Here is a 72,089-nt window from a genome sequence, read left to right as displayed (position 1 = left end):
GAAGCTGCTGGCGACCGAGATGTTGTTGCAGAGGAGCTCTCTGGGGGCGTAGCTGCACAGCCAAGTGAGCGCAGCTGATAGAGGGCTGGCGAAGGCGTGGTGAGCTTGGTGAATGAGAGGCGACAAAGACAAGGGGTTCCCAGGCGCAGCCGCAGGCACACGAAGAGAGGTGGTTGGCCTGGCTGGTGACACCAAGGAGCAGTCGTAGGTGGCTGCTTGTGGACACGGGGAGCCTCCCTGGTGAAGAACCGCCGCGGAGAGAGAACAAGACGAGTACTGAGCAGGCTAAGGACTGGTTTTTGTGCAGGCAAGTGCAGAGGCAAGAGGGTGTGAGCATCCGCCTGGTGCAAAGGGTTGGTGGTTAAGAAAGGAAGGCCGTCTATAAGGTTTTGTTACAGTTGCAGCCCAGATGTGAGGGGAGCGCGATACAGAAGGCTAGCGCATATGTGGCCGGAGTGCAGCATGCAGGTGATGAGGAGCTGTCTCGTATGTGGAGAGGCAGGCCTCTAGGTGATTGTGTAGAGCTCACGACTGAAGCTACCTATATGAGTGAAGGGAACATTGAACAGAGAAAGCTAGCTAGAGAGGGTGCGCAGGGCGCAGTTGCTGAGTCGAGGGCAATAAATAGAGGACTGCTGTCAGCAAGGATAAGAGGCGACAGGCTGGTGTAGAGTGAGAGAGTGATTTTCTTTCCAGCTAGAGAAGCTCGTGGTGCCCCTTATGCTTGTGAGTGTTCTGAAGTTGGTGAGTCGGCGAGCTATAGTGGCCTTCTTGTGTTCTTGAGCTGCCTCACAGATGACATGCCAACGTGTAGTGTGGAGGTACTTCAGCACTTGGATAGAGATGAGGGGAGGTATGGGTAGGGGCATACGCCGTCTAGTAAAGAGAGGTCAAGCAGATCGACGGGGTGGGTAGGGTTAGAAGGGAAGCCATTAGGGGAGGAGGAGGCTCCTAGGTATTAGAGATTGTTTGTAGTGCATAATTAGGGGGGTTGGAAAGCTAAGGTCTGAGGAAGGTAGACATGAAAGAAAGAGATAGAGTGATCTTTTGGAATCTCTTCAAAAGAAGAGGTAGGTGGGGAAACTAACTACTGAAGAGACAAATTGGTATTTTAAGTGCCACGTCGGGCTCAAAAGTGAAGATGAGAAATGTTCCAAGAAGAAGGAGGCTAGGTACAAATGGAAAATCTTTACCAACAAAAGGAGACCTGATGGGTATCTGTTTAAGCTAACAAAAAAAATAAGAGATTGTAGGTGAAAAGGATGAGACTGATAGAGCCAGGAAATGGGTGGAGCACTTAGGTGAAACTCTCAGCCTCAAGGAAGATCTGTGAGATAGAAGGGTCCCAGCGGAATCCAAGATTTTGGAATAGGTTAATAGGAGTCTAGACTCTGATAGAGCTAAATGGCTTGAAAGGGATATTGAAATAGAGGAATGTTGGGAGACCCTCCTAAAATGGTGTTATAGGAATATATTTTTCCATATTTTTGATGAATTAATAATTGTACAAAAATATGTTTAATTCAATTTGTGCAGGATTTAGCTTAATAGAATGTGCAAGTGAGCACAAGGTTAATATGTGTGTAAATGTATACAAAGTTATTTTATGTAACAAGGCCCAATAGCAATTATATTTGACCAAATATTTTTATATGTACAAACCAAAGAGATTTTGATATGATTAAAAATATGTAAAGCTATACCCCAAAAGTGGAAAAAGTAAGCCTAGTTTGTATGCTCATCTATTCTTAGCTCCTTGGGCTATTTTTATGAATAAAAATTCTCTAAATACTCATGTTGTGGAAGGGGAGCTACACGACATGGGGGGGAGAGATTGCACCCAATCTTGTCTTGATGGTGATGTTATTCTATCTCTCTTACCTTATGTTATGCTATGCTATGTGATTTAATTTCAATTTAATTCAAGTATTTGTTTTAACTTTTGATGTATTTTATGAGTTTTTAATTATTTCTTCAAGAAGTACAAAAACGTCCCGTGACGGTGGTATCAGAGCTTTGGGTTAATTTAATCTTCTTGAAAGCAATCAAATACTTGTAGATAAGGAGGTGAAAGAGACAAAAACAGAGGTGATTTTGGTAATTTTTTTGAATTTAAATTGAAGAAGAACATGTTTATGGATTTATGTTTATGTATGGTTGAAAGAATGCTTTTTTTATAGTGAAAATAGTGAGTAGCTTTAATATTATTAAAAGTAATAAAAGAGTAAGAGATAGAAGGGGGGGGATAATCAACTTCAAGATCATGATATATACAATGTTACTGTGTAGAAGCTGAGGATAGGCATGGAGTGGAACCCCTAAAGCAAACCAATTGTAGATACGCATACACCATGACAATACCCTAATAATACCGGAGAAGTAGGAGATAATATAATGTAGTATTTTTACATTGACCACATGGAAAGGCAACAGAGTAAGCTCCTGCACATGTAAAAAAAAAAATGAAACAGCCACCACCGTGGCTGAGTGAATATAACCTGACCTACAAAACGTGCCAATTAGAGGATAAGGAAGACTGAGAGTGTAAATAATCCAAAATGAAAACAATAGATTGCCGATGTACATCCTTCACTATCAATGATTGAGATTGACCACCGACATACAACAAAGAGTTCCTGGAACACCAAATCTCCCATAAACATATATATCTACAGGCTATGAAAGCAACTAGCTATTTTGGAGTTGAAACTAGCTATTTTGGAGTTACACTAAGAAAGAAGGCTTGTTTTTAACCATTGGATAACCAATTTCCATCAATGGGTTTGCAAAACCACCTTTAATTTTACTAATCTGCTTCATAATCCATCCATATAGATAGAATCAGCAAGTTGAGGAGCCTAGAACCTTGATTTCAGGATTGCTGAGCTGTCTCTCTGTTCAATTCCTATAATGGAGGGATGAGAATTGTTCAGAGAGTTGTTTTTCAAATTACTTTTGGGTTTTTATTTTCTCTTCCTCATGGATGCTAAATTCTTTTACCCAAGCTTGTGGGCAAGCTTGAAATATATATATATATATATATATATATATATCTATTTTCTCCCTCCAATTCATTAGCGCCTCATTCATTTCCCCTTTCTCCCTTGCGTTGGCCATCGACGAAGGCACAGCAACTGCCGGCAGTTTCAGTTGAAGGGCAGCAACGATTCTCTTTTTTTTTCTCTTTGTTTTCTATTGCGTGCTGCGCGGATCACTCCAGGGAGGAGGTTGATATTAACCACCAAAGCTTTGTAAAGCTTTGTTAATTAAGCTTTATGAGCTTATAAAAAAAAACCACGCGTTGGATAATTCTGTTGATTTTTTTTAAATCTTTTCCCATGGTTGCTGCGTGCTGTTTCAATGGTAAAGGCCTGCAGATAAGCTTTAATTAAACCTTAATGTTTATTTATAAATATGAGGGCTCCATGTCTAGTTACTTGTAGCTATTAATAGCTTTGCCTCAAAGTTGAAATTAAACCTTTTAATAGCTTTAATAGTCCTTCTAAAACCTAGGAAAAGCGTATTATTATAAGATTCAAAAAAGCTTAAACCCAATATATATATACCTTATACATTACTGTAGAGGATGATGATGTCATCTTCAATGATCCGCAGAACACTTACTCACTGAGGAAAAAGAAACTAAGCCTGTGATGATGAATGCATTTGAATTGATCTCCATGTTTCTTATGTGCTAGCAGATTACAGTCTTAATTAGCTTTATCTCAAAGCTAAAATAAAGCCTTAAGAGCTTTAATTATATAAATAAAAAAAACCTTCTTTAGCTAAGTTATAAAGCTTTCAAAATCTTTTAATCTTGTTCAAATTTAAAGCTTATGCAGTAAAACTTTATAATGGCCTAAAACATTGAGCATAAATTGTATGCAAGGGTTTTGAGAGCTTATGTATAGGTATACCCTTATTCCTTCGAAAGCATGAATCAAATCCTTCTATAAACGAAGAGATCGGAGAAACGATTAGCAAAAACTTCTATCATGTGACCTTAAGTTTTTTTTTAAAGAAAACCTTAAAAAGCTTTAACTTTTAGGAGTAAGACCTTCTTTCAAGGCTTAGAAGAGACCCTAAATTCTTTATTCCAGTCTAATTATTTTTCTGATGTAGAGATTATACAATATTTTCAAGATATCTACAACAATGTGAAAAATTTCAAGAGTTTACATAGTTTTATTGTTGTGATATTCAAACACCACTTTTATTGTTTTATTGTCAACGCATCATACCTTGAGGTAAATTTTCTTATCCGTAAATATTAATTCCATCAATCATATCTACATTTCTTTATCTAACACTTTACCATGTAGGTGTGCTTCCCCAACGTCATATGAGTACGTATTCAACCCATCAGTCAATTGCATTGTGTGTTTAAAATTGACACTAATATATTCAAGATATATAACTCCTAGAACTACTTTTAAATTGCTTCCAGTACCATATAATATTTCTTTTTTAAAATGATTTCAGCACTTCCAATAAAGTTGTACAACACTTGCACAAGTAAGTTGTTATATTCTCTATAACTTATTAAATATTTTTTTAAGAATGTTTTTATGAAATTTTTATGTTCAAAAACACTGATTCGAACACCTTCCAAGAAAGTTTCTCATTTCTATCCTTGAAATAATCATGCTTAAATAATTATGCATAGACTTTCAATTCATAAGTTCTATTTCTTATAAAGCCGTAATTTAATATAACCCTAATTATGAATCATTGTAATCGAATATATAAAAGGTACGACTCTCTTACACTATAGATTCATGTTTATTATTTAAGTCTATTTCAACTACAAATGTAAATTTATCTTTCATCATCTAGACTTGTTCACTTAATTAAGATGGTTAGAATCATTACTAGTTATTAACATTTTATCAAATTTATCTATTTTTCATTTATAATCTGACATCCCTCAAACAACCTTTCTAACTCAAGGATAGCATTTTCCTATCCTTATATCTATAACCAATTTAACTTTTATTTTTATGATGATAAGTTTCTCATAAGATTCTGATTAATAACTTTATATATACCCTATCCATAGAAGTAATAACGATAATTCATATCTCTTTGGAGTGTTAATATTTTTTTCGGTAGATTACTTCAATCACACCACAATGATGGAGTGTTACTTCAATCACACCACAATGATGGAGGTATGTAACTCACTTTTATTTACAAGACTTTTTCATATGAGTTTTTATAACATTTTTACAACCTAAGAACCTAATTAATAAACCTTAGATTCAAAATTAAGATTAGTTCAAGTCCAGTAACTTAAATAAAATTTCTAGATAGAGAAAATGTGTCGAAATTTAAATTTCAAATGGAACTGGCCACTCCACACCTCAAACTTCTATTCTGAAGGAAGTGATATATGGAATTTATCTAGTGGTATGGGACATCAAATTGGTTTCATATACTTACTCTAGACATATTTATGTCTTCTATCTTTCTACCATCCTATGTGTGTATGTACAATGCGCAATGCGCCTATGTGGTATGGGACACTTAGACTCATCTTACATACATTCATTTGATTCGTTCATTGCATATGCATTATGCATATGCATTATGTGTAGATCTCCATTGTCTGTTTTATATGGAGGGTTGATTCACTATTTGTTTCAATTGGTTCATATGGAGGGTTGATTCTCGGGGTACTTACACCTGGCAAACATGTGTGTGGATGCCTCCATTGTTTGTTTCAGTTGGTTTGTGTATATAGAGGGGTGATTCCTGGGGTACTTACGCCTGGCAAACATGTGTGTGGCTGTTATTTGATTATTTATGGGTTGTCTATATCTCAAGACGACGTTGAGATTAATTGATGTGTTCAATTAATTGTTTAACTAATGTGGATTCTGTAACCATTAAACTAGGACCAATCCCTGATCTAACGAGTTTCATCCACTACAATGGATGTCCATCCTTTATACACCCCGTCCAACACATACCTGACCAGTTGTGCTTCTCTGTTAGATAAAGCAAAATCCATCTCCAATCGCTCAGGCTCTTTCTATCCCACTAATGCTTCATCCTAGCAATCCTCAAGTCTATTCAAATCCTTATTGTTCAGTCTTTTGGCTATTCTAGGGTCTTGTAAGGCTAAATGAGGGTTGAACTTATGAGTCCACCATATCCCTAAACATTTTTAAGCATTCCTAGAAGCTCTTCCACATCCATCATAGACCATGAGTTCTAACACCTCTTTCCATTTAGTACATAGCTATATGCTTGGTTAATAGTTGGATTTTGACAATTTGACATGTTCATTGTTGATGTGCAATGGTTTAAAGAGGTCACTCATGATCCAATTGCAACATTAATGCAAAAAGATAATAGTAGATTCGTTGCAAGTGACTCGACTAACTTGTGGATAAATCTTTGGGATACATTTATACTACCACAACAATGTGAGTAGGTATTATTTTCTCTAAAGCTTACCTCTTATTAGTCTATCTTTTGTAGCATGCACTTAGTGAGAGAAGAGCACTTCCTTTATCTTTTGTAGCATGCACAGCTAGTGAGAGAATAACACTTATTAAAAGAATAACATGTAATTTTTTATCCAGACTCCTCAAATTGGAAATGGTGGTATGTAATTCAAATTGCTCCTCGTACAGCAAACAATTTTTGAAAGGTAGAGACTTGGAGGAGAAAATTATTACTACAGAATCTCCAAGGGAAGAAGTAGATCATATCCATGATAATAATGAAGAATTTCACAATGATGTTGAACACTATGATGATGATGATGCATCATCAACTTCCATCAAATCAACTAATAGTATCTCCTTAGATCCCTCTATGGATGCTAATGAATTACCTTTTAATCATATGTTGGCCCCCCCGATCGAAGATGTAGGGAATACAGAGACAACATTAGAAATTAATCTCTTCGGAGCAATGGATATTGTGGAAGATAAACGATCATTAAGTTTATGTAAATCAATCATCGTTAATGATTTTTTCTCAAAAAATAGATGTCAAAATAGTTTTTATTTTTTCAGTTACCGATGCAAATATCATCGGTTTTACTAAGGTACATACTAACACAAATATTGACACTATGACCAATGTATATATCGATGCAGACACCGATGAGGACGGGGACCACTGGGAGTTTTTTTTTTTAAATATTTCTTGAAAAAAAAAACATCGATAAAGGACCAAGCGCTTGTATAGCGATTTATAAATCAGTAAAGAGAGAGGGATTAGAGAGGAGGAATGGAGAAGAGCATAGAAAGTATAAACATTTTGCCCTTCAAGAGAGAGCCAACATAAAGGTTATCTTTCAAGTTCCTCCATAAAACATATACAAATGAAATGAAATTGTTAAGTCATTGACCTATTATACTCTAATTTTTTTGTTGAGAATTAGAATTCCTTCTCCAAGAGTTTTAAAGATCCTAACAGAATCAAACAAAAAACCACAACATCCTACATCAATAATGTAACCACCGTTCTTTTGGGTGAACTAGTACTTATGGGAACTATTCTCATACCACCTATGGACACCTCCTCTGGAGCATACTCTAGATAATACACCTTGTGATACACTAAAGAAAGTACTCCATCCTCCAAATGGTAACAATATATCCATTGATCCACTATAAGATTAGCTTATTACAATCCCTTTGCTTACAAAGTTTGTTTTTCTTGATCTACCATGGTTCTGCTCTATAAAGCTTCATCAGCTTTCTCAATAAACTACTATCAACAAATGTCTATCCATGTGAAGGACAGTGACGTCGAGAAGGTGCCAAGTTGGTTTCTTTTTTTCACCGGCATCTGCAGCCTTACTATTTTTGACGGCAAGCACAACATCAGTACTTCGAGATTCCTGCTTATTATTAACTAAAGCTCACGCGATCGGTGCAACCCGGTACAGAGCTCGTGGGATTGTTACGACATAAATGTCTCTCCATTATAATTGGGCAATGTAGCTTTCCCTGCTTGTCGCTCTCCCTCCATCCACCCACAATGGCTCCCGCTGCCGTCGCTCCAGCTGCTCACGCGAGTGGCGTGAAAGCAATGTTAGACGCCGGCTTGACGGAGGTACCCGAATCCTACGTGAGGCCTGCGGACGAGCGCCCTGTCTTCGACAAAGTCCGTGGCTGTACTGACAATAACGATCTGGAGATCCCGGTTATAGACGTATCCGAGGCAGAGAAGCCCGAGAGGTGGGCGGACGTCGTCGACCAGATTGGTCGTGCGTCCGAGGAGTGGGGTTTCTTTCAGGTAATGAGACGATCAATTAACTGGTAGCTGTTGAATCTCTTTCCCTAGTACAACGTCGACTGCCGATCGTTTTTCTTCTTGTCAGGTGGTGAATCATGGGATCGATGCAGACAAGATTCTGCAGGCTGTCCGGCGCTTTTACGAACTCCCCATGGAGGCGAAAAGCCAGTTGCCCTTCAGCGACGCCCACTGCGGTGTCACCTTTGCAACTGGCACGGGCGTCACGCGCGATTGGAAGGACGCGCTCGTCATTAGGCGGCGGCCAGGAGTCTGCGACGGTTTCCCCATCGCCCCGGAGGTCATGAGGTACGAGTTTCTGCGCTGTATATTCTAGCTATGCTGGCGAGGCCCTAATCGTATCACACGCATGACCTGCACCTGCAGAGAGGAGCTTCTCGAGTATCAAGTCGGACTCGACAAGCTCGCCGCACTTCTCTACCAGGCAATCTTCGAAAGCCTCGGACTGAGCAAGGAGCACGTGCGAAGCGGAGCGCTGCCGGGGCTGGAGCGCCTGGTTCTGGTGTGCAACTTCTACCCTCCGTGTCCCGATCCTAGCGTTGTGTTCGGACAGAGCGCCCACTCCGACCTCAACAGCCTCACCCTCCTCCTCCCTGACGCCGTCCCCGGACTCCAAGTCCGCAAGGGCGACTTCTGGGTGGCCGTCAAACCCATCCCGAACGCATTCGTCATCAATATAGGAGACCAGATCGAGGTACCCCCCTCCTCTCTTGTACCAGCTCTAGCTCGTAAATAGAAGCGCTAATCCTCTGTGCGTGCAGATCATGACCAACGCTAAGTACAAAAGCGTAGAACACAGAGTCGTCGTTAACAAAGACAAGCCCAGAATCTCCCTCGCCGGTCTATTCGGTCCTTGCGAGGACGTGAAAGTGAGCCCTCTCCCCGCTCTCTGCAGTGAAGGTAATCCACCCTTCTTCAGAGAAGTTGAGTTCAGCGAGTATCTGCTGAACTACTATGTCAAAGGACTCCCGCTCTACAAGACCACCTTGAACTACGCGGGCGGCAAGTACCCCGAGAAACCGTCGGTCTCCTAGTCTGCTGCCCATTATATTAGGTGCATGGTGTGACAATTAGAAAAGTTGTGTTGAAAGTTTTTTTTCCTTCTCTATGTAATAATCTCACATCCCCTCTATGTTGAAAAGTTTTTTACCGGTTTGTAATACTCTTTCAATAAGTTTCACAATATATTGCACGGCTAACTGCTTTCAGGGACAATTTGATTTCATACCCTCAATGTAAACCTTGTTTTTTCAAGGCCAATTGCGATGGTTATTGCAGTAGAGCTCTCAAATAACCAGAAATGGAGTGTCCCTTACTGAGTCTATAACAAGGTCCCAACTAGGCCCTTACGTTAATAACACAATCCTGAATCCCTGCTGTAATTGCTTCAATGGCACTCTGTTCATCCTAATTAGTATTGCGTTGGGTGCCTTCATCCAACCACCCCACATCTACCGTTTTTGCATGTCCTAGAAGAAACTCTAGCATAGTGATCATTTCCTGCTCATGCAAGAAATAACATTTAGCCATGTGACCAATTCTAATTGAAAACTAACAATTTCCATGTGATTTTCATTAACACATTTTGACCAAAGCATTAGAGTAGGTGAATTCAGGTTTATGATGAACTCCCAATGTTATAAGAAAACATGATATGGTTGGCTCTAGTACCAATTAAAGCACACGGAAAGTGCTTAAGACCATTATGTTGAAGTGCACAAGGTCATTATAAGTAGACCAGTGCCACCCAAAATGTAGATGGTTTTATAGCTTATGTCCCATCTTTAGTTTACATCATAGTAGGGCTGCAAGAAGAAGCATGCTTTCAAGCCTTTTCTTCACACTCTAACCTATTGATGCTCTTGTTGTTCAACCATTTTTTGTGATGAGAGCAACTTTCAAAGCTGGTTCTAAGTTAGCTCCTCGTTTTTATGGTCCTTTTAAAATGACTCATAAGATTAATAACTATAGGCTTTCACTTCCTTCTCACTGGAGAATTCATAATTCTTTTCATATCCAATTCTAGGATTAACAAAAGCTACCGCCATTATCTTATATTAAGGAGTGACGGTAGATATACCAAAGGGTCATACATTCAAGATATCAAGGAATAGTGTTCAAAGCTACAACTTGGACGAGCGCTCGTAATGGTGTGATGGAGTATTTATGATGATTCCCGCTTCAAGAGCGTGTGGTAGCAAGTTAGGATGAAGTTCTAAGTGATGTACTTCATGGATATATTATGAGAGTAGTCATTATAATATCATTAGGTCTCTTATGAGCCTAAAGTGTCCGGTCGGCCACAGTTTAAGTGAGTGTAAACACTTATGGCCATGGTCGAGATTTGTGCGTACAATCTTCAATGCATAGTGACAATGGTTTTCACCTGACAAGGATTCTACTAACCACCAACATTTGTAAATAAGCACCCACTCTACTACTTTTGGAGTAGGCATTACTACAAGTTATTTGCTCAAACCTCTACATCACACTCTCCTCTTATCTTCAATAATTCTCTCACCTTGAGCCCACATCCATGTGACTCAAGGGAGAAGAAGAGGTCCATTCTCATTTCAAAATAAAAAATTCATAATCTATAATTTTTCATAATAAAATTAATTAGGCTTAATCCTAATTGGGACTTCTTAAACCTATAAATAGAGCCCTCTCCATTCCTTGTAAAGAGAGATTACACACATTGTACACCACTCCTAACTCTAGTGTGTAAGGAGATAGTGAACTTGTGAGCTCTCTCTATACATCAATACCTTTGATTGTATAGAGAAGCTTGAAGCTTGAAGCTAGATATGTCATTGTGAGGGCTTGAGTGATGCCATCCTCCCTATCATAATTGTATCTTGCCTTTGTGCATAAATAAGATTAGTAGTTTGGGTGCAATTGTATACAAAATCTTGGACTCCTACATCTCCAAAGTTGATTTAGCAAAGCGGTCCGATGTTTGATTTAAGATAAATTCGATTCTTGTATTTTGTGGTGTGATTTTATGCTTGGCGACTTGAGAGCCTATTTTTGATTTGTTGCCTTTCATTCCATGGTAAGAGGGTTGTATGGTGAGAGGGCTCCCGTAACCTTAAGACCATGTGTATACCGGCAACAAAATCAAGCTTATATTGACTCTCTAAGTTCTTCTCCAAGTTTGGTGTGCATCTATGTGTGTTATGCTAGTCTCCTCCACACACAATATCATATGTTATGAGTGTTTGTTGAGTGTGTGTCTGCCTTTTGATTGATATATATGGTTAGCTTGTATTGATTTGCTACAAGGAAAGATTTTTGGTGTCCTAGTTCACACACATAACTAGGTGGTGTCCCTTTTCTTGTTGGGTGTGTGAATTTGGAGCAACACGAGAGCCTTGAGGAGTGCTTAGAGGCCGCTCTTCTTGTTTTTCGCCCCGGACTGCCTTAACACGAAATGCCGAAATGCAGACTGATGAGACACCTCGACCTAGGGATGCAAAGGCAAATCTAGTGGACAAGACCCTACATTACAATAGAAAAAGGACCACTAGGAGGAAAAAGAACTACAACAAGTAAACTAAGAGTGCATCCACTAGCTCTCAAGAAGTCTCTAAGGTGAACAAGACTCTAGATGCCATCATTGATGCTCATAAAAGTCGCATTGCAGCTTTATCTGAGCTACCCAAGAAGCTTCAAGAATACCCAAACCCTCGTGAGGAGAAGATCAATCTAGTTGTACATCAGCAACTCATTAAGAAAGCTCAATCAATACTTGAGGGTCCACCTCCACCTATCCCTCGGGGCCCCACCTCTCTTAAGCCAACATTAGAAACCATACCAGAAGTGTCATCAAGTTGGGAAATGAAAAGTGAGCTGATCTCACAAGCTCATAGCAAGAAGTCTGCACTAATTGACACCCCATTGAAAGAAGGCATTCTGCCACCGAGTCTTGCCTTCCCATGCAATGATGAAGTTATTAATGCTAAAGAGGACATAGCAAATGAGATGTGGGCAGCAATTCATGAGAAAGTTAATGAGAATATGTCCTCCTGGATGCTTGGGCATCTAAAGTTGTTTTCTGTACCCTTGGTAAAATCCACTTCAGAGAAAGTTGTTCTCTGTGCCCCTGGTAAAATCCACATGTTTGTCAGAGCAGGTATTGCTACAAAAGGGTCACCATCAATGTACAATTGTTTCTCCTAGAAGTAAGCATACAATGAAAACCTTACCATCTTATTTGGGAGAATATGAGAACTGTTTTGTCTATTAGTATTTTCTATGCTTGGCTACTATGTGGCTATGTTGCGATGATAAATTTATCATAGAATTTGTGGTTATGGTGTGATGTGGATATGATACTTTGAGTATGCACTAGTGATGTAATGTGGCTATTTAAGAGACCTTGTTGTGTTTAGTGATGTTTGGTGTTTGTAAGTTAGCAAATTTATAATGCTATGTATGTTAGTCTTTTTTTAAAAGTATGAATTGAGTTTCTTTTGCAGATGGTTGGTCTTCACCTCCACCATGGAAGGGGAATCCGTTATTGACATATTTGCTAACATGTTTTAGGTTGATGATGTCATTTTGTAGATATTTCATGATAATATATGTGATAAGATTTTGCAAAACAACATTTTCTATGCATTCCTTTCATTGATAGAAAATTTGTCAAAGTGCATGCCTAGGCTACGATGTGACTTTGTTGTGATGACCTATTTATCATAGAATTTGTGCCTATGGTGTGGTGTGGCAATGAAGTGAACTGAAATATGATTGCTCCAATAACAACGATCAGTGCTATTTCATATGGATATTTATAGCTATATTAATACTATTGTTAAACAAATGATAATCTAAAATATGTACAGATATTAAGATATATTAAAAAAATGCACTATAATCACAAGAATAGAAAATATTGTAATTGTGGTTTGTGAGGACAAATAAGCGCACCAAAATAGCAAACAATCTCACCATAGAAAGCTAGACAAAAATTTGAACCCATTCAGAAATTAACCTGTGCACTTGGAAGATCTATCCCATAAGTGGCTAACACTTCGCATAGGATTTGCTAACAACAACCCGGTCCATTGTTGTTCGCATAGGATTTGCTAACAACAACCCGGTCCATTGTTGTCCACTTATGCTACTAAACATGTGACAACAATTGATGAGAAAAGGGATAGCATGGAGTTTGCATCCCTTCTAGTGATGGAAGATTTTGAAAATTGGATACATATCCTTGCTACCTTGGACATCTTTCAAAGACGCATAGGATCTTGGTTTGCGAGATGCTAGTTGATAGGTAAGAAAACATGTCTGTCTACGCACTCTATATTTTCATAAAGTTACTAATCATGAAACTAGAAATTATGATAAGGAAGAATCATTATGAGAAAACCATCCACGTAGAATTTGTGAACCCGATGGGTTTCCCGAGGAAGAGGCATATGTCTTCCCTATTGACTTAGAAGCGCATGGGTTGAAATATGTAGTGTGCACGTGCATACTTCATCCAATGCCTCCTTGGTCCATTCAATCCCCACCAAACCAAAGGAACTTGCTAATCCCCGTAACCAAAAATTTTAGCGGCTCTATTATGCACAAGGCACATAACAAAAAGTTAGTGCTTGTAGAAAAGGAAGCTAAAAATTTGGTAGACGAAGAAAGTGCGAAAGCCAAGGAGACTAAATAAGTCCCTACGCACTTCGGAACCTTTAAGATGGCTGATCGATTTATATAATATGACTTAGTCCAAAGAACTCATGATGGAGAGTTAGGAATTGCTTATGATGGTCCAAGAGAAAATTGATCCTTATTGATATCAAGTTCACCTAAGAAATAGAGCACATAGAATAGGTCTCACCCATGGTGATAGTGCCAAAGAAGAATGGATAAGTGTGGGTGTGCGTAGACCTTAACAACATGAGATTACTATCTCATTCCCTTCACGAAGCATGTGCTCAAGAGAGTTATGGAAGGAAGCCTAAAGCTTCCTTGATGGATTCTCTGAATATAACCAAGTGTTAATTGATCCAAAGGATTAACATAAGACAATCTTTGCGACCAAATGGGGCATGTATGCATACCATGTCATGCTCTTTGGGCTACTCAATGCCCAGGCACCTTCTCGCGCCTAATGTGCATAGCCTCTAAGCAATATCTATCAAAATTCTATGAAATCTTCATGTATGACTTCTGTGTCAATTCTACTTGGAAAGCACACTTAGAGTGTTTACGAAAAGTGCTAGACTCAGACATGTCGACTCTACAAAATCTCGCTTACCCTTTTGAAATGCCAATTTTGGGTTTGACACAGAGGCATCTTGGGACACATTGTCTCAAAATATGGAATCTCCATTGACAGTAAAGTGCGACTCTCCTTGCGATGCTACCACTAACTAATTGCAAAGGAGTCTTGCGCTTCATGGGACATGTTCTTGTATCGACATTTCATTTTTATGTACACCAACATTGCTCGCCTCCTTTATAGGCTTCTAATCATACTTGAATGGACAAAGGATTACCAATAGGCTTATAACACCTTGAAGAAATCCTTTGCAAGTGTGCCCATCTTGAGGTCCCTCAATTGGAACATTACATTTCTCGTCCAGATCGATGCTTATGCCTTTGCAATTGGGTGTGCACTGGCTCAACTCGGGGAACACAATAGGGATTTCCCAATTATTTTTGCTAGTCCCCAACTCAATGAGGCAGAACGCAACTATACCACCACACTGAAACAGAAGGAATAGCAATGGTATACATGGTTAAAACATTGTGCCACTATCTTCTAGTGATAAAGTTCATCTTCTTTTATAGACCATTAAAATCTCCTTTATCTTGTAAACAAGCCATGTACCACTAGTAGGATCACTAGATGGTTGCTAATCTTGCTTGAATTTTACTTCAATATCACGGTGTGGAAGGGCTCATAGCATGTCTTGGTTGACCACATGTGAGGAGATGACGAATTGCTAAATGCCGCCTTGTTTAACTATGCGTAATTCTTGAATGGGCAGAGGAGGTTTCACACTTCCTTGCCAGCAGCCTAACTATTGACCTCAACAAAGATCGTGCAAGGCGCCGCATTAAAAAAGATGCCCCGTACCAATTGATTGTGGGATAACTCTATAAGCAAGGAAAGGACAAAATCATAAAATGTTATCATGTCTGCAAAAACAAATATGTCTTCCTTTTAGAGCAGGCCCACTCCACTAGTGCTGGAGAACACTTCGTAGTAGATATCACTGCTTGCAAAGTCCTCACAACAAGGCTATGGTGGCTTCTCCTCTCCGACGGCCTTCCGGGCAAGCATCAACATCTAGGGCCATCGTGTCTGTTCCAGCAATGGCGTGGTGGGGAGTAGGCTCCTGTTGTCTGGATGTTAGGGTGATGACGTTTGGATTGGAGAAGGGTGAGGTGGAGGTAGAGGGGTGGGAATAGTGTTGGCACCCTCAAAATAGATGGGGCGGGGGAGGGCGATCGAGTCTATAGCATGATATAAAACCTTGGTGAGGAGTGAAACTGTCGTGAGCTTGCCTTGTGGGTTTGTGCAAACCACGTGGAGATCCTTGTGTAAATACTCAACCCAGTTCACTAGCACTCCTTGTTGCTGGAAATGGTCACTGGCACTCCTTGTTGCTGGAAATGGTCGAGGGTAGAGAGATAGCATCGATTGAAATGATTGGGTGATGAGGAGGAAAGATAGGGTGCAAGCGGCCATGACAAGCACCTGTTGGGAGATATTCTGCCACTCAACCTCGTGTGTGGTGGTGGATTCCTGGAAATTGCTGCAGACATGGCTCATGACGTTGTTGAGGCAGATGTACGGTTATTCCATGCACGAGAGATGGAGCGTCTCCCAAATGAGGTCTAGACTCAGGTGGATTGTCTGGGGGTGGCCCTTGTTGTCCAGCACTTTCCCTGTAGCCTCATTGGAATCATAAGTCTCTTTGAAGAACAAGAAATTGAGGAGGTCCAGACCCCACGGTTCCAAGGTGGGCAAGCCGTCAAGCTTGATTGTCCTAAGACCCCACTGGTTAGCATGGTGGAAGTAGTGGTGCCATCTCCCAAGGCTGACACTCCAATACTGGTAGTCGTTACCCAATCCCAAGGATCCCCAAAGACACCAACTCCTCCCCCTGTTGATGGTGCAGTCCACCCACTGATTGTGGAACAAGCTTATAAGGAGGCCGTGGAGGAATTCATTCAAACACCACCCATGGATAAGGAAGTGGCCCCTACCTTGGTCATTCCCCCAACCACCATACCTTCAATGATCTGTGAGGAGTCTACCCAACCCAAGGTTAGTAATTTACGTTGGGAGGTAGTGTTGGCAAGGGTAAAGGCGGAAATCACCCTTCCTCAATTATGCGGTTTGATCCAAGAATAGGAGAGTAGCAGCTAAGCTTGGTCCAGCATTGGGTAGATTTGAAGGCAACTGGGGGTGAAGCCATAGCTAGTAGATCTGAAGGAAACTGGGGGTGAGGGAAAAGATAGGTTCAGCTTAACCTAGAAATTATTCGATTTCTATAAAATCCTTCTCAAATTGGGAAGAAGGAAAAACACCTCCTCAAAAATTTCAAGCTTTAGTTATATTTAGATTTAAGTATAAAGAAAAAGATTGTTCAAAATTATAATTTCCTCTTCAATTTCTCAAACCGTGAGGTCCTGACACATGCACACACACATGACGACCCTCACTCTATCTTTGGCGATGATCAGAAAAGCGACTCACATCATGAAATTCTTCACATATGCTATTGTTGCATTTTGATCTTGCCAAAACAGTGTAGTCTGGACTGTGCTTTTTTCCCACACATGTGGCATCCTCTACCCTACGTGCCCAACATCCTCTTCCCAACAACATTCTGTAGGCCTTTACCACTTGCTAGGCTATCCTTGTACCTCCTACTCTCCCATAGGTTGGTTCAGTGTTCACCAAAAACTTGCAAATAGTGACGATGAAACTACAAATATTTGGAGTTCACTTGTAAAAATTAAATTTACATTTTTATTAAAAACAACATAATTTGAGGCCTAAAGTGAATCTCTTACAAGAATAGGTAAGTTTAAGGTTTTTTATAGCACTAGATTAAACTGCAAAGGTTTTACATGGTATGATATTTTTAAAAGAGGGGTTTCTAAGGTTTGATAATATCTTTAAGGGTTTAAACTTTGGGCCCTGAAAAGATGCAGGGGAGAAGAGAGCTTGAGCTCTTGCAAGCACACACATACTCACAAAACCCTAAAAGAGAACACACAAGGTGAGAGGCTGAAAATCTTCTTCTTCTTCTTCACACAACACTCAACACACCATATACAAAGATACGAGTACACGCAATATGAAAAGGTACTCAACCAAATACATACTAGGGTTCTCTATAGTGTGAACCCAACTAAATGAGCTGGCGCTATAACTATGCCAATCTCTAGAATGGCTATCACACAGCCACGTGTCATCCCACTGGCCGCATATCACCCATGATCTCACCAACCATGCTAGTGGTGTAAGTGTGGGGACTATCCCCCAGGCGGGACATCAGTGTCCACCGCATATCACCCATGATCTCACCAACCATACTAGTGTAAGTGTGGGGCCTAACCCCCAGGCGGGTCATCAGTGTCCACCGCCTCAATAGATGAGCTCGATATCTCAACACTTCCCCTCGAGCTCAACTCCATCTCATGTACATGAAGCGAAGCCCTGAATCTGCAGAGCTTCTTTGTACTACCCAATGCTTTGGTGAAGATGTCAGCGACCTAATCCTGTGTGCTGACATAAACATGGTCAACATTTCCTGCCAAAACCTTCTCTCTGACAAAATGGTAGTGGACCTCTATATGCTTCGTGCGAGCATGAAAAATTGGGTTCCTGGCCAATTGTATATTGCTAATATTCAAGAAATAAGGAAGTATTAGAAAAGTACAAACTTAATCATACCGAGGGTGCCATTTGCAAGACTGGTGAGAGAGAGATATTGCAAGATCTCCAGTGAATGTCTCATAATAGGTTTTGTGTAAGACTTGGTTCTACAGTCAACAATGTGCAATGATGGTCAACCCAAGCATTGCTAGCTCTTCAAGAAGTAGGTGAGGCATATTAGGTGGACCTCATGCATGATGGTCAGTTGGCAGCTATTCATGCGAAGCGCATCACTCTTATGGACAAGGATTTGAGACTTGTACAAAGGACTCATAAAATAACAGCGATGCCTTCAGTTTGAACATGGATAATATGATTTGAGTAAATCATATGATGTATTGTAAACATGTGTTTCAATGTACTTGTAATCTATGAGAAGTGTTTTTAATACAGGTACAATTTGATGTTTCTTTCTCAATATCTTGGGTGTTATTATCCTTTTCTCTTGTATAGTTTTTCAAGTTTATCGAAGGCATTATTTTCTTATTCACAGTCCTCATATGGATTTAGGATTTTTCACAGATGTATGCATGATTTTTCACAGATGTATGCATGAAAGACTATAAGTGTATAAAATTTCAATGAATTTAGAAATTTTAAAAGTTTTATCTTTACTAAAAAAATATAAGAAAAAATTACTCTAAAAATTAGACTACTTTAAACCTACAATGAAGTTTTAGAAACCCTAGGGAATTAGTGAGATGTTGCATCAGAGGGGCTCTTACAAATAAGGAAATTACTAAATATAATAAGGATTATTAAAAAAATTAAGAGTTATTTATTTTCATTCTATAAAAATATAAATATAAGTTATGTTTTCAGTTTTTGAAGTTATAAATATAAGTTTAGAGTCTTTCATTTTCATTATATTCTTGTTTTATCTTCTTCCAGAACATGGCTCGCACTAAGCAAACTGCCAAGAGGGTTGATGCCGTGAAGGTCAGGCCTCCACCACCACCCACACATCGCAAATGTCGGTGGAGACCTGGCACCTCGCTCTTAAGAAAGTATTAGAAGATGACAGACCTTCTGATCCCGAGGAAACCTTTTCATCGCCTCGTTAGGGAGATCATGGATGAATTGAACGAGAGCCAGTTATCTCGATGGTATTGTCGGGTCGGGCAATAGTGAGGCTCCCACACGATGGACATCAGTAGCTTTGGAAGCTCTTCAAGAGGTTACTGAAGCTTTTTTGGTGGACATGTATAGTGACATAGTGTACGTAGCAGTCCATGCTAAGAGAGTCACCATCTGAAAAAGATATGCGACTAGTTCTTTGCATGTGGAAGTGGAGTTGCAAAATAGCAAATCGTTGACATTCCTTGCATCTTTTCACAAATTCTATGGTGGCGTTCCCAAATATGGTGATAAGCCACAGTTCTAGGGAGATCTTGTAATCTCATGTATATGCCACAATTTAACCTCATGTGATCATGATGTAAATGCTTTACTTAATGAAATTTATTTTTTTTAAATCCTTGCCAAGTGTCTACTTGATTATAAAACTGGCAATCATAATTGTACTGTGATTTCAATTTCAAATTAATGATTAAATGTATTGTTGATCGCACGAATATAACAAGACTTCAAAAATAATTTTTTACTAATATAGAAACTGTTACATCATGACATAGAAGCAAGTACAAAAACCCTAAACTCTACGCCTCTTAGTACTAGGCTCAACAGAGTCAATAGGAGCTTTAAGCGAAGGAATTACGATAAAATTTCTATCGAGCTCGAGTTGGATAGCATGAAGATCAATCTTCCCAGTAGCAAGGCCTAGGCCAACAAGTGAATGAATCTTCCCTCCATGTTGAGCTTTGAAAAAATATAGGAGCTTGTAGTGCTTCACAAGAACTACCTTCTCTAAGCTTGATTTCATAGGCATGGACTTGAATGCATCACTCTTTGTTAAAGCCTTGATCTTCATGAGAGAGACTTGTCCATCAAGGGAGCATACTTTGTGAAAGACAATGATGTCTTGGAAGATCTTGCCAATGTACTCCTTCAAATCTACATCTTGGACTCTTCCTCTGCCACCCCTTGTTCCACCAACTCTTGATGCAAATTCATCAACATAGACAGCTTCTGCAGCACTTCTTTGGATGTGGATGATTGCAGAGACATCATCCATGCTCGTGCCATCATATTGGCCAATCTCAGTTACTTGTCGAGGGACATCCAAAGTGTCAAAGTCAATGAGGTCTTCATCAACATCTCGGACAAGGTGGCAGTACAGCTCTTCCTCCCTCACATTCCAAAACCTCAAGGAAATCTTGCATGAGCAAGTACTCAACACCATCTATAGTGATGGCACTCAATGATGTAAGTTTTGCATTCTCAATAGGATGGGCTACCTCCTAGTGGATAGTCGACAAGTCCAAAGATGAGCTACATGCTTGCTCCTCTTACTTGTCCAGGATTGTCTCCTCTGGCTCCTTCTCTTCATGGGTGAGAAGATGCACCACTAGCTCCGCATCATTCTCTTAAAAATCAAAGCATAATATACAAATAGCAAAGGCAATATCCCGCTCGATGAGATCGATCAGGTCTGCCTCCTCAAAAGTGAGGGGCACAGAGGTAGATTGGAAGGGGGGGAACATGTGCAAGTTCTCTTTGCACAACCTTTCTATGGTTGTCACCACTCTTCATGGTGGAGAAGAGGAACTCTAGGGGTATCCACACGAAGCAATGGAGTCAGGGATAAAAAATGTGATATCATCACATCCCGTGCAAAAATATGCAAACACTGAGCTATTAGGCTCTAGAGTCCTAAATATATTCTCTAGCTCAACACTATAACAAAACCTAGGGTAAATTCGGTCCCCCATCTGACCGTTAATGGGTATCACTCTTCCACTGTGCAAACCCATCATGAAGAGAAGCCATGGTGAAGGCGTAAAGGGAGCAACCAAGCAAGGTGGATAGAAAGTGAGAGATAGAGAATGCAATAGAAGTGAATGAAAATAACCCCTACTTATACTTATAAATATAAATTTATGTATTATTTCATTAAAAATTTAATAAAGTAATATATATTTTATTCAAGTTTTAATGGAGTAATATTTATTTCATTAAAACTCCAAGAGCTCCAACACATCCTGCATGAGGAGGTACAACACCCCTTCGATGGTGATGACACTCAATGAAGCTAGTGGTGGGTCATTACTTTGGGTTTCGTGAGGCTGAATGGATGCAGTTTATACTTATGTTTATTATTGTAATTAAAATATCTATAAACTTATATTACTTTGGGTCATTACTTTGGATTTCGTGAGGCTAAATGGATGTAGTTTATACTTATGTTTATTATTGTAATTAAAATATCTATAAACTTATATTTATTTTAATACCTTATGTTTATACTTTAGGACACTTCAATAAAATATAATAAATAATAAATCATACTTATATTTCTTGTTACATATTATTATTATTATTATTATATTTACAAAGTTACTTATATTATTATTTGCACTTAAATATATACTTAAAGTTATATTTATTTTTATACTTATATCCATAGACTTAAAATTAATGACACTTCATTAAAATATAAGGAATCATAAATCATATTTATATTTCTAAGATAATTAATTATATTATTGTTTACACTTAAATATATATTTATACTTATATTTACAATTGTACTTACTTATACTTATCTTTATTTTCTTGCATATTAATGGATTCAAAACACAATAGACTGAAAAAATAATTACAATTTATGAAAATGAAATAAAATTAAATTTACAACACTTTTAGAGAAACAGTTTTTAATATTCACTTGGAAGAATAAGAATTACATGGACTCTACAATTTCAAGGATGCGTGGAGCAACACACTACTTGCATGTTTTGCAATGTTCACTTCAACTCCCAACCTTCCTACCATCCAACTTGAAATAAAAATAACAAGCGGGATCATTGGACTTGAGTTGGATTTCCTGCCTCAGTAAACTAAGGGGCCAATGACTTTCTACATTAACGCTAAAAGGGTCATGACCCTCCCAAAGAATATTCACATCAATGAGTGCTAAATGCGTGCCATCTCGCATGTCTTGGTCCAAGAAGCTGAGCCATTCCTCTCGTAGAAGTCACCACCTCCTATACTTGAAGCGAATGCACAAAATTTGTCTTGCAACAATGACTTGCAACAATGAAGTACCTATCATAAAAAACAAACATAAAAACACAAAAACATAAAAGCAACAATCAACAATCAACAACAAACATAAAAACATAAAAACGACAACAACAATCAACGATTGGTGTCTTGCAATGAAGTACTTATGAATAAAAACTATAAACAATCAATAGCAGTGTAATCTTACCTAAAGGCGACATCTAACACAATGATTGTGCACTCAATAATATCATCAATGGTGATTTCTCTTGAGATGCCATGACTCACCTAGTAATTGAGTCATCCAATCCTTAGATGGGCACTTGCATTGATACATAATCTTACTTTTCTTTACTACTTCACAGGATCCAAACAAATGTGCAAACAAACTAAGTGGAACAATCCAACTTAGATGCACATCCCTAGAGTCTATGGAGGGTTTCATGGTAGCATGAACATCAGTTTTTATCTTTATCCTACATGCTTCTGACATGTCTAAGCTAGGTTTATACCATTCCTGGTGGCTAGACAATGGTGGTAGTGGAATGTACTCCAAACTATGTCTCTCCATAACATATGTGGAATCATAGAAGTAAACATTATGAGATGCCAACTTTCTTGCACTCTTGTTGTCATAGATCATGGCTTGTGAAATAAAAGTAAAAAATTGGTCAGGGCTCATGACACGTGGAGTAGGTCAGACAATTGGTTGGGGGGTAATGCCGGGACTGATTTCCATACTATATGTATAGTCCTTCATATGCATATGTGCATGGATATGTTTATGCAGGTGGATATGCAAGTTATGAGTAGGAACATATTAACATGTGACATGTAAACAAATATATATATATATTTTTTAGAATAAGACTAGAGGGCTTACCTCTGAGATTAGTCAGAGTTCCTGCATCACAAAAACATAAAACCCACATTAATCAGTACACTATAATAAGCTACATTTTGAAAGCACAAAATCAAAATAATATAGAGAGAATAGGGAGAGAAAAAAGAGCCTTACCTCTGAAAGATTAGGGATAGATAGTAGATATATACAACCTGCAAAAAAAACCAAAAAATAAAAATTAGAATACTATGTAGGTGTAAGAAAACATGAAAGCAAGAAAGATGGAAACATAGAAGAGTGCAGAGATGCAGCAGAGAGAGAGAGGGGACAACCAAAAGGTCATCAGGGGGAGATATGCAACCTGTAAAAAAAAAAGATTAGAATATTGAATCTGTAAAAAATTATGAAGGAAGCAAGATGCTAGTGTAAGAGAAAGGAGGGATGTAGGAGAGAGAGAGAGAGAGAGAGAGAGAGAGAGAGAGAGAGAGAGAGAGAGAGAGAGAGAGAAAGAGAGAGAGAGAGGACATGCAAATAGGGGGGATGGGAGATTAACTTACCGTCTATAAATGAAGAGAACCCAAAAATAAGAAAAATAGAGTCCACGTTTCAGCTCTATAATTTTTTCCAGTGTCGTAATATGAGTTGGTAAAAGTGTCAGTAAAAACATTTTTTAAAATGTTGGTATATTGGTAGGAATACGTGTGTAGACTGTTATCGGCATTCTTACCAACGTTATTTCCGATGAGTATTATGATGTATTTTTTGACGACGAAAGATATTATAGTGTGAAAATGTATACAAGCTTTGAAATTTCCCACCCCGACACCTTTCCCATTAGAATTTAAACTTTGGCTGACTAGACTATGGCCTAATATATAAAGGGCAATTCCTCCCCTCCCAAAAAACACAAATTTACAGTCATGGATGGTGTGAACACTATAAACACGGGGGACACCCGAACGTAGAGGAGAAATGCTTGTGTCTTTGCAATCGGTGCAAGTACCAAATCTCTCGATGAGGAATAATTTTCAACGACCACGTAAAGAAAAATGGTATATTTCTAGTTGAGCATCTAAATGCATTACTTGGTGTTGCGAGTGTGTCCTCAAAATGAGCAACAAATTGATTACTTAGACCTTCAACTCGAGCAGAGTACTAGACGGATAAGGACACAAGCAAGTACTAATAATGAGCCTCATGTTGAAGAAGAAATTGTGACGTATTTGAAGCAAGACATGGATGACGTGATAGATGCCCTACATCATGACACTGGGGATATCGTGCAAGGAATAACAAAGGAGATGGGCGGTCTCCCATCATCGACATATGGAGCAGGCCTCAAGAGAAGAGAAAGAATTGCATAGGCTAGCTTAAATGCCTCTGTATCATGGTGCACGTATATCTATTTTGCGTACATGCCTCACAATGCTAAACTTGTATCAATATTTGGATGGTCCAATACTAGCGTATCAAAACTTTTTGCGTAAGTACTTGTCACTCTTTCCATTTTTAATCGCTTTCTTTTACCTTTTTTAAATCATCATTGCTAATATGACAGGTCATTTTGAGAGATCAAATATTGCTAGAAGGCAACGAGATTCCCGTGGACCGTACGTGTGTAAAATCCATATTACAATCCATTGGTATGGACTAAAATTCCTACCACGCTTGTCCAAATGATTGTGTTCTTTATTGGCACGAGCATGCAGGCATTGCACAATGTCCACAGTGTGGAGAAAGGGTTCCTGAAAAAGTACTCAGGCATTTCCCTATCATTCCACAAATTTGTCATCTGAATTACAATCTTCCACTGAGAAGCCAAAAATGGATCAACTAAGAAGCCAAAAATGTCAAAAATTTATGAAGTAACAATAAAAGGTTGGAATTGTGTGATGAAATTCATACAAATTGATATTCAGACTGAAATTCATAAATTGGTAATTGGGTCTTCAGATGGAAAAACCGCAATCGTATGGAATCCCTGACTTGCTTGCAACCTAGACATGATGGTATTTACCTTATAATTCCAAGGACCGTGATGACTACCCGTATATACTGAGGGTATAAGTGTAGCTCTTTACTGGCAGTATATATGAGTAAATCTAAGACCTTGAAATTATAAGTAAAAACGCTATCCAAATGATGAATTCGAATGTGGTTGATATGATTTAAAAATTTTGGTTGAGAACTGATGAGTTGATTTGGATTCTGATTGAAAAATGATGATTCCTAAATTTTGGTTGAGAAGCGATAAGCTGAGCAGCAAAACCACAATGAGGGTGAATGGGACGAATCCTAGTAATGATCTTAATAATTGGAATAGCGATAATGACTTCGGCAAATCACTACAAGATTAGTGGATTGTGCTGACAGATTTCTGCTGTTTGACCTTTGACCCAATGGCTCAAATTAAGGGATGACAAATTGAGAACCTATATAATTGAAATTCCCGTGGAGGAATGTTGAGATGGAATTTTTGGTCTAATGGACCATTGTTGTGTTAAGGATATGAATGATATGTTCTAAATGGATTGTTATCTGATAATGAGTTCTATATGAAGTGATCTTTATCCCAAGATTCTATTGGGTTGACAGACTATAAGGCACCTCCAAATCAGTTGGATCTTAAGAGAAAGAGTTGTCCTCCAGCTGCGAAATGAGGACATCTCGCGTTTTTTAAGTGGGGTAGGATGAAAGATTCATCCCTCTAGCTTTTGAGGTGTACAGGTGTAAGAACCTCCCCTTCTGATCTTATAATTATTCGCCTCTCTGAAATATAAGAAAGATCGTGTTTTACCCTGTTTTGGCCTGGAGATGTGGATGTGTATGTGATGAAAATGGAAGTGAATGTGTATGTGAAGAATGGATGTGGATGTGTATGTGAAAGAATGCGATGTAAATGGATGTGGATGTGTATGTGAAAGAATGGATGTGGATGAGATGTGATGTAATGTAAAGAGATGTGAATGTGAATTCTATGTAGATGTGGATGAGATGTGATGTAATGTAAAGAGATCTGGATGTGAATGTGATGTGGATGTGAAGGGATGTGGATGAGATGTGATGTAATGTAAAGAGATGTGGATGTGAATTCTATGTACATGTGGATGAGATGTGATGTAATGTAAAGAGATCTGGATGTGAATGTGATGTGGATGTAAAGGGATGTGGATGAGATGTGATGTAATGTAAAGAGATGTGGATGTGAATGTGATGATGTGGATGTGGATGTGGAGGATATGTGATGTGATGTAAAGAGATATGGATGAAATGTGATGTGATGCAAATGGATGTGGATGTGGATGTGAATAGACATGCATGTGAATGTCTGGATGTATGTGGATGAATGAGATGGAATGTGTATGGATGTGATGAGATAAGGATGGATGTGGATGGAATGAATGAGATATGATGTGGATGTGATGTGAATCGGGATAGATGTGAATGGATGAGATGTGATGTGAGTGGATGTGATGTGATGTGAATCGGGATAGATGTCAAAGGATGAGATGTGATGTGAGTGGATGAGATGTGATGTGAATCAGGATACATGTGAATGGATGAGATGTGATGTGATGTGAATCGAGATAAATGTGAATGGATGAGACGTGAAGTGAATAGATGTGATGTGAATGGATGTGATGTGATGTGATGTGAATCGGGATAGATGTGAATGGATGTGATGTGATGTGAATGGATGGGATGTGATGTGATGTGGATCTGGGTAGATGTAAATGGATGAGATGAGATGTGAATGGATGTAACTGGATTAGAATAAATGAAGGACGATGACAATACATATGATTGGATGTGGAAGCCTAGCTCTTTCATCAAGGTAGACACAATCCCTTTCCAACTAAAACCATAAGCTTGGGCTGTAGCAAGAATCCACAAGTGTCTTTGTCCCAATCATCTATGAGAGGACGTTGATTCAACATTTGCAAGCCTAGCTCTTTCATCGAGGCAGTACTTGTGCAGTCCTAGCTTGTGACTCATTTGGGCATACTGAGCTATTTGGGATACTAATCGTTGTTGTTTTACACTTTCAAAATATCTTCTTCCTTTGCTCTAGTAGCCTAGATTAGTGCCTCTACTACCTACACTTCTTCTAATGTTCTACCATCAGGCATAAGCACTTGTGCAACGAGGGGTTCAATAGTCATAGTTGCTACAGGTGTAACAAGAGCTGTATGGATAGCGATATAAGAGTAAATAATATTAGTGCATACTTTCATACATCAACAAGATGCATGAATTTTCTTAAGGTCCGCATTTACTTGAAATAATAAGTGGCCTAAAGTCTCATGAGACTGGCATAAGTTTTTAGGTATATACAACTCGTTTTCTCTCTCCTTTATCATATATATATTAATTACATACATACACGTGTCACATTGAAAATTGTGCTTCTTATTGCAATTAAAGATTGCATAAGTGAAGACATTAGGAGTGTTATTTACAAGATCAATGCCTTAGTTCAATGGATATCCTTGAAGGAGATAAACTCGCAAACAATTGAAGATGCAAGAATGAACTCCTTAGAAGTGATGTGTTTGATTGAGAAGCACTTTTCAATGAGTATTCTCACCATTCAAATGTACTTGCTCCTACATGTAATTGAGGAGGTTGCAATTGCTAACATTTCTCATAGTAGCTCATGATGTTTTTCTTAAAGAGATTCATGAAACCTTGAAGGGTTTTTTTTGACAAATGGTAAGGCCAAAAGGGAGCATTGTAGAAGGTTTTTTACTACAAGAATCATTGGTGTACATCTCTGAGTTCCTCAGACAAATTGATCCTAACATACCTAGACTTTGGCACAATAAAGAGGATGAATGAATAGTTTGAGAGGTACCACAAGGCAAATGGATAACTTGTAAGATGGATGAGACAAGATCAACATATTTTGAATATTGAATTCTCTAGAAATGTAAAAATGGCTTGACAGATATAAATAAACATAAGTGGAGACATCAACCACATAGAAAAAATTTAGAAGAAGTCACATACAACTTCAATACTATCTTGAGCTTGCACAACTCCCTAACAATATACCGCTTGGATGGCTAAAATAAACTCTAAGGAAAGCAAGAGAGGATTGTGGAAGCATTAGTTTGCAAGAGATAGAATTTACAAGAGGATATGACTAGCATGTACATAAAGGAAACTAACACATCCATATTTAATAATTAATTTTCTCGATGTATAATTGAAATAACACTCTCTTTAAAAGCTATTTTTTAAATATGTAATGTAGTATTGAAAATATGGAGCACTATGATTCCATGGATGTCATTTTCATGTGAAGTAAATAGATAAGAAAAGAACAGTGGATGTTCCACTATAATCTTCCCCTAATGGGTTAAAAGGGTTAGAGTACATCATTGGGCTTTAATTGACAGGTTGAGGAAGCTTTGAAGGGATTCAAAAAGAAGGGGATCAAGGGAGTAGTGGAGAAGAGGTGGAGATGGTTCCTGAGACTGCTCTCTTCTATTGAAATTAGTGGGTGTTCGTGGAATATTAAGGGAATTAAAGATAAAAAGAAGAGTGCTATTTTTTGGAGTCTGATTAAGGATTGGGATGTGTATTTTAGCCATTCAGGAACATAACCTTTTTGGGTCTAAAGTTTTGAGAAAAGACAAGCTGAAGGATTGGACTGTTTTGTATGGGGGGGAATGGTGGGTTTAGTGGTGTCATGAGACTATTGTTAAAAATAGCTTATGCCCTAGTAGCATAGCCAATCATCCTAATGGGAGGATTTTGGTAGTAGAGATTGTGTTGGAAGGAGAGAAGATTTTGATCATTAACTTATATGGATCTCACAAGTACAAGGTAAGGAGTGGGATGTGGGAATGGATAGCTAACTTAAACTACCAAGGGCATTGCATTCTCATGGGGGACTTCAATATGGTAGAGAAAAAAAGAGATAAGTGTGGGGAGAGCATTGTGCTGATGGGCCATGAAAAGATGAAATGGGAAGGGTTGAGAGGTAATATAGGTCTAAGGGATGGTTGGGAGATGGGAGATTGGAACTTACACCTAGGACATACTTATTTTATCCTACAATACTTTGGGTCCTCTTCTAGGATTGATAGGGTTTTCTTCAACCAACAAGCCACTTGGGTGCCTCATACCTTTAAAATGTCCATTGACTAGCACTACTCTATCTTATCATATGCCCCTTATCAATCAAACTGAGGAAGCCATAGAGAAACTCAAAGGAAGAGGCTATGTGCATGGGTATGAGAGATTGTTTACTAATATGAAATGCAGTGCATAATTAGGGGAGTTGGAAATCTAAGGGCTGAGGAAGGTAGACATGAAAAGAAAGAGATAGAGTGATCTTTTGGAATCTCTTCAAAAGAAGAGGTAGGTGGGGAAACTAACTTACTGAAGAGACAAATTGGTATTTTAAGTGCCAAGCTGGGCTCAAAAGTGAAGATGAGAAATGTTCCAAGAAGAAGGAGGCTAGTTACAAATGGAAAACCTTTACCAACAAAAGGAGACCTGATGGGTATCTGTTTAAGCTAACAAAAAAATAAGAGATTGTAGGTGAAAAGGATGAGATTGATAGAGCCAGGAAATGGGTGGAGAACTTAGGTGAAACTCTCAACCTCAAGGAAGATCTGTCAGATAGAAGGGTCCAAGTTGAATCCAAGATTTCGGAATAGGTTAATAGGAGTCTAGACTCTAATAGAGCTAAATGGCTTGAAAGGGATATTGAAATGGAGGAATGTTGGGAGGCCCTCCAAAAATGGTGTTATAGGTATATATTTTTTCATATTTTTTATGAATTAATAATCATACAAAAATATATTTAATTTAATTTGTGCAGGATTCAGCTTAATGGAATGTGCAAGTGAGCACAAGGTTAATATGTGTGCAAATGTGTACAAAGTTATTTTATGTAACAAGGCCCAATAGCAATCGTATTTGGGCAAATATTTTTATATGTACAAACCATAGAGATTTTGATATGATTAAAAATATGTAAAGCTATACCCCAAAAGTGGGAAAAGTAAGCCTAGTTTGTATGCTCATCTATTCTTAGCTCCTTGGGCTATTTTTATGAATGAAAATTCTCTAAATACTCATGTTGTGGAAGGGGAGCTACACGACATAGGGGGGGAGGGGGGAGATTGCACCCAATCTTGTCTTGATGGTGTATGTGATTTAATTTCAATTTAATTCAAGTCTTTGTTTTAACTTTTGATGTATTTTATGAGTTTTTAATTATTTCTTCAAGAAGTACAAAAGGGTCCCATGACAGTGGTATCAGAGCTTTGGGTTAATTTAATCTTCTTGAAGGCAATCAAATACTTGTAGATAAAGAGGTGAAAGAGACAAAAATAGAGGTGATTTTGGTAAATTTTTTGAATTTAAATTGAAGAAGAAGATGTTTATGGATTTATGTTTATGTATGGTTGAAAGAAGGCTTATTTTTTTTAGTGGAAATAGTGAGTAGTTTTAATATTGACTTAGTCACGATGCTACAGAGCATCTCCACATGGTTAGACGCACTCACAGCTACCTCGGCTAGTACTCCGACTCCTCATGATATACGAGCTCCTGCAGCACGGGTGAGCATAGCCTCGCCAGTGGTTGCAGGAGTACAGGCCGATGCGCCCATCCGTAGAAAGCTTTGTCGTTAATTGAAAGACTTGAAGCTGCCTAGTTTTGGTGGTGAGAAAAAGGAGAGAAACAAGGACTCGATCAACATGTTTCTTGCGAAGTGGTCAGACTTGCATGCACTGCGACAACAGCCTAGCTGGGTGCAGCCCGTAGAGGCTAGCCTCTCATGAACCGGCAAAGCGTACAAGTGGTGGATGAGTTTGACAACTCGTCCTACCACTTGGATGGAGTTTGAAACGATGTTTCGAAAAGAGTTTTTGCCTGTTAATGAGGTGGAGAGAAGCTGGGAGTTATGGGATAAGTGCTCAATGGAGAACAAATCCCTGACTCAATACATCTCAGACTATAGGGAGATAGTACTCAAGCTAAAGGGGATCTATGCATTCCAGACATTACGAGGCTTTAAAAGAGGCCTCAAAGATGATTACCTTGAGTACGTAGAGCCCTTACAGCCTAAAGACTTAGCAGAGGCAATTAATTATGCGTAGATATTTGATGACATCAAGCACCGTAGTGTGCATGTGGTGGTTCGAGAAGGGCTGAGGGTAGTGAGAAGAGGAGGTCAGGCCTTAAAAGAAAAGGGTTCCGCAGTGATAAAAGTAGGGGGATAGGATGGACCAGGAAGGACAGGGTGGTCATTGGTCTAAAAAACCACGACCATCCAGGAAGAAAAGAGACAACGAAGTCCAAAAGAAAGAGCAGTATATTAAAGCGCAAAAGAAAAATCGCTGCTTTAATTGCAATGAGGTAGGGCACACGAAGGCTGAGTGTCCAAAGCCTAAAGCCAGCACGAGTGGCAACGAGCCCAAAAGAGATGGTAAATCCTCTAAGCAGTTGCATACAGTGCAAAGACTCCCTCTCACTTCCGTAGAGTTCACAGAGGTGGCAGTGTGTCATTGTGATGAGCATCACGCTTGTTCGGTGACACCAGCGATGTGGCAGCCTACTGTAGGTCTGCATGACATGGTGCGCATGTATGGCACCATAGGTGGCCGTAGAGTCACAGTTTTTATCGATGATGGAGCTAGCCACAACTTCTTGAACTACTTGTTAGTCAAGAAGTTGGGGTTAACTGAGACCCAGAGCGATCATGACTATACTGTTGGCCTAGCCAATGGGTATGACAAAACGGTATGGAATACCATAGTATTGGGGTCCCATTATCTATGCAGGACTACGAGGCTCCGCTTGACTTTTAGGTCATGCACTTAGCTGCCACAGCAGACGTATATCTAGGCAGGGAGTGGCTGCATGGGCCCTAGTCTAGCTCGGAGTTACCTACATAATACACTACATTTTGAGCATGGAGGTAGAGTCATTACCCTGCAAGGTGACTGTATTGTCCCCGCCACACCATTTATTTCCTCCATGGAGCTGTGCACAGCGGTCCGCAGTGGCCAGATAGCAAAGGTATATGCTTGTTACCCTCTTTTAAATTCTGTTTCCGTAGATGAAACTGTAAGTGATGTTTACGTAGACAAACAAGGAAAACAAAATAGCCTTAGTCTACAAGACCCACTGTTTGAAAACCCTCTTTGTCATGCATGCGATTCAAACAAGAAAAAATCCAAGGTGAAAGACACATTAAAGAAAAAGTACGTAGATACTTTAATGAATTTATTAGAGGAATTTTAGGATGTTTTTCCTGATGATTTTCCAGATGGCTTACCACCATCTAGAGAAGTAGACCATGGCATCGAAGTTATGCCAGGATCAAAACCTATAATCAAACTTGCTTATAGATTAAGCCACTCCGAGACACAGGAGGTGGAAAAACAATTGACGAAATATTTGAACAAAGGCTTTATTTGGCCTAGTTCAAGTCCGTGGGCATCGCCTATTCTTCTGGTAAAGAAGAAAGACGGATATATGCGGATGTGCATAGACTATAGGGCTCTTAATCAGATAACAATTAAGAACAAGTATCCAATGCCACGCAAGCATGGATGAGTTGTTTGATCAACTCTATGGATCGAGATACTTTACAAAAGTAGACCTGAGATCAGGGTATCATCAGATTAGAAGTAGAAGATGTTGCGAAGACAACATTTAGGACCCGTTTCGAGCATTTTGAGTTTTTGGTTATGCCATTTGGGCTAACCAATGCTCCAGTGACGTTTACGATGCTAATGGTGGATAGTATTTTACGTCCATATTTGGGAAAATTCGTAGCAGTTTTCCTAGATGATATTCTTGTGTACAGTAAGACACAAAAAGAACACATAGAGCATTTGCGTCTAGTGTTCGAGTTGTTGCGAGAGCACAAACTATTTGCAAAGAAGAGAAAATGTGAATTTTTTGATTCAAAAATTCACTACCTTGGCCATATTATATCTGCCGATGGTACGCGGATGGAGCCAGAAAAAGTAGAGGCTATTCTTAAATGGCCAGCGCTGAAGAATCTTGAGGAACTGCAGATTTTTCTTGGCATGTCGGGGTTCTACCAATAGTATGTGGACTACGCGAAGATCGTAGTCCCGTATCGACCAGTTAACGGTCAAAAACTAAAAACATTAGTTGGGGGGAAGCCTAACAGAAGAGCTTTGATAAGCTCAAGGTGACCGTAGTAGCTGCACCGATTTTGACTATTGTCGATCCAAATGAGCCGTTTGTCTTGGAAACAGATGCTAGTAATGAGGCCATTGGGGCCGTACTTATGCAAAGGGGATGCCTAATTGCATTTGAGAGTAAAGTGCGTAACATAACCACTCAGCTTACGAGCAAGAGTTAGATCGTGCATAACATAACTACTCAGCTTACGAGCAAGAGTAATGAGGCCATTGGGGCCGTACTTATGCAAAGGGGATGCCTAATTGCATTTGAGAGTAAAAAGTTAGATTGTGCGTAACATAACTACTCAGCTTACGAGAAAGAGTTACTAGCGATAGTTAATGCATTGAAAAAGTGCAAACACTATTTATATGGTGCTTCTTTTGAGGTCCGAACGGACCATAAAAGTCTGAAATGGCTTTCAAGTCAAAATGAATTGAAGGGTAGAAAACCTCGGTGGGCGGAGATTCTATAGGAGTTTGACCTTCAGATACGTTACCAGAAAGGTAAGTATAACGTGGTGGCAAATGCACTTAGTCGCATGCCACAAATTAATAAACTTAGTTTCACAGTCTTCAAGAATGATTTCTTGGAGTCACTACGTGGTTTATGTGAGCACGATCCATCTTTTACAGAGGTCTGGCGCAATGTACGCGTACGCACTTCTTTACAAACGCGACCACCTCCCTCGTTGGCACGAATTGCTAGTCCGAAGAGACTAGCCGAAGGTGCAACGGGAAGGAAAGCGAGAGTTAGTCCGAAGAGACTAGCCGTCTTCTGGGTATAGTTTGGAGCCGGAGAGCTCTGACGTAGGCCCTTCATCACCTTTGACTACCACGACTTCAAAGGAGAGTGATAAACTTTGTCAGGGGGAGAAATATGCCAATTAATCCGTGACGACTACTTACTCTACAAGGGTAGAGTATGTGTACCAACTATTGGTGAATTTCGGGCCCAAATTCTTAAAGAAAGTCATGATAGTCCAAGTGCGGGTCATCCCGGGATTCAGAAGACCTATGCACTAGTAAAAAGACAGTTTTATTGGCCTAGTTTGTTTAAGGACGTCCAGACTTATGTGCTGAAATGTAATAAGTGCCAGGTCAATAAACACGAATGTCTTAAGGTTGGAGGACTACTCCATCCGTTGGAGATTCCTCAGGGGAAATGGGAAAGCATTTCCATGGATTTCATTACCGGTTTACCCAAGACGAGTCGAGGGAATGACTCAATGTGGGTGGTAGTGGTGGACAGGTTAACTAAAATGGCAAAGTTTATCGCCATGAAGAAAATTGTTAAAACACCAGAGTTGGCAAAACTCTTTATTGAACATCTCTAGAAGCTATATGGCCTGCCCGTAGATATAGTATCGGATAGAGATAGAAAGTTCAACAGTCATTTTTGGAGGGAAGTCTTCAAAAAGTTGGATACTACTCTGAGTATGAGTATGACAGATCATTCGGAGTCTGATGGTCAAACTGAAAGAGAACCAAATTCTAGAGGATATGTTGCGTTCTTATGTTAGTAAGAAGCAATCTAATTTGGGAAGAGTACTTGCCCTTATTGGAGTTTGCCTATAATAGCTCCAAACACTTAGCGACTGGATTTACACCATTCAAGTTAATGTATGGATTCCAGCCGAGATCTCGGATGGCTGTAGGCCTAGAAAAGGAGAAGATTCAATTTGTCAAGGATTTCCTCGAAGATATGAATGATATGCTCAGAGCCGCATGTGAGAGCATTTGTAGCGCTCAGGATCGCGCTAACACTTATGCGAATAAAGGACGTAGAAAGGTGACCCTTGCAGAAGGTGACTTTGTATTCCTTAAGGTTCCTGCACAGTCAGAAACCATGAAAACGGGAAAGTGATAAACTTTCTCTGAGAGATATTGTGGTCCTTTTAAGATCCTTAAGAAGATTGGGGACATAGCATATAAACTTGAGTTACCGAAGAGTTCTCAAGTCCATCCTGTCTTCCATGTCAGTAAACTGAAGAAATCAGTTCACGGGTTAGAGAACGTAGTTTCTCCAGAGATTTTGGTGGACATGATAGAGCCACCAAAGATACCACATGAACCTGAAAAGATTCTAAAGTATCCTGACAGACAAACCCGACATAAAGTGTACCAGGAGGTACTTGTTAAATGGACAAACAGGGATGAGGAGGCAGCTACTTGGGAATGCCGTAGTGCAATTTCCAAGAGGTTTCCCTAGTTTGTTTTCGAGGACGAAAACTCTTCTTGAGGGGGGGTAATGTCACATAGGCTGTATAATGCCTGCGAACGGCAGACGGGATGGCCACACGGGGCTTTAGCGTCAACACCTCGGCCAGAGCACCGAGGACGTGGCCATCCAGGGTTCAGTGGGAGAGGACGCCCATGCGGAGTCATGGGTGGCCAAGCTAGTGTGGACGACAGGGCACACACTATATAGCCTGGGGGATGAGGGACAATCCTCATTCTTCCTCTATGGCTAGGTGGTGAGCCAAAGTCCGTCCCCTCCTGTGGTAGCACCCGTAGTGGCGCTATGGTGATTTAACATTGGGTGAGGAGCCACCAGAGGCTGTCCCCTCCTGTGGTAGCACCCGTAGTGGCACTACGATGATCTAACAATAATGGATGCACGAGGAAAGCAAGTCATGAATCATATGCATGTACTCGCAAACCTGGATTTCGTGAACTCATTCAAAACTTTGGAAAGCACAAGATGAACTTTCTAAGAAATATTTTATCGATGCGCTTAAGTCAGAGTTTCTCGTGCCACATGCGGGTCTTTGTTTCTCTGAGGAGTGGATGAAGCGGCGCATCAAGCTTTTGCTCTCTAATAGGAGAGAAAATATCAAGAGGAGCAAAGAATAATTTGGAGAAGCCTAGCATGTGTACGATCGAGGAGTGGAGGCACGCACGTGGCTCGTGAGAAAGCACCCAGGTGCTTTTCAACAACAAGCGATGGCGAGTGCTTCTCGAGTACAGAAACGAGGGGCTTTGCACTACTTCAGCTCCAGCGAGAAATCCTTCTTTCCTACTCGTTTCGTAAGTATCATTTCTTCTCTCCTTTCATTTCATTTTGTCCTATATTATTTTCTTGAAATAATTATATATTTTCTTAATTATTTTTTATAGAGGGAGGTTGTTAGGCGTGACCCAACAAAGGAGAAATATGACTATGGGTATAGAGCACTCCGTCTACAATTATGGGCATGGATGCATACACAAAGTGTACGCATCCAAGCGTATGCTTGGATGAGTCCGTTTTGGGGACTCAAGCTGATGAAATGATCACATGGAGAGAAAGTTATATCAATGTCTAAGAAATAATCACTTGGCTAGAAAGTTCATTCTAGAACAATCCATATTATCTCAGCATGAAGCAAGTGAAGAGGATGAGGAATTAGATGATGAATATCACTCAAAATCTGATGAGGATTCTAGTTAGAGACCTCTTCATACCTCTTTATTGTAAACACTTTATGTATACATGGCCAAAAGCCCAATTTTTAAAATATAATAACTTTTTGGCCTCAATTGCATTCTCCACAATGTATGTGTTTCTTATATTTGTGTTCTTATATTTGTGTTTGTGTTACAAATATGAAACTGACTATTTTGCAGGCTCTCCAGCCTACCCAAGCTCGTTTTTTGCTATACAGAGCGTAAGTCACTACTCAACAGCAAAATATCATTATTGAGCAGTGATATTTTTGTTACTGAGCAATGAACCCATTGCAGCAAAAATAGCAGTGTTTCTAGCAGCGAAATTTGTTGAAATATGCAAGTGAATGGGTGTGTGCTAGAACAAGTCCTAGCAAGAGACTGTAAAAGGGAGTCTGTAATTAAGTGGGTAGCAGCAGACAGTGAAAAGGTGAGAGGAATCTACTAATGAGAGAATCAAGGGTAGCATGAGTGAATATAGGGGTGTGGAAAGATTCTAAGAAAAGGTGATCCCAAATGTAGGGGAGGTGGCACAAATCAAGGAGAAATCAATGGGATTAGATGCTTGGCATCTTGTGGATGTACCACCTATAAATTGAGGCATTGACCTAATGAGAAATTGCTGGTTTTTGAGTACCCATGCCTACATTATGCTATTAAATTAATTGTTCACTAATCTCATCTTAATCACATGCTAATTATGTTGATTCTTCCATTTGATGCACCATAGCTCATCACTTTGTTGCAAATTTAACAAAAATAGCCCGACACCTAGATACCCTTCTAGTTGTAAAAACGCTACTTTTTTCGCTTGCTAGACCCTCATTCTGTTGTAGTGGAATCTTGGGTGATGATCGTTCTGTTGTAGTGGAATCTTGGGTGATGATCGTCAATGCCGAGAACTCTGTATGTCACTAGGTTGACTCATGCTCAGCAAGAGGGACATGCCGATAAAGGTACTAGCTCTTGGGTGATGCAGGACAAATGAAAAAAATATCCACATCCTAGAGCATATCCACCAGTCCTAACATTGACTCAAGCTAAGCCTGGGTGAAGATCCTCAATGCCAAGAACTCTATATGTGACTAGGTTGACTCTTCCTCGTCAAGAGGGACATGCCGATAAAGGTACTAGCTCTTGCGTGATGCAAGACAAATGGAAAAAATGTCCACATCCCAGAGCATATCCACTAGTACTATCGATGTCCTCAAGGCATAGAGTGCATCGAGCATCGCGAGAGGAATCATGGTGCATCCTGAGGGAGAGATCACCAAAAATCCTCTGTAGTAACAGGTCGTGGATATAAGGGCAAGTAAGGCATTGTCACATTAGAAGACATGAAAAAATCCCGAACATGCGGGATCAACTACTCTGCCCTGTGCTGTGCAATCCTCTCCAAAATCATGTGTTGCTCTACCTCAGCTCTAGCACTCGAGATCTACCTTAGTCGGCCTACTCAAAAAGTAAAGCATACAAATAATTGATTAGTCTCTCTAAGTAGGTATTACTTAAATAAATTTATAACTTTATGTAAAAAATGTGGATCTAGGGTGGCTCATAGCAAGTGATTAAGCCCATAATTAAAAACTAAGAAAATGCTAATACGAGATTAAGATAAATGCTAATCAATGACATAATGGTTAAGGCACAAACTCCATAATCCCACTGCAATAATCAAGTTCCATACACCCATATTTATAGTCTTGGGAAGGACTCCAATCCATGATTTTTGAGCACCCTAGTGCCAACCATGTGTTCATTAATGCTCACACTACGTGTGCAACCTTGTGCTTTCCATGTGTCACCTTTTGACCATTGACTTCACCTTTTTACAATTGACCATACAAATCAACCTTTGATATTAGACCCTTAGTCTATTTCTTTATCTAATGTGCATTCTTCTTCTCTTGTTCATGTGACTCACTCCCTACCTCTTTCTTGTGCTCTTTGGCACCACATATCTCAACACCCCCCCTTGGTGCCAAATCTTTAGGATTCAACCGGATTAATTTTGGAGGATTATGATCAGTGATACTATAGTTTCATTAAATGATTGTTTTAAAGATAGCTGAATCTGTGAAAAAAGCAATTTCATATTGGGTGTGTAAGTGGTGTGACTAGTTTTAAGTTTGCATGAATATGCGGCTAGGGGGCCTGAGAACTCTTTTCCCTGGTACCTGGGACAAAACCTAACCAAATTCTTAAATGGATCCCATCACTATAGTGGTTGGGTAGTTGACTAACCCACGGGCCTGGATGGGGTTAGGCTGGACTGATGGATCCCTAAAATGAGACTCAATTCTGTTATGGTATGATAGATGAAGTAAATCTCGGATAAAAAATTGTTCTATGGAAAAGAATCAACGATTGTGACTCTCAATAATGAGGAAAAAAGCGCTGATCTCTATGATCCAAGTGCAAGTCTTTTCCTTGATCTGACTATGATACTTACAGGTTCGATCAGATCAGTTCTGTTAGTTAAGGTTCTTGACCATGTTAGTAAAAATATCCTGGAGGAATCGCTTGTGAAAAAGGCAATTTCATATTGGGTGTGTAAATGGTGTGACTAGTTTTAAGTTTGCATGCATATGCGGCTAGGGGACCTGAGAACTCTTTTCCCTGGTACCCGGGACAAAACCTAACCAAATTCTTAAATGAATCCTATCAATATAGTGGTTGGGTGGTTGACTAACCCACGAGACTGGATGGGGTTAGACTGGACTGATGGATCCCTAAAATGAGACTCAATTCTGTTATGGTACGGTAGATGAAGTATATCTCAGATAAAAATTGTTCTACGGAAAAGAATCAACGGCTGTGCCTCTCAATAAGGAAAAAAGCACTGGTCTCTATGATCCAAGTGCAAGTCTTTTCCTTGATCTGACTATGATACTTATGGGTTCGGTCAGATCAGTTTAGTTAGTTAAGGTTCTTGACTACGTTCGTAAAAATATCCTGGAGGAATCGCTTGTGCTTTCCGGGCGAGGGAAGTTTTTCCGGGTTCGATTTTGGAAGAACCGATGGATTAGTCTCTTGTCCGGATATCCGTGGTGGACGAGGCCCCGAGTGAGGGACCCTGCCCCGCGTAGAAGTGCTACTTCCGTTGCTATCACCCTTGAATTTGTTGCACGGAGGGGATAGGGATCTTTCAATTTTTGGGATTTTTAAAAAAAATGGGAGATACCAAATTACCTAGAATAACAATACTGTAAAGAGAAATAGTGGAAAACGGCTCGAAAATCAACAGCAAACGAACCAAGTGGGTACAATCATCACCTTGAAATAAGTGCACTAAAAAAAATTGGCCGACCGGACACAGAAAAATTTCCATACCTTTTTTTCTTTCCCTTTTTCTCTTCCTTTTCTCCTTTTTATTTTATATCTGTTTTCTTTATTTTTATTTTTGAGTTGTGCAAATCGTTGATGCAAAATAGTTTTTCACTAAATAGTTTTTGTGCAAATCGTTGCCCTTCTGTATAAATCGCTCGATGCGAATCGCTCCGATATAGATCGCCTAATGCAAATCACTGGGATGCAAATCATTGTGCGATGCAAATCACTCACCTCCTTCAAATCACTCTGCCGCAAATCGTCCGATGCTAATCGCTCAGATGCCAATCGTTCACCTGGCAAATCATTCTTTTACAAATTGTCGATTAGCACGGATCGTAATTGTCGATTAGCACAGATACAAATCGTCGATTAGCATAGATCCAATTCGCCGAGTAGCATAGATACAAATCGTTGATTAGCACATATCCAAATCGTGGATTAGCTAATCGTCCATATTTAGATACAAATCGTGAATGCAAATCATCGATTTTTCCAACAAATCTAATTGCTCATCGTCCGTTGTGAAAATCATCCTGCAAATCATTTTTGCATACAAATTGTCGATTTTGCTATAAATAGAGAGCGATTTTTTGAAATCTGCTTGGCTGAAGAGGAGCAATGCTCAACTCATTCTTGGGAGCAATTAAAACCTAAAATTTACGTACGAAAAAAACTTGAACCTTATCCTTGAGCTAAATCCTACAAAGCAAATACATTAAGTGACTGATTTGGTGCACACGTCTCACCCTATAAACGCACAGATGTGATCGAAAATTGAAAATTTTTTCGTTTAACCCCAAAACAAATGATGTGTAAAAAGGAGAAAAAAACAATCTAGCACACTTAGGCTTATGCGGAACACTCATCCAAAGCTAGATGGTGGCTAGCATCGACGTCTGGGAGGTCTCTAATAGTGGTAAACAAACAACTTGTCCATATCTGACATCGAAATATTCGGGAAAGCCAGTTACATGCACATACTGTGGGAAAATGGGCCATGAAGAGTCTACTTGTTGGTTCAATGCAAGACTCTACAACAACAATGAGCCATATAACAACTCCGAGAAATCCTGTTGTGGGCAAGGAGTCAAAAGTTTACCTATCAGTTCAAGACTCTACGGCAACAAAGAGCCATAATAGCTCCGAGAAACCTTGGTAGGCAAGGAAGTGATCATTAGGCGCAAGGAATCAAGAGTTTATCTAGGGCACTAACTTTACCATTGCCAGCACCAGTCTTGGGACCAGCACCACCACCCCCAAATACCTCCCAAAACGTGAAAATGTTATACTCGATGAAATATGTCTATGTCAGATGTATCGGCTCTCTAAAAATGCCTGCATCTTATAATAAACAGTGTGGTGAGTCGAGCTCCTCCTCCTCTCCCGGCGTTGGTAGTGATGTAACATTGGTATCAAAGCCGGTTGCAACAAGGCCCCCGCTATCGCATGCATATGACGTGCTTTCTCCACGCGTGGAACACCTTCGAAATAAGATGAGGTAAACTTTCCTTTTGAATGGTAAAAAAAAGGCTTGTTTTTTCTTTTTGGCTACAACAAAGTTCTATGTGTATGGTTGGAGGGAGAAGAAACAAGCTATGTTGAGTACATACATACAAAAAAAAATTAACTCTGTGTTTGTTGTGAGTGTTGTTGATTCAAGTTGTGTGTGTGTGTGTATTTGGTTCAACACACACACCAGAAGCAAGCTCTATGTGTGTGTGTGTGTGTTGTTGTTGAATAAACACAAGACACAAAGGAATGCGTTGTTCTCTCTTCCCCATGAAAGCAAGCTTTTTGAAGGTTGGGAGTAACCACATTAAGCGTGTAGCTACCATGGGATAAGAGCTTTTTAGCCTGGAGAGGGCTGTAAGTAGTGTGGCTACCAAGCAATTCAAGAAGTAAAGAGCGCCACATAGTCAGTGTGTGAGGAAAGCGCAATTTCTTGATCTTCATAGAGACATGATTTCAATGAGGCTACAGGGAAAGTCTGTACAACAAGGGCCACCCCCAGACACCACCCCCAGATAATCCACTTGCGTCTAGACCTCATTTGGGAGGCACTCCATCTCTCTTGCATGGAACAACCGTACGTCTACCTCACCAACATCGTGAGCCACATCTATGGCAAATACCAGGGATCCACCACCAAACACGGGGTTGAGTGCCAAAATATCTCCCAGCAGGTGCTTGTCATGCCCACCTGCGTCCTATCTTTCCTCCTCATCACTCAATCATTTCAATCCATGCCATCTCTCTACCCTCGACCATTTCCAACAAGAAGTGCCAATGAACTGGGCTGAATATTTACACAAGGATCTCCACATGGTTTGCACAAACCCACATGGCAAGCTCACGACAGTCTCACTGCTCACCAAGGTTATACATCATGCTACAGGCTAGACCGAACTCCCCCCACCCATCTATTTTAAGGGTGCCAACGCTATTCCCACCCCTCTACCTCCACCTCACCCTTCTCGAACCCAATCGTCATCACCCTAACACCCAGACAACAGGAGCCTGCTCCCCACCACGCCATAGCTGGAACAGACACGGAGGCCCTAGATGTTGATGCTTGCCGCCATAAGGCCGTCGGAGAGGAGGAGCCACCATAGCCCTACTGTGAGGACTTTGAAAGCAGTAATATCTACTACAAAGTGTCCTTCAGTACTAGTGGAGTGGACCTGCGCTAAAAGGGAGACATATATGTCTTTGCAGACATGATCACATTTTATGACTTTGTCCTTCCCTTGCTTATAGAGTTATCCCACAATCAATTGGTAGGGGGCATTCTTTTTAATGAGCCACCTTGTGTGGTCTTTGTTGAGGTCAATGGTTAGGCTGCTGGCAAGGAAGTGTAAGAAAAGCGACCAAATATTTATCTTCTTCGACCTAGAGGTCATCCCCTATGTCGATAGGTCTCAAATCTTCGTCCCGAGCTGCTAAGTTAATTTCTTTAACCTTGGTTGGACCATCATAAGCAGTCCCTAGCTCTCCATCACATGAGTTCTTTGGCCTGAGTCATATTGTATAAATCAATCGTCCATCTTAAAGGTTCTGAAGTGTTTAGGGGCTTGTTTAGTCTCCTCGGCATCTACGCTTTCTTCGTTTACCAAATTTTTAGCTTCCTTTTCTACAAGCACTATCTTTTCGTTATGTGCCTTGCGCATAGAGCGGCCAAGATTTTTGGGTTCAGATAGGGGATCAAAAGGTTCCTTTGGTTTGGAGGGTATTGTGAGGACCAAGGAGGCATTGGATGAAGTATGCATGTGCACCATACATATTTCAACCGATCACCTCTAAGTTAATAGGGAAGACATATGCCTCTTCCTCGGGGAACTGATCGAGTTCACAAGTTCTACATGGATGGTTCTCTCATAATGGTTCTTCCTTATCATAATTGCTGGTTTCATGACTAGTAACTTCATGAAAATTTGCAGTGTGTAGAGAGACGTGTTTTCTTGCCTATCATCTATCGTCTCACAAACGATCCTGTGCATCTTTGAAGGATGTCCAAGGTAGCAAGGATATGCATTCAATTCTCAAAGTCTTCCATCTCTAGAAGGGGTGCAAATTTTACGCTATCCCTTTCCTACTCAATCATTTTTATCAAATCCTACGCGAAGTGTTGGCCACTCATGGGTCACGCGTTTAGCGTAAGTAGACAACAGTGGTTCGGATTGTTATCGAATCCTATGCGAAGTGTTGGCCACTCATGGGATAGCCTTTCAAGTGCGCAGCTTCGTTCTGAATGGGTACATATTTTTGGTTAGCTTTCTATGGTGAGATTGTTTGCAATTTTAGTGGGCTTATTTGTCCTCACAAACCCCAATTATAATATTTTCCATTCTTGTGAGCTTTTGATTAATTTTAGTGAGTTTCTTTTCCATATATTAGTATTTATACATATTCGAGATTATCAATTATTTAACAACAGTATTAATATAGCTATACATATCCATATGAAATAGCACTGATCATTGTGATTGGAGAAATCATATTTAATTTCACTTCATTGCCACACCACACCATAGGCACAAATTCTATGCTAAATTGGTCACCACAAGAAAGCCACATCATAGCCTAGACTCGCACTCTATGACAAATTTACCATCAATGAAAGGAAAGCATATAAAATGTAGTTTTGTAAAATTTTATCACATATATTATCATGAAGTGTTAACAAAATGATATCATCAACCTACAACATGTTAGCAAATATGCCAATAACAAATTCCCCTTCCATAGTGGAGGTGAAAACCAACCATCTGCAAAAGAAACTCAATTTATACTTTTAAAAAAAGACTGACACACATAGCATTAGAAATTTGCTAACTTACAAACACCAAACATCACTACACACAGCAAGGTCTCTTGAATAGCCACATTACATCACTAGTGCATACTCAAAGTATCATATGCACATCACACCATAACCACAAATTCTACGATAAATTTATCATCGCAACATAGCCATATACTAGCCAAGCATAGAAAATACTAATAGACAAAATCATATCACATACACTATCATAAAATGTTGGTTGAGTGACATCATCAATCCAAAAAATGTCTGTGGGTTCATGAGATTAAAAAGTCTATGAGAGTAACATAGCCACGCATAACATTGTCATATAATATGCTGTCACATACCTTGAAAAAAGGACATCACATATCTTGACAAAAGGAAATCACATCTCAACAATATGACAAAAAGTCTATGAGAGGATACCAAGCATTCTACCTATACCTTTTCAATAAAATGATTGCGTCCACAGATATCAAGAAGGATAGACGCAAAGAAAAAGAATAAGGCAAGGGTAATAAATCTAGGACTACCAAGCAATTAGCAGGTTTGATGTACAGTGTTCAAGGTACAGAACACAATTGGAGAACAAGGTCCTTGGATACTCTAGAGGGCTCAACCAAAAGACCTTAGGCCATGTGAAACATACTAGATATGATCAGTTGCAACCAGCTTTGAAAGTTGCTCTCATCACAAAAAATGGTTGAACAACAAGAGCATCAATAGGCTAGAGTGTGAAGAAAAGGCTTGAAAGCAGGCTTCTTCTTGCAGCCCTACTATGATGTAAACTAAAGATGGACCATAAGTTATAAAACCATCTACATTTTGGGCGGCACTGGTCTACTCATAATGACCTTGTGCACTTCAACATAATGGTCTTAAGCACTTTCCGTGTGCTTTAATTGGTACTAGAGCCAACCATATCATGCTTTCTTATAACATTGGGAGTTCATCATAAACCTGAATTCACCTACTCTAATGCTTTGGTCAAAATGTGTTAATGGAAATCACATGGAAATTGTTAGTTTCTAATTAGAATTTGTCACATGGCTAAATGTTATTTCTTGCATGAGCAAGAAATGATCACTATGCTAGAGTTTCTTCTAGGACATGCAAAAACGGTAGATGTGGGGTGGTTGGATGAAGGCACCCAACGCAATACTAATTAGGATGAACAGAGTGCCATTGAAGCAATTACAACAGGGATTTCGGATTGTGTTATTAACGTAAGGGCCTAGTTGGGACCTCGTTATAGACTCAGTAAGGGACACTCCATTTCTGGTTATTTGAGAGCTCTACTGCAATAACCATCGCAATTGGCCTTGAAAAAACAAGGTTTACAGTGAGGGTATGAAATCAAACTGTCCCTGAAAGCAGTTAGCCGTGCAATATATTGTGAAACTTATTGAAAGAGTATTACAAACCGGTAAAAAACTTTTCAACATACAGGGGATGTGAGATTATTACATAGAGAGGGAAAAAAATCTTTGAACACAACTTTTCTAATTGTCACACCATGCACCTAATATAATGGGCAGCAGACTAGGAGACCGACGGTTTCTCGGGGTACTTGCCGCCCGCGTAGTTCAAGGTGGTCTTGTAGAGCGGCAGTCCTTTGACATAGTAGTTCAGCAGATACTCGCTGAACTCAACTTCTCTGAAGAAGGGTGGATTAACTTCACTGGAGAGAGCGGGGAGAGGGCTCACTTTCACATCCTCGCAAGGACCGAATAGACCGGCGAGGGAGATTCTGGGCTTGTCTTTGTTAACGACGACTCTGTGTTCTACGCTTTTGTACTTAGCGTTGGTCATGATCTGCACGCACAGAGGATTAGCGCTTCTATTTACGAGCTAGAGCTGGTACAAGAGAGGAGGGGTTTACCTCGATCTGGTCTCCTATATTGATGACGAATGCGTTGGGGATGGGTTTGACGGCCACCCAGAAGTCGCCCTTGCGGACTTGGAGTCCGGGGACGGCGTCAGGGAGGAGGAGGGTGAGGCTGTTGAGGTCGGAGTGGGCGCTCTGTCCGAACACAACGCTAGGATCGGGACACGGAGGGTAGAAGTTGCACACCAGAACCAGGCGCTCCAGCCCCGGCAGCTCTCCGCTTCGCACGTGCTCCTTGCTCAGTCCGAGGCTTTCGAAGATTGCCCGGTAGAGAAGTGCGGCGAGCTTGTCGAGTCCGACTTGATACTCGAGAAGCTCCTCTCTGCAGGCGCAGGTCATGCGTGTGATACGATTAGGGCCTCGCCAGCATAGCTAGAATATACAGATCCCATGATTGACCACCTGACAAGAAGAAAAACGTTCGGCAGTCGACGTTGTACTTGGGAAAGAGAATCAACAGCTACGGACTTTGTCGAAGACAGGGCGCTCGTCCGCAGGCCTCACGTAGGATTCGGGTACCTCCGTCAAGCCGGCGTCTAACATTGCTTTCACGCCACTCGCGTGAGCAGCTGGAGCGACGGCAGCGGGAACCATTGTTGGTGGATGGAGGGAGAGCAGCAAGTAGGGAAAGCTAATTATAATGGAGAGACATTTATGTATGCACGTTATCGTAACAATCCCACGAGCTCTTTAACCAGTAGCCCCCGTCCTCGTCGGTGTCTGCATCGATATATACATTGGTCATAGTGTCAATATATGTGTTAGTATGTACCTTAGTAAAACCGATGATATTTGCATCGATATAACTGAAAAATTAAAAACTATTTTGACATCTATTTTTTGAGAAAAAATCATTAACGATGATTGATTTTTACATAAACTTAATGACCGTTTATCTTCCACAATATCCATTGCTCCGAAGAGATTAATTTCTGATGTTGTCTCTGTATTCCCTACATCTTCGATCGGGGGGCCAACATATGATTAAAAGGTAATTCATTAGCATCCATAGAGGGATCTACGGAGATACTATTAGTTGATTTAATGGAAGTTGATGATGCATCATCATCATCGTGATGTTCAACATCATTGTGAATTTCTTCATTATTATCATGGATATGATCTACTTCTTCCCTTGGAGATTTTGTAGTAATAATTTTCTCCTCCAAGTCTCTACCTTTCAAAAATTGTTTGCTGTGCAAGGAGCAACTTGAATTACATACCACCATTTTCAATTTGAGGAGTCTGGATAAAAAATTACATGTTATTTTTTTAATAAGTGTTATTCTCTCACTACTTGTGCATGCTACAAAAGATAAAGGAAGTGCTCTTCTCTCACTAAGTGCATGCTACAAAAGATAGAGTAATAAGACGTAAGCTTTAGAGAAAATAATACCTACTCACATTGTTGTGGTAGTATAAATGTATCCCAAAGATTTGTCCACAACTTAGTCGAGTCACTTGCAAACGAATCTACTATTATCTTTTTGCAATGTTGCAATTGGATCATGAGTGACCTCTTTAAACCATTGCACATCAACAATGAACATGTCAAATTGTCAAAATCCAACCTCTATTATGTCTTGTATAGTTCCACAATAATCAAGATTGGACAGAATGACATTTAAGTCACTAGCACTAGCTTCAAAGTTAGCCATTACCCCACTGTCAAAAGTTGTTCTTTCTTATCTTTTTTTTGGGACCAGTAAAATATATATTTACATCATGATCACATGAGGTTACATTGTGGCATATACATGAGATTACAAGATCTCCCTAGAACTGTGGCTTATCATCATAATCTCCCCTCCACTTCCAAATGCAAAGAACTAGTCACATATCTTTTTCAGATGGTGACTCTCTTAGCATGGACTGCTACGTACACTATGTCACTATACATGTCCACCAAAAAAGCTTCAGTAACCTCTTGAAGAGCTTCCAAAGCTACTGATGTCCATTGTGTGGAAGCCTCACTAGTGCCCGACCCGAAAATGCCATCAAGATATCTGGCTCTCGTTCAATTCATCCATGATCTCCCTAACGAGGTGATGAAAAGGTCTCCTTAGGATCAGAAGGTCTGTCATCTTCTAATACTTTCTTAAGAGCGATGGTGCTAGGTTTCCACTGACATTTGCGATGTGTGGGCGGTGGTGGGGGGCTGACCTTCACGGGATCAACCCTCTTGGCAGTCTGCCTAGTGCGAGCCATGAAAAGAATATAATGAAAATGAAGGACTCTAAACTTATATTTATAACTTCAAAAACTGAAAACATAACTTATATTTATATTTTTATAGAATGAAAATAAATAACTCTTAAATTTTTTAATAATCCTTATTATATTTAGTAATTTCCTTATTTATAAGAGCCCCTCTGATGCAACATCTCACTAATTCCCTAGGGTTTCTAAAACTTCATTGTATATTTAAGGTAATCTAATTTTTAGAGTAATTTTTTCTTATATTTTTTTAGTAAAGATAAAACTTTTAAAATTTCTAAATTCATTGAAATTTTATGCACTTACAGTCTTTCATGCATACATCTGTGAAAAATCCTAAATCCATATGAGGACTGTGAATAAAAAAATAATGCCTTCGATAAACTTGAAAAACTATACAAGAGAAAAAGATAATAACACTCAAGATATTGAGAAAGAAACATCAAATTGTACTTGTATTAAAATCACTTCTCATAGATTACAAGTACATTGAAACATAGGTTTACAATGCATCATATGATTTACTCAAATCATATTATCCATGTTCAAACTGAAGGCATCGCTATTATTTTATGAGTCCTTTGTACGAGTCTCAAATCCTTGTCCATAAGAGTGATGCGCTTCGCATAAATAGCTGCCAACTGACCATCATGCATGAGGTCCACCGAATATGCCTCATCTACTTCTTGAAGAGCTAGCAATGCTTGGGCTGACCATCATTGCACATTGTTGACTGTAGAACCAAGTCTTGCACAGAACCTATTACGAGACATTCACTGGAGATCTTGCAATATCTCTCTCTCACCAGTCTTGCAAATGGCACCCTCGGTATGATTAAGTTTGTAATTTTCTAATACTTCCTTATTTCTTGAATATTAGCAATATACAGTTGGCTAGGAACCTAGTTTTTCATGCTCGCACGAAGCATATAGAGGTCCACTACCATTTTGTTAGAGAGAAGGTTTTGGCAGGAAATGTTGACCATGTTTATGTCAGCACACAGGATTAGGTCGCTGACATCTTCACCAAAGCATTGGGTAGTACAAAGAAGCTCCGCAGATTCAGGGCTTCGCTTCATGTACATGAGATGGAGTTGAGGAGAGATGCCACATGTGTGGGAAAATAGCACAGTCCAAACTACACTGTTTTGGCAAGATCAGAATGCAACAACAGCATATGTGAAGAATTTCATGATGTGAGTCGCTTTTCTGATCACCGCCAAAGATAGAGTGAGGGTCGTCATGTGTGTGTGCATGTGTCAGGACCTCACGGTTTGAGAAATTGAAGAGGAAATTATAATTTTGAACAATCTTTTTCTTTATACTTAAATCTAAATATAACTAAAGCTTGAAATTTTTGAGGAGGTGTTTTTCCTTCTTCCCAATTTGAGAAGGATTTTATAGAAATCGAATAATTTCTAGGTTAAGCTGAACCTATCTTTTCCCTCACCCCCAGTTGCCTTCAGATCTACTAGCTATGGCTTCACCCCCAGTTGCCTTCAAATCTACCCAATGCTACACCAAGCTTAGCTGCTACTCTCCTATTCTTGGATCAAGCCGCATAATTGAGGAAGGGTGATTTCCGCCTTTACCCTTGCCAACACTACCTCCCAACGTAAATTACTAACCTTGGGTTGGGTAGACTCCTCACAGATCATTGAAGGTATGGTGGTTGGGGGAATGACCAAGGTAGGGGCCACTTCCTTATCCATGGGGTGGTGTTTGAATGAATTCCTCCACGGCCTCCTTATAAGCTTGTTCCACAATCAGTGGGTGGACTGCACCATCAACAGGGGGAGGAGTTGGTGTCTTTGGGGATCCTTGGGATTGGGTAACGACTACCAGTATTGGAGTGTCATTCTTGGGAGATGGCACCACTACTTCCACCATGCTAACCAGTGGGGTCTTAGGACAATCAAGCTTGACGGCCTGCCCACCTTGGAACCGTGGGGTCCGGACCTCCTCAATTTCTTGTTCTTCAAAGAGACTTATGATTCCAATGAGGCTACAGGGAAAGTGCTGGACAACAAGGGCCACCCCCAAAGTGCTGGAGTGTCATTCTTGGGAGATGGCACCACTACTTCCACCATGCTAACCAGTGGGGTCTTAGGACAATCAAGCTTGACGGCCTGCCCACCTTGGAACCGTGGGGTCCGGACCTCCTCAATTTCTTGTTCTTCAAAGAGACTTATGATTCCAATGAGGCTACAGGGAAAGTGCTGGACAACAAGGGCCACCCCCAGACAATCCACCTGAGTCTAGACCTCATTTGGGAGGCGCTCCATCTCTCGTGCATGGAATAACTGTACATCTACCTCACCAACGTCATGAGCCATGTCTGCAGCAATTTCCAGGAATCCACCACCACACACGAGGTTGAGTGCCAGAATATCTCCCAACAGGTGCTTGTCATGGCCGCTTGCACCCTATCTTTCCTCCTCATCACCCAATCATTTCAATCGATGCTATCTCTCTACCCTCGACCATTTCAGCAACAAGGAGTGCCAGTGACCATTTCCAGCAACAAGGAGTGCCAGTGAACTGGGTTGAGTATTTACACAAGGATCTCCACGTGGTTTGCAGAAACCCACAAGGCAAGCTCTCACGACAGTTTCACTCCTCACCAAGGTTTTATATCATGCTATAGACTTGATCGCCCTCCCCCAGCCCATCTATTTTGAGGGTGCCAACACTATTCCCACCCCTCTACCTCCACCTCACCCTTCTCCAACCCAAACGTCATCACCCTAACATCCAGACAACAGGAGCCTGCTCCCCACCACGCCATTGCTGGAATAGACACGATGGCCCTAGATGTTGATGCTTGCCCGGAAGGCCGTCGGAGAGGAGGAGCCACCATAGCCTTGTTGTGAGGACTTTGCAAGCAGTGATATCTGCTACGAAGTGTTCTCCAGCACTAGTGGAGTGGGCCTGCTCTAAAAGGAAGACATATTTGTTTTTGCAGACATGATAACATTTTATGATTTTGTCCTTCCCTTGCTTAAAGAGTTATCCCACAATCAATTGGTAGGGGGCATCTTTTTTAATGAGGCGCCTTGCACGATCTTTGTTGAGGTCAATAGTTAGGCTGCTGGCAAGGAAGTGTGAAACCTCCTCTGCCCATTCAAGAATTACGCATAGTTAAACAAGGCGGCATTTAGCAAGTCGTCATCTCCTCACATGTGGTCAACCAAGACATGCTATGAGCCCTTCCACACCGTGATATTGAAGTAAAATTCAAGCAAGATTAGCAACCATCTAGTGATCCTACTAGTGGTACATGGCTTGTTTACAAGATAAAGGAGATTTTAATGGTCTATAAAAGAAGATGAACTTTATCACTAGAAGATAGTGGCACAATGTTTTAACCATGTATACCATTGCTATTCCTTCTGTTTCAGTGTGGTGGTATAGTTGCGTTCTGCCTCATTGAGTTGGGGACTAACAAAAATAATTGGGAAATCCCTATTGTGTTCCCCGGGTTGAGCCAGTGCACACCCAATTGCAAAGGCATAAGCATCGATCTGGACGAGAAATGTAATGTTCCAATTGAGGGACCTCAAGATGGGCACACTTGCAAAGGATTTCTTCAAGGTGTTATAAGCCTATTGGTAATCCTTTGTCCATTCAAGTATGATTAGAAGTATATAAAGGAGGCGAGCAATGTCGGTGTACATAAAAATGAAATGTCGATACAAGAACATGTCCCATGAAGCGCTGGACTCCTTTGCAATTAGTTAGTGGTAGCATCGCAAGGAGAGTCGCACTTTACTATCAATGGAGATTCCATATTTTGAGACAATGTGTCCCAAGATGCCTCCGTGTCAAACCCAAAATTGGCATTTCAGAAGGGTAAGGGAGATTTTGTAGAGTCGACATGTCTGAGTCTAGCACTTTTCGTAAACACTCTAAGTGTGCTTTCCAAGTAGAATTGACACAGAAGTCATACATGAAGATTTCATATAATTTTGATAGATATTGCTTAGAGGCTATGCACATTAGGCGCGAGAAGGTGCCTGGGTGTTGAGTAGCCCAAAGAGCATGACATGGTATGCATACATGCCCCATTCGATCGCAAAGATTATCTTATGTCAATCCTTTGGATCAATTAACACTTGGTTATATTTAGAGAATCCATCAAGGAAGCTTTAGGCTTCATTCCATAACTCTCTCGAGCACATACTTCATGAAGGGAATGAGATAGTAATCTCATGTTGTTAAGGTCTATGCACACCCACACTTATCCATTCTTCTTTGGCACTATCACCATGGGTGAGACCCATTCTATGTGCTCTATGTCTTAGGTGAACTTGATATCAATGAGGATCAATTTTCTCCCGGACCATTTTGGAGTATTTGGGATTCATGGGGATGGTGTGTTTGACCACTTCGAGGGGTGAACCCTTCATGTTTATGTATTTCCATGCAAATCAATCCTAGAATTCTATCAGGACTGCGACCAAATTTTTCTTCTTCGACCGAGAGGTCATCTCCTATGTAGATAGGCCTCAAATCTTTACCTCGAGCTGCTAAGTTAACTTCTTTAACCTTGCATCATAAGCAATTCCTAACTCTCCATCATGAGTTCTTTGGACTAAGTCATATTGTATAAATCGATCAGCCATCTTAAAGGTTCTGAAGTGCTTAGGGACTTATTTAGTCTCCTTGGCTTTTGCACTTTCTGCGTCTACCAAATTTTTAGCTTCCTTTTCTATAAGCACTAACTTTTTGTTATGTGCCTTGTGCATAATAGAGCGGCTAAAATTTTTGGTTACGGGGATTAGCAAGTTCCTTTGGTTTGGTGGGGATTGAATGGACCAAGGAGGCATTGGATGAAGTATGCACGTGGACACTACATATTTCAACCAATGCGCTTCTAAGTCAATAGGGAAGACATACGCCTCTTCCTCGGGAAACCCATCGGGTTCACAAATTCTACGTGGATGGTTTTCTCATAATGATTCTTCCTTATCATAATTTCTAGTTTCATGATTAGTAACTTCATGAAAATATACAGTGCGTAGAGAGACATGTTTTCTTACCTGTCAACTAGCATCTCGCAAACCAGGATCCTATGCGTCTTTGAAAGATGTCCAAGGTAGCAAGGATATGTATCCAATTTTCAAAATCTTCCATCACTAGAAGGGGTGCAAACTCCATGCTATCCCTTTTCTCATCAATTGTTGTCACACATTTAGTAGCATAAGTGGACAACAATGGACCGGGTTGTTGTTAGCAAATCTAGATCTTCCAAGTGCACAGGTTAATTTCTGAATGGGTTCAAATTTTTGTCTAGCTTTCTATGGTGAGATTGTTTGCTATTTTGGTGCACTTATTTGTCCTCACAAACCACAATTACAATATTTTCTATTCTTGTGAGCTTTTGATTAATTATAGTGCATTTTTTTTCATATATATTAATATCTGTACATATTTTAGATTATCATTTATTTAACAATAGTATTAATATAGCTATAAATATCCATATGAAATAGCACTGATCGCTGTTATTGGAGAAATCATATTTCAGTTCACTTCATTGCCACACCACACCATAGGCACAAATTCTATGATAAATAGGTCATCACAACAAAGCCACATCATAGCCTAGGCATGCACTCTGACAAATTTTCTATCAATGAAAGGAATGCATAGAAAATGTTGTTTTGCAAAATCTTATCACATATATTATCATGAAATATCTACAAAATGACATCATCAACCTAAAACATGTTAGCAAATATGTCAATAACGGATTCCCCTTCCATGGTGGAGGTGAAAACCAACCATCTGCAAAAGAAACTCAATTCATACTTTTAAAAAAAGACTAACATACATAGCATTATAAATTTGCTAACTTACAAACATGAAACATCACTAAACACAACAAGGTCTCTTAAATAGCCACATTACATCACTAGTGCATACTCAAAGTATCATATCCACATCACACCATAACCACAAATTCTATGATAAATTTGTCATCGCAACATAGCCACATAGTAGCCAAGCATAGAAAACACTAATAGACAAAATCATGTCACATACACTATCATAAAATGTTGGTTGAGTGACATCATCAATCCAAAAAACGTCTATGAGTTCATGAGATTAAAAAGTCTACGAGAGTAACATAGCCACGCATAACATTGTCATATAATATGCTGTCACATACCTTGAAAAAAGGGCATCACATATCTTGACAAAAGGAAATCACATCTCAACAATATGACAAAGTCTATGAGATCAACGTAGCCAAGCATAGCATAGGCCTCTATGCATAGCAAGCTCTACGAACATGTGGCAATATCATTCCACAACTCTGGTTGAAGCTTTATCAAATCAAGCAAAGGTAAGGTACAAGCCACTGGTGCTGACAATATAGCTTGCACAATACCCATATCCATCTCCTTTGTCAACCTTCTATGCATGGAGGGTATCCTCAAGGTTTGAGAATAGTTCTCATATTCTCCCAAATAAGATGGTAAGGTTTTCATTGTATGCTTACTTCTAGGAGAAACAATTGTACATTGATGATGACCCTTTTCTAGCAATACCTGCTCTGACAAACATGTGGATTTTACCAGGGGCACAGAAAACAACTTTAGATGCCCAAGCATCCAGGAGGACATATTCTCATTAACTTTCTCATGAACTGCTGCCCACATCTCATTTGCCATGTCCTCTTTAGCATCAATAACTTCATCATTGCATGGCAAGGCAAGACTCGGTGTGGCAGAATGCCTTCTTTCAATGGGGTGTCAATTGGTGCAGACTTCTTGCTACGAGCTTGTGAGATCACCTCACTTTTCATTTCCCAACTTGATGACACTTCTGGTATGGTTTCTAATGTTGGCTTAAGAGAGGTGGGGCCCCGAGGGATAGGTGGAGGTGGGCCTTCAAGTATTGATTGAGCTTTCCTAATGAGTTGCTAATGTACAGCTAGATTGATCTTCTCCTCACGAGGGTTTGGGTATTCTACAATGCGACTTTTATGAGCATCAATGATGGCATCTAGAGTTTTGTTCACCTTAGAGACTTCTTGAGAGCTAGTGGATGCACTCTTAGTTTGCTTGTTGCAGTTCTTTTTCCTCCTAGTGGTCCTTTTTCTATTGGAATGTAGAGTCTTGTCCACTAGATTTGCCTTTGCATCCCTAGTTCGAGGTGTCTCATCAGTCTGCATTTCGGCATTTCGTGTTGAGACAGTCCGGGGCGGGCAACAAGAAGAGCGGCCTCTAAGCACTCCTCAAGGCTCCCGTGTTGCTCAATGGGCTTGGGCCACAACGCAACACAAACATAATAATCCCAAAACCACACACCCAACAAGAAAAGGGGCACCACCTAGTTATGTGTGTGAACTAGGACACCAAAAATCTTTCCTTGTAGCAAATCAATACAAGCTAACCATATACATCAATCAAAAGGCACACACACCCTCAACAAACACTCATAACATATGATATTGTGTGTTGAGGAGACTAGCATAACACACATAGATGCACACCAAACTTGGAGAAGAACTTAGAGAGTCAATATAAGCTTGATTTTGTTGCCAGTATACACATGGTCTTAAGGTTACTGGAGCCCTCTCACCATACAACCCTCTTACCATGGAATGAAAGGCAACAAATCAAAAACAGGCCCTCAAATCACCAAGCATAAAATCACACCACAAAATATAAGGATCGAATTTACCTTAAATCAAACATCGGATCGCTTTGCTAAATCAACTTTGGAGATGTAGGAGTCCAAGATTTTGTACACAATTGCACCCAAACTACTAATCTTATTTATGCACAAAAGCAAGATAAAATTATGATAGGGAGTATGGCATCACTCAAGCCCTCACAATGACATATCTAGCTTCAAGCTTCAAGCTTCTCTATGCAATCAAAGGTATTGATGTATAGAGAGAGCTCACAAGTTCACTATCTCCTTACACACTAGAGTTGGGAGTGGTGTACAATGTGTGTAATCTCTCTTTACAAGGAATGGAGGGGGCTCTCTTTAAAGGTTTAAGAAGCCCCAATTAGGATTAAGACTAATTAATCTTCTTATGAAAAATTATAGATTATGGATTTTTTATTTTAAAATGACAGTGGGCCTCTTCTTATCCCTTGAGTCACATGGATGTGGGCTCAAGGTGAGAGAATTATTGAAGATGAGAGGAGAGTGTGATGTAGAGGTTTGAGCAAATAACTTGTAGTAATGCCTACTCCAAAATTAGTAGAGTGGATACTTATTTACAAATGTTAGTGGTTAGTAGTTAGTAATCACTATAAAAGGTTAGTAATACAATGTACAAAATGGGTGAGAAGGGCGGAGAGATTGAGTGAGAGGAGTAAAAATGCAGACCTCCACCTCAGAATAGGGGAAGTCAAAGAGAGTTGTTCCCAAATCGGGTGTCCACTTTCAAGGCAGTAATGCTAGAAGTGATCCTTTGTGTGGTTGAAAGCTCGAAGAAGCTTGGATTCTCCCATGTGTAGATCATTAAGTTAATCGTCGATCTCCTTCTTGCATTTGACGCCACAAAAGTTGATTGAGGTGAAGAACATGGAGGTTTTTGTAGATGGAAACCCCATATTTGCAGAGGTTAATATGATACATTCATACTGAATTTTTATGTATTTTTTGAGATTGAAAAAATAATTTAGTAATATGGGAGTAATAGGGAAAGAAATGGAGATAAGGTATGGGTGTAGAGTAGATATGAGAACAAATGGAGATGGAAGGAGAGGGCAAAGATGGAGAGGGTGAGAGAGGACATGAAGTTTGCAAGTTTGATAGAGTGTGTAGGAATGAGTAAGTGTGTAGGTGATGAATGTGTAAGAGAGGTGAGAAGAGACTAGCTATACCTTGCCAAAAAGTGAGCAGACTGGGGTCCAATAAAAAATTCATATCTCACCGACATTAGCTACAAAAATTCTCAAAAAAATTGAGCATATTTCTGAGCTCCTGAGCTAACTTTTGTCTTTTGATGACTAGTCCAAATTCGGAGTGGAGGTGGGCGCAAAAAATTCAGCAGAATCCTTGTCAGGTGAGATCCACTGTCACCATGCATTGAAGATTGCACGCACAAATCTTGACCATGGCCATAAGTGTTCACACTTAAACTGTGGCCGACCGGGCACTTTAGGCTCATAAGAGGCCTAATGATATTACAATGACTACTCTCATAATATATCCATGAAGTACATCACTTAGGACTTCATCCTAACTTGCTACCACACGCTCTTGAAGCGGGAATCACCATAAATACTCCGTCACACCATTACGAGCGCCCGTCCAAGTTGTAGCTTTGGACACTATTGCTTCATATCTTGAATGTATGACCCTTTGGTGTATCTACCGTCACTCCTTAATGTAAGATAATGGCGGTAGCTTTTGTTAATCTAGAATTGGATATGAAAGGAATTATGAATTCTCCAATGAGAAGGAAGTGAAAGCCTATATGCTAGGTTATTAATCTTATGAGTCATTTTAAAAGGACCATAAAAACGAGGAGCTAACTTACAACCAACTTTGAAAGTTGCTTTCATCACAAAAAATGGTTGAACAACAAGAGCATCAATAGGCTAGAGTGTGAAGAAAAGGCTTGAAAGCAGGCTTCTTCTTGCAGCCCTACTATGATGTAAACTAAAGATGGACCATAAGCTATAAAACCATCTACATTTTGGGTGGCACTGGTCTACTTATAATGACCTTGTGCACTTCAACATAATGGTCTTAAGCACTTTCCGTGTGCTTTAATTGGTACTAGAGCCAACCATATCATGCTTTCTTATAACATTGGGAGTTCATCATAAACCTGAATTCACCTACTCTAATGCTTTGGTCAAAATGTGTTAATGGAAATCACATGGAAATTGTTAGTTTCTAATTAGAATTTGTCACATGGCTAAATGTTATTTCTTGCATGAGCAAGAAATGATCACTATGCTAGAGTTTCTTCTAGGACATGCAAAAACGGTAGATGTGGGGTGGTTGGATGAAGGCACCCAACGCAATACTAATTAGGATGAACAGAGTGCCATTGAAGCAATTACAACAGGGATTTCGGATTGTGTTATTAACGTAAGGGCCTAGTTGGGACCTCGTTATAGACTCAGTAAGGGACACTCCATTTCTGGTTATTTGAGAGCTCTACTGCAATAACCATCGCAATTGGCCTTGAAAAAACAAGGTTTACAGTGAGGGTATGAAATCAAACTGTCCCTGAAAGCAGTTAGCCGTGCAATATATTGTGAAACTTATTGAAAGAGTATTACAAACCGGTAAAAAACTTTTCAACATACAGGGGATGTGAGATTATTACATAGAGAGGGAAAAAAATCTTTGAACACAACTTTTCTAATTGTCACACCATGCACCTAATATAATGGGCAGCAGACTAGGAGACCGACGGTTTCTCGGGGTACTTGCCGCCCGCGTAGTTCAAGGTGGTCTTGTAGAGCGGCAGTCCTTTGACATAGTAGTTCAGCAGATACTCGCTGAACTCAACTTCTCTGAAGAAGGGTGGATTAACTTCACTGGAGAGAGCGGGGAGAGGGCTCACTTTCACATCCTCGCAAGGACCGAATAGACCGGCGAGGGAGATTCTGGGCTTGTCTTTGTTAACGACGACTCTGTGTTCTACGCTTTTGTACTTAGCGTTGGTCATGATCTGCACGCACAGAGGATTAGCGCTTCTATTTACGAGCTAGAGCTGGTACAAGAGAGGAGGGGTTTACCTCGATCTGGTCTCCTATATTGATGACGAATGCGTTGGGGATGGGTTTGACGGCCACCCAGAAGTCGCCCTTGCGGACTTGGAGTCCGGGGACGGCGTCAGGGAGGAGGAGGGTGAGGCTGTTGAGGTCGGAGTGGGCGCTCTGTCCGAACACAACGCTAGGATCGGGACACGGAGGGTAGAAGTTGCACACCAGAACCAGGCGCTCCAGCCCCGGCAGCTCTCCGCTTCGCACGTGCTCCTTGCTCAGTCCGAGGCTTTCGAAGATTGCCCGGTAGAGAAGTGCGGCGAGCTTGTCGAGTCCGACTTGATACTCGAGAAGCTCCTCTCTGCAGGCGCAGGTCATGCGTGTGATACGATTAGGGCCTCGCCAGCATAGCTAGAATATACAGATCCCATGATTGACCACCTGACAAGAAGAAAAACGTTCGGCAGTCGACGTTGTACTTGGGAAAGAGAATCAACAGCTACGGACTTTGTCGAAGACAGGGCGCTCGTCCGCAGGCCTCACGTAGGATTCGGGTACCTCCGTCAAGCCGGCGTCTAACATTGCTTTCACGCCACTCGCGTGAGCAGCTGGAGCGACGGCAGCGGGAACCATTGTTGGTGGATGGAGGGAGAGCAGCAAGTAGGGAAAGCTAATTATAATGGAGAGACATTTATGTATGCACGTTATCGTAACAATCCCACGAGCTCTTTAACCAGTAGGCCCCGTCCTCGTCGGTGTCTGCATCGATATATACATTGGTCATAGTGTCAATATATGTGTTAGTATGTACCTTAGTAAAACCGATGATATTTGCATCGATATAACTGAAAAATTAAAAACTATTTTGACATCTATTTTTTGAGAAAAAATCATTAACGATGATTGATTTTTACATAAACTTAATGACCGTTTATCTTCCACAATATCCATTGCTCCGAAGAGATTAATTTCTGATGTTGTCTCTGTATTCCCTACATCTTCGATCGGGGGGCCAACATATGATTAAAAGGTAATTCATTAGCATCCATAGAGGGATCTACGGAGATACTATTAGTTGATTTAATGGAAGTTGATGATGCATCATCATCATCGTGATGTTCAACATCATTGTGAATTTCTTCATTATTATCATGGATATGATCTACTTCTTCCCTTGGAGATTTTGTAGTAATAATTTTCTCCTCCAAGTCTCTACCTTTCAAAAATTGTTTGCTGTGCAAGGAGCAACTTGAATTACATACCACCATTTTCAATTTGAGGAGTCTGGATAAAAAATTACATGTTATTTTTTTAATAAGTGTTATTCTCTCACTACTTGTGCATGCTACAAAAGATAAAGGAAGTGCTCTTCTCTCACTAAGTGCATGCTACAAAAGATAGAGTAATAAGACGTAAGCTTTAGAGAAAATAATACCTACTCACATTGTTGTGGTAGTATAAATGTATCCCAAAGATTTGTCCACAACTTAGTCGAGTCACTTGCAAACGAATCTACTATTATCTTTTTGCAATGTTGCAATTGGATCATGAGTGACCTCTTTAAACCATTGCACATCAACAATGAACATGTCAAATTGTCAAAATCCAACCTCTATTATGTCTTGTATAGTTCCACAATAATCAAGATTGGACAGAATGACATTTAAGTCACTAGCACTAGCTTCAAAGTTAGCCATTACCCCACTGTCAAAAGTTGTTCTTTCTTATCTTTTTTTTGGGACCAGTAAAATATATATATTATAAAAAAAAGGAGAGACCTTTACATAGCATTCATTCTAGCTCCACAGTCGGCTATCGACAACATAAGAGTCAGCCACCATTAAGCAAGCTACACACCAAGTCCCATCTATGATCCTTTGAAACAAAAGAAGACTCACAACCCAAGACAACTCGTACCCAAGCAAAATACAAGACTCAATCAAAGCTTCAAATGAGAAGCCCCTAGGAGCCTGTTTTTCCAAAACCTCCCCTTTCTGAAACCAAATTTTAACTGTTGGTCTAGTCCCCACTGGATTATCAATAAATGCCACAAATATGTAGCTTGCCTACTTGACCTTCTTATACTACACCTCTTTGTTCTAGGTCCATACCTAGCTGGTTTAGTCTTCACTCTTTGCTTTCTGATACCCTACAAATCAATACACCAAACCATTAGGCACAGCCCAGTATGTATGCAAGTGACCCCACATGGATAAGGCTTAGATGATAGCAAAAACTATAGAGACCAAATCAACTCAAACAGTTCAACCCCATTCATTTTATTAACCAAGCATATAGACCAACACATACAAATACATTATGCATCAATAGACTAACATCAATTCCTGTATCACTAGCTTTCTGAAACACAATGCAGTTTCTAGAATTCCAGATTTCCCATAAACAACAGCACCTGATAATATTAAAGATCACATCAACATGTCCATCTGCCAACAAGAAGCCAATCCCCCCATTGACCATGAACCCCTAAACATCTCTAAACCCATTTCCCAATCTTAACCCAAGCTCCCCTAATAGTAGGACAATCCCAAAAAGTATGCTTCCCATCTTCCAAGGTAGTCCTACATCTAGGGTAGCATCCACTAGTGAAGTTCCTTTGAACCAATTTAGAGCCAATGGGCAGATCTCCCACATAGACTCTCCACAAAAAGAACTTGAGATTTGGTAGGTATTTCCATTTCCCAAATCGCCTTCCACTTCCTTCTCCATTAGTTAGAGCTCCAATTCACTTTCCATATTCTGTTACAGTAGATGAAATTGTCTTCACTTACTCTCAATGCATTGTATAGAACTTTGGTTGTGCCTCTGTAACCATTAAACTAGGACCAATCCCTGATCTGACGAGTTTCATCCACTACAATGGATGTCCATCCTTTATACACCTCTTCCAACACATACCTAACCAGTTGTGCTTCTCTGTTAGATAAAGCAAAATCCATCTCCAATCGCTCAGGCTCTTTCTATCCCACTAATGCTTCATCCTAGCAATCCTCAAGTCCATTCAAACCCTTATTGTTCAGTCTTTTGGCTATTCTAGGGTCTTGTAAGGCTAAATGAGGGTTGAACTTATGAGTCCACCATATCCCTAAACACATTTAAGCATTCCTAGAGGCTCTTCCACATCCATCCTAGACCATGAGTTCTAACACCTCTTTCCATTTAGTACATAGCAAAACATCCTCCTAGTGGGGACCCTGTTATTTTGAGAGGGGGATGAGAGAACACTTTATCTTTCCAGCTTAGACCTTGCTACACTCCATCAAGATAGACAATCGAGCATTCCACCAGCTCCCTTAACATTTTTGACCAGGTTTCCTTCAGATGAAGACATATAGGTAGAAGCACAGCCAACCTAGTAATAGTATGAGATGGGAGGGGAAGAATACCAAGCCCACCTTCAGTTTTAGACATACAAATTTTGTCCCAGGCAAGCCAGGCCATAGTCATTTTATTGGACCCACCATTTTTCCACACAAAATCTCTAATAGGTCTTATAATCTTCTGCCAGTGCCCTTTGCCAAAATCCAATAGAGGATAGAGAAACATAATATAGGCATTCAATACCATGTTGCATATAGCCACCTTATCTCATGAAAGGGGACCTTGACACCCTCCCACTTGTTTAGTTTCACAAAAAATCTATCTAATACCCAACCAATCAACTGCTTATTAGTCACATCCACCCTAAATGGAACCCCTAGGTATCTGACAATTTGACCTCTCCTCACAGCCCCATCTCTGCAGATCAAAGTCATTGTCCTCAGATAAACTAATTAGCTTAGACTTGTGAATATTGCATTTGAAGCCTGAAGCATCAATAAACTCTTGTATAATATCTAAAACCAATATGACATTATCACTATGAGCTTCCAAGAAGAGTAGGGAGTCATCTGCAAAGCATTGTATAACCAATTGCTCCCCATTGCTCAACTTCAAGCCCTTCACCCTCCCCTCAGACGAGGCCATCTGAAGTGCTCTAATAAAAGGATGAGAGGAAATAGCAATAGTAGGGGGACAAGGGGACAATCTTGTCTCACATATCTATGGACCTCAAAACCCCCAACAAGTATTCCATTTAATAGTAAGTTAGACTTGCTCTGCAGGGTGAGGGTGAATATGCAAGAAGACATCTAGAACCATATCCCATATTATCCATTAATCCGGCCACAAAGGACCAATGCACCCTATCACATGCCTTCTCATGCCTTCTCCAAAACAAAGGACCAATGCACCCTATCACATGCCTTCTCCAAAACAAGCTGCAGAAGAATACATTTCTACTTAGTCCTTAAAGCCACATCCCTACCTAGCATAGTAGCATAAATGTTGTCATTAATGGATCTCCCCTTTGATAAAACCATGATTTTTTTCAAAAATCATCTCCTAAAGAGCAAGGGTTATTCTAATAGCAATGACTTTGGCCAAGATTTTGTATATGACAGTCAATAAAGTGATAGGCCTGCAATGATTAAACTTGTCACAAGCATTCTGTTTAGGCATAAGTGTCACCAGTCCTTCCTTTAAGTCCTTATCCAGGTTGCCTAATTTAAGGGCTTCATTGCACATTCTCCAAACAAACTCCTTAAGAGAGTGTCGAAAGGCAATAAAAAACTCCATAGATAATCCATCCCAGCCAGGATACTTCTCTCTCCCCATTTGTTCACAGGACCCTTTTGTCTCACAGGAGCCTTTTGTACTTCTTGAAGAAATAATTAAAACCTCTTAAAATACATCAAAAGTTAAAACAAAGACTTGAATTAAATTGAAATTAAATCACGTAGCATAGCATAACATAAGGCAAGAGAGATAGAATAACATTACCATCAAGACAAGATTGGGTGCAATCTTCCCCCCCCACCCACCCCCGGTCGTGTAGCTCCCCTTCCACGACATGAGTATTTAGAGAATTTTTATTCATAAAAATAGCCCAAGGAGCTAAGAATAGATGACAAATTGGGCATGCTTTTCCCACTTTTCGGATATAGCTTTACATATTTCTAATCATATCAAAATCCCGATGGTTTGTACATATAAAAACCTTTCCCCAAATATAATTGCTATTGGGCCTTGTTACATAAAATAACTTTGTACACATTTGCACACAAATTAACCTTATCCTCACTTGCACATTCCATTAAGTTGAATCTTGCACAAATTTAATTAAACATATTTTTATATGATTATTAATTCATCAAAAATATGATAAAATATATACATGTAATAGTCCTCTTGTTTGAGGAAGCAACTGTCCTCAGTTGTGTAAGAAAAATGCCAAGAGAATAAGATTGTTGATGTCATAACCTACAAGGTAAACGTAGAGGTCCGAACATGGCTTAGAGACACAAAGGCATAGCTTAGAGGTTCTTATGGACATGGAATACCAATCAAGAAAACTCGTGCGACACCAAAATTGGTGATTGTCACACTGATTATCAAATAAAAAATAACATGTTCAAAAATTTTAGTACAAGAGAAAAATGATCATTATATTCACACCACCTCTCAATCCACCAGCCGTACGACACCTCAATCGGTACCCTCAGATAGTGTGACACCTCTATCGTTACCCTTGCACATCTCATGTAGTGTGACACCTCATTCGGTACCCTCGCACTTCTTGTTGCTATACTCAGATGCTATCCACATTAGTTAAACAATTAATTGAACACATCAATTAATCTCAACGTCGTCTTGAGATATAGACAACCCATAAATAATCAAATAACAGCGACACACATGTTTGCCATGCGTAAGTACCCTAGGAATCACCCCTCCATATACACAAACCAACTGAAACAAACAATGGAGGCATCCACACACATGTTTGCCAGGTGTAAGTACCCCGGGAATCAACCCTCCATATGAACCAATTGAAACAAATAGTGAATCAACCCTCCATATAAAACAAACAGTGGAGATCTACACATAATGCATATGCAATGAACGAATCAAATGAATGTATGTAAGATGAGTCTAAGTGTCCCATACCACATAGGCGCATTGCGCATTGTACATACACACATAGGATGGTAGAAAGATAGAAGACATAAATATGTCTAGAGTAAGTATATGAAACCAATTTGATGTCCCATACCACCAGATAAATTCCATATATCACTTCCTTCAGAATAGAAGTTTGAGGTGTGGAGTGGCCAGTTCCATTTGAAATTTAAATTTCGACACAAATTTTCTCTATTTAGAAATTTTATTTAAGTTACTGGACTTGAACTAATCTTAATTTTGAATCTAAGGTTTATTAATTAGGTTCTTAGGTTGTAAAAATATTATAAAAACTCATATGAAAAAGTCTTATAAATAAAAGTGAGTTACATACCTCCATCATTGTGGTGTGATTGAAGTAACACTCCATCATTGTGGTGTGATTGTTCAAAGTAATCTACCGAAAAAAATATTAACACTCCAAAGAGATATGAATTGTTATTACTTCTATGGATAGGGTATATATAAAGTTATTAATCAGAATCTTATGAGAAACTTATCATCATAAAAATAAAAGTTAAATTGGTTATAGATATAAGGATAGGAAAATGCTATCCTTGAGTTGGAAAGGTTGTTTGAGGGGATGTGAGATTATAAATGAAAAATGGACAAATTTGATAAAATGTTAATAACTAGTAATGATTCTAACCATCTTAATTAAGTGAACAAGTCTAGATGATGAAAGATAAATTTACATTTGTAGTTGAAATAGACTTAAATAATAAACATGAATCTATAGTGTAAGAGAGTCGTACCTTTTATATATTCGATTACAATGATTCATAATTAGGGTTATATTAAATTACGGCTTTATAAGAAATAGAACTTATGAATTGAAAGTCTATGCATAATTATTTAAGCATGATTATTTCAAGGATAGAAATGAGAAACTTTCTTGGAAGGTGTTCGAATCAGTGTTTTTGAACATAAAAATTTCATAAAAACATTCTAAAAAAAATATTTAATAAGTTATAGAGAATATAACAACTTACTTGTGCAAGTGTTGTACAACTTTATTGGAAGTGCTGAAATCATTCTAAAAAAGAAATATTATTGCTCATGCTATATGGTACCAAGCAATTTAAAAGTAGTTCTAGGAGTCATATATCTTGAATTAATTAGTGTCAATTTTAAACACACAATGCAATTGACTGATGGGTTGAATACGTACTTATATGATGTTGGGGAGGCACACCTACATGGTAAAGTGTTAGATAAAGAAATGTAGATATGATTGATAGAATTAATATTTACGGATAAGAAAATTTACCTCAAGGTATGATGCGTTGACAATAAAACAATAAAAGTGGTGTTTGAATATCACAACAATAAAACTATGTAAACTCTTGAAATTTTCCACATTGTTGTAGATATCTTGAAAATATTGTATAATCTCTACATCAGAAAAATAATTAGACTGGAATAAAGAATTTAGGGTCTCCTCTAAGCCTTGAAAGAAGGTCTTACTCCCAAAAGTTAAAGCTTTTTAAGGTTTTCTTTATAAAAAAAACTTAAGGTCACATGATAGAAGTTTTTGCTAATCGTTTCTCTGATCTCTTGGTTTATAGAAGGATTTGATTCATGCTTTCGAAGGAATAAGGGTATACCTATACATAAGCTCTCAAAACCCTTGCATACAATTTATGCTCAATGTTTTAGGCCATTATAAAGTTTTACTGCATAAGCTTTAAATTTGAACAAGATTAAAAGATTTTGAAAGCTTTATAATGTAGCTAAAGAAGGTTTTTTTTATTTATATAATTAAAGCTCTTAAGGCTTTATTTTAGCTTTGAGATAAAGCTAATTAAGACTGTAATCTGCTAGCGCATAAGAAACATGGAGATCAATTCAAATGCATTCATCATCACAGGCTTAGTTTCTTTTTCCTCAGTGACTAAGTGTTCTGCGGAATCCTTGAAGATGACATCATCATCCTCTAGAGTAATGTATAAGGTATATATATATTGGGTTTAAGCTTTTTTGAATCTTATAATAATACGCTTTTCCTAGGTTTTAGAAGGACTATTAAAGCTATTAAAAGGTTTAATTTCAACTTTGAGGCAAAGCTATTAATAGCTACAAGTAACTAGCGCATAAGGGACATGGAGCCCTCATATTTATAAATAAACATTAAGGTTTAATTAAAGCTTATCTGAAGGCCTTTACCATTGAAACAGCACGCAGCAACCATGGGAAAAGATTTAAAAAAAATCAATAGAATTATCCAACGCGTGGTTTTTTTTTATAAGCTCATAAAGCTTAATTAACAAAGCTTTACAAAGCTTTGGTGGTTAATATCAACCTCCTCCCTGGAGTGATCCGCGCAGCACGCAATAGAAAACAAAGAGAGAAAAAAAGAGAATCGTTGCTGCCCTTCAACTGAAACTGCCGGCAGTTGCTGTGCCTTCGTACGCAAGGGAGAAAGGGGAGATGAATGAGGCGCTAATGAATTGGAGGGAGAAAATAGATATATATATATATATATTTCAAGCTTGGGTAAAAGAATTTAGCATCCAGCGCTCAACTGAGGAAGAGAAAATAAAAACCCAAAAGTAATTTGAAAAACAACTCTCTCAACAATTCTCATCCCTCCATTATAGGAATTGAACAGAGAGACAGCTCAGCAATCCTGAAATCAAGGTTCTAGTCTCCTCAACTTGCTGATTCTATCTATACGGATGGATTATGAAGCAGATTAGTAAAATTAAAGGTGGTTTTGCAAACCCATTGATGGAAATTGGTTATCCAATGGTTACAAACAAGCCATCTTTCTTAGTATAACTCCAAAATAGCTAGTTTCAACTCCAAAATAGCTAGTTGCTTTCATAGCCTGCAGATATATATGTTTATGGGAGATTTGGTGTTCCAGGAACTCTTTGTTGTATGTCGGTGGTCAATCTCAATCATTGATAGTGAAGGATGTACATCGGCAATCTATTGTTTTCATTTTGGATTATTTACACTCTTAGTCTTCCTTATCCTCTAATTGGCATGTTCTATAGGTCAGGTTATATTCACTCAGCCAGGGTGGTGGTTGTTTCATTTTTTTTTACATGTGCAGGAGCTTACTCTGTTGCCTTTCCATATGGTCAATGTAAAAATACTACATCATATTATCTCCTACTTCTCCGGTATTATTAATAGGGTATTGTCATGGTGTATGTGTATCTACAATTGGTTTGCTTTAGGGGTTCCACTCCATGCCTATCCTCAGCTTCTACACAGTAACATTGTATATATCATAATCTTTAAGTTGATTATCCCCCCCCCTTCTATCTCTTACTCTTGTATTACTTTTAATAATATTAAAGCTACTCACTATTTCCACAAAAAAAAGCATTCTTTCAACCATACATAAACATAAATCCATAAACATGTTCTTCTTCAATTTAAATTCAAAAAAATTACCAAAATCACCTCTGTTTTTGTCTCTTTCATCTCTTTATCTACAAGTATTTGATTGCCTTCAAGAAGATTAAATTAACCCAAAGCTCTGATACCACCGTCACGGGACCTTTGTGTACTTCTTGAAGAAATAATTAAAAACTCATAAAATACATCAAAAGTTAAAACAAAGACTTGAATTAAATTGAAATTAAATCACATAGCATAGCATAACATAAGGTAAGAGAGATAGAATAACATCACCATCAAGACAAGATTGGGTGCAATCTCCCCCCCTATGTCGTGTAGCTCCCCTTCCACAACATGAGTATTTAGAGAATTTTTATTCATAAAAATAACCCAAGGAGCTAAGAATCGATGAGCATACAAACTAGGCTTACTTTTTCCATTTTTGGGGTATAGCTTTACATATTTTTAATCATATCAAAATCTCTATGGTTTGTATATATAAAAATATTTACCCAAATATAATTGCTATTGGGCCTTGTTACATAAAATAACTTTGTACACATTTACACACATATTAACCTTGTGCTCACTTGCACATTCCATTAAGCTGAATCCTGCACAAATTGAATTAAACATATTTTGTACGATTATTAATTCATCAAAAATATGAAAAAATATATACCTATAACACCATTTTAGGAGGGCCTCCCAACATTCCTCCATTTCAATATCCCTTTTAAGCCATTTAGCACTATCAGAGTCTAGACTCCTATTAACCTATTCCAAAATCTTGGATTCAGCTTGGACCCTTCTATCTGACAGATCTTCCTTGAGGCTGAGAGTTTCACCTAAGTGCTCCACCCATTTCTTGGCTCTATCAGTCTCATCCTTTTCACCTACAATCTCTTATTTTTTTTGTTAGCTTAAACAGATACCCATCAGGTCTCCTTTTGTTGGTAAAGGTTTTCCATTTGTACCTAGCCGCCTTCTTCTTGGAACATTTCTCATCTTCACTTTTGAGCCCGGCGTGGCACTTAAAATACCAATTTGTCTCTTCAGTAGTTAGTTTCCCCACCTACCTCTTCTTTTGAAGAGATTCCAAAAGATCACTCTATCTCTTTCGTTCATGTCTACCTTCCTCAGCCCTTAGCTGTCCAACCCCCTAATTATGCACTGCATTTCATTAGTAAACAATCTCTAATACCCATACACATATCCTCTTCCTTTGAGTCTCTCTATGGCTTCCTTAGTTTGATTGACAAACAAATCATCCTTTAAAAGCAGATTATTAACCCTTAGTTTTCTACTGGGAAACCTATTCATTTTAGCTTCTTCTCCTCCAAGCACATGCCATCCCCACTTAAGGGGCATATGATAAGATTGTAGGAGGCTGAAATAAGTGTCCTAGGTGTGAGTTCCAATCTCCCATCTCCCAACCATCCCTCAGCACAATGCTCTCCCCACACTTATCCCTTTGTTTCTCTACCATATTGAAGTCCCCCATGAGAATGCAATGCCCTTGGCAATTTAAGTTAGCTATCCATTCCCACATCCCACTCCTTACCTTGTACTTGTGAGATCCATATAACTTAATTATCAACATCTTCTCTCCTTCCAACACAATCTCTACTACCAAAATCCTCCCATTAGGATGATTGGCTATGATACTAGGGCATAAGCTATTTTTAACAATAGTCATGACACCACTAGACCTACTATTGTCATGACACGTATTTTTAACAATAGTCATTTTCTAGATTGCTAAACATCTTTTGCATGTTATCACATTGTGCATAGATCCTTCGCCTATTGTCCACCTGTCTTTGCCAACATATGCATAGGTTTATATGACCTTTGGCATTCACGTACCTCTCGTGTCGTTGTGGGCCCATAAGTGACAGTCTTCTCTAGCATTGTCTTCATCTTCTTATTTCTAGCCTGTAAATCATTAACCTGGTTAATCAAACTGGCATTTTTCATTACCATGTCATGCATAGCATCTTGCAAAACATTTTTCTCTTCTTGTTTTGCCAAGAATGATCTAATAAGTTTCATGATTTGTTGTGCAGAAACATGGGCTTGGGTTGCAAGTCTCCAAGTATAACCCTATAACCCTGCATTACCCTCACAAACATACTTGACAAATGATTTTAGTCCTGAGAATTAGAAAGATTGTTGTGTAATAGGATCAGGTGGACTTATAGACCCATCAACCCAAAGATCTATATGTTTTTTCCTTGCTATTCTATGATTTTAGTCCTGAGAATTGGGAAGATTATTGTGTAATAGGATCAAGTGGACTTATAGACCCATCAACCCAAAGATCTATATGTTTTTTCCTTGCTATTATATGTAATTGCACCATCGATGGATTCAGCATTGAAACTGAAAGATCCCTGCCCCCTTCGCGCAATGGGGATTTGAGGGTGCTAGCAGCAAAAATAGCACTCCTTGCTGCGTGGGGCAGGGTCCCTCACTCGGGGCCTCGTCCCACGGATATCCGGACAAGAGACTAATCCCTCGGTTCTTCCAAAATTATACTGAAAAAAACTTCCCCTGCCCGAAAAGCACGGGTAATTCCTCCAAGATATTTTTACTCTAACGTAGTCAAGGTCATTACTGACCAAACTGATCTGACCGAACCTGTAAGTCACTTGGTCAGATCAAGGTAACAGAATTGAGTCTCATTTTAGGGATCCATCAGTCCAGCCTAGTCCCGTGGGTTAGCCAACCACCCAACCACTGTAGTGATGGGATCCAATAGGATTTGGTTAGGTTTTGTCCTGGGTACCATCGAAAAGAGTTCCCAAGCCCCCTAGTCAGATATTCTTAAGGCTAGTCACACCACTTACACACCTAATATGAAATTACCTTTTTCATAGATTCAGTTGTCTTTAAAATAATCTTTTAATAAAACCATAGTATCACTGACCATAATCCTCCAAAATATCTTATTGAATCCTAATTTCTAATTATTCCCTCATCGGTGTACCTATGGCATCATTGGCAACCAGAACACTCACCACCTATCCACTCAGGGGCCTTTTCGATAGTTCCCACCTCATAGTTCATTGCAATATATTCACTTATAAAAATCCAAATGGAATCTCCGTTGAAGATCAACAAGATCAACCAACAGATCCATATAAAAGAGCCATGGACTCATCCTCCGTGTTGAGGACCAGCAAGGTCAATCAACTAGATCCATGCCTGAATTCAGAAAATAACTCGTACTCCTTGTTCTAATATTTTCCCTGATGCACGCGTGGGTATCTTCGGTGACCCAGAGCCCGAGCACTGTACGGTCAGCACCCTCTAGGATCCTTCACAGGTCACCTAGTGCTTCACTCATAGGCCGCTTCCTTGGTCGCTCATCCACCGTACGGAAGCTCACCATTTAAATCGAACTGAGGCTGGTCAAGACCTCGGCCGACCTTGCTATGCAAGACGTCCCCCGTTGACTCTCCGTTAGCTGTTACAACGTTATCACTTAGGTCTCCGCGCACGACCTCAT

General features: G+C 39.6%; 3 protein-coding genes across 3 annotated transcripts; 1 reads left to right on the top strand and 2 right to left on the bottom strand.

Moving 5' to 3' along the window:
• Nucleotides 1-7,950: 7,950 nt before the first annotated feature.
• LOC147605391 (jasmonate-induced oxygenase 4-like) lies at nucleotides 7,951-9,492 on the top strand. Its single transcript, XM_086793542.1, has 4 exons — nucleotides 7,951-8,259; nucleotides 8,345-8,565; nucleotides 8,644-8,971; nucleotides 9,039-9,492. Exons 1-4 carry the CDS (start codon nucleotides 8,002-8,004, stop codon nucleotides 9,309-9,311), a joined length of 1,080 nt encoding a protein of 359 aa, XP_086649668.1. The 5' UTR covers nucleotides 7,951-8,001; the 3' UTR covers nucleotides 9,312-9,492.
• Nucleotides 9,493-45,894: 36,402 nt separating this feature from the next.
• LOC147605390 (jasmonate-induced oxygenase 2-like) lies at nucleotides 45,895-46,881 on the bottom strand. The gene is made up of 3 exons (XM_086793311.1): nucleotides 46,756-46,881; nucleotides 46,282-46,659; nucleotides 45,895-46,214 (listed from the first exon to the last, which is right to left on the bottom strand). Exons 1-3 carry the CDS (start codon nucleotides 46,879-46,881, stop codon nucleotides 45,942-45,944), a joined length of 777 nt encoding a protein of 258 aa, XP_086649437.1. The 3' UTR covers nucleotides 45,895-45,941.
• Nucleotides 46,882-58,845: 11,964 nt separating this feature from the next.
• Nucleotides 58,846-59,833, bottom strand: LOC147605389 (jasmonate-induced oxygenase 2-like). Its single transcript, XM_086793310.1, has 3 exons — nucleotides 59,708-59,833; nucleotides 59,234-59,611; nucleotides 58,846-59,166 (listed from the first exon to the last, which is right to left on the bottom strand). The coding sequence occupies exons 1-3, from the start codon at nucleotides 59,831-59,833 to the stop codon at nucleotides 58,894-58,896; spliced, it is 777 nt and encodes a 258-aa protein (XP_086649436.1). The 3' UTR covers nucleotides 58,846-58,893.
• Nucleotides 59,834-72,089: the final 12,256 nt, after the last annotated feature.

Source organism: Cibotium barometz, chromosome 59, assembly GCF_041138505.1.
Source record: "Cibotium barometz isolate CiBa-2024 chromosome 59, ASM4113850v1, whole genome shotgun sequence".
Taxonomy (NCBI): domain Eukaryota; kingdom Viridiplantae; phylum Streptophyta; class Polypodiopsida; order Cyatheales; family Cibotiaceae; genus Cibotium; species Cibotium barometz.
Note: the sequence above shows the minus strand (reverse complement) of the source record. Positions and strands in the feature narration are given on the sequence as shown.

Coding starts and splice junctions, on each gene's coding strand:
- LOC147605389 (XM_086793310.1), bottom strand. CDS start 59,833: ATGGTTCCCGCTGCCGTCGCTCCAGCTGCTCACGCGAGTGGCGTGAAA. Junction 59,612..59,707: donor AGCGCCCTGTCTTCGACAAA/GTCCGTAGCTGT, acceptor TGTATATTCTAG/CTATGCTGGCGAGGCCCTAA. Junction 59,167..59,233: donor ATATAGGAGACCAGATCGAG/GTAAACCCCTCC, acceptor CTGTGCGTGCAG/ATCATGACCAACGCTAAGTA.
- LOC147605391 (XM_086793542.1), top strand. CDS start 8,002: ATGGCTCCCGCTGCCGTCGCTCCAGCTGCTCACGCGAGTGGCGTGAAA. Junction 8,260..8,344: donor AGGAGTGGGGTTTCTTTCAG/GTAATGAGACGA, acceptor TCTTCTTGTCAG/GTGGTGAATCATGGGATCGA. Junction 8,972..9,038: donor ATATAGGAGACCAGATCGAG/GTACCCCCCTCC, acceptor CTGTGCGTGCAG/ATCATGACCAACGCTAAGTA.
- LOC147605390 (XM_086793311.1), bottom strand. CDS start 46,881: ATGGTTCCCGCTGCCGTCGCTCCAGCTGCTCACGCGAGTGGCGTGAAA. Junction 46,660..46,755: donor AGCGCCCTGTCTTCGACAAA/GTCCGTAGCTGT, acceptor TGTATATTCTAG/CTATGCTGGCGAGGCCCTAA. Junction 46,215..46,281: donor ATATAGGAGACCAGATCGAG/GTAAACCCCTCC, acceptor CTGTGCGTGCAG/ATCATGACCAACGCTAAGTA.